Here is a 57,120-nt window from a genome sequence, read left to right as displayed (position 1 = left end):
GGGGCAATGGGAAGCCTCCTCGTGGCGCCCCTGGATAGTGCTGTATAGCATGAACTAATTCCCGCAGGGCGATTGTTTTGCGGTTTTTGGTTTTGACCCTGCATATTTAGGCATGCGAAAGCAAATGCTTATTTGCATGAGCAATGTCTCGTGATTAGCCAATAGGCCAAATTTGCAAAGCCAGATTTGCCAGGTTCACTTGGTTGATGCACACATGTTCTTTCTCTGATTGTAGTTAGCATTGCATTTCTTTTTTCTGAGGGCAGGTAGTGAGTGGCTTGTTTTAGGAGGTGAGAGCCCTGGAGCAGGCTATTTGCGCCTGTCCGCCCCTTATGTGTCGCGCCCAGGTTATGCGCATACAGCAGAACGCAATGGACGTTGAGGTAAGTGCCTGTTTTTAATCTTGGGAGGTGTGTGCGGGCGGCTCTGCCCGGCGCTGGCCACGCTGGGGAGATCGCCTGCACCCCCCAGCCTCCGCCTCCGGGGTGCCGCTGTGTGGGTTCCAGGCGGTGAGAGTGCCTGGGACCCCTGCGGCCCACCGGTTGTATGGGGGCAATGGGAAGCCTCCTCGTGGCGCCCCTGGATAGTGCTGTATAGCATGAACTAATTCCCGCAGGGCGATTGTTTTGCGGTTTTTGGTTTTGACCCTGCATATTTAGGCATGCGAAAGCAAATGCTTATTTGCATGAGCAATGTCTCGTGATTAGCCAATAGGCCAAATTTGCAAAGCCAGATTTGCCAGGTTCACTTGGTTGATGCACACATGTTCTTTCTCTGATTGTAGTTAGCATTGCATTTCTTTTTTCTGAGGGCAGGTAGTGAGTGGCTTGTTTTAGGAGGTGAGAGCCCTGGAGCAGGCTATTTGCGCCTGTCCGCCCCTTATGTGTCGCGCCCAGGTTATGCGCATACAGCAGAACGCAATGGACGTTGAGGTAAGTGCCTGTTTTTAATCTTGGGAGGTGTGTGCGGGCGGCTCTGCCCGGCGCTGGCCACGCTGGGGAGATCGCCTGCACCCCCCAGCCTCCGCCTCCGGGGTGCCGCTGTGTGGGTTCCAGGCGGTGAGAGTGCCTGGGACCCCTGCGGCCCACCGGTTGTATGGGGGCAATGGGAAGCCTCCTCGTGGCGCCCCTGGATAGTGCTGTATAGCATGAACTAATTCCCGCAGGGCGATTGTTTTGCGGTTTTTGGTTTTGACCCTGCATATTTAGGCATGCGAAAGCAAATGCTTATTTGCATGAGCAATGTTTCGTGATTAGCCAATAGGCCAAATTTGCAAAGCCAGATTTGCCAGGTTCACTTGGTTGATGCACACATGTTCTTTCTCTGATTGTAGTTAGCATTGCATTTCTTTTTTCTGAGGGCAGGTAGTGAGTGGCTTGTTTTAGGAGGTGAGAGCCCTGGAGCAGGCTATTTGCGCCTGTCCGCCCCTTATGTGTCGCGCCCAGGTTATGCGCATACAGCAGAACGCAATGGACGTTGAGGTAAGTGCCTGTTTTTAATCTTGGGAGGTGTGTGCGGGCGGCTCTGCCCGGCGCTGGCCACGCTGGGGAGATCGCCTGCACCCCCCAGCCTCCGCCTCCGGGGTGCCGCTGTGTGGGTTCCAGGCGGTGAGAGTGCCTGGGACCCCTGCGGCCCACCGGTTGTATGGGGGCAATGGGAAGCCTCCTCGTGGCGCCCCTGGATAGTGCTGTATAGCATGAACTAATTCCCGCAGGGCGATTGTTTTGCGGTTTTTGGTTTTGACCCTGCATATTTAGGCATGCGAAAGCAAATGCTTATTTGCATGAGCAATGTCTCGTGATTAGCCAATAGGCCAAATTTGCAAAGCCAGATTTGCCAGGTTCACTTGGTTGATGCACACATGTTCTTTCTCTGATTGTAGTTAGCATTGCATTTCTTTTTTCTGAGGGCAGGTAGTGAGTGGCTTGTTTTAGGAGGTGAGAGCCCTGGAGCAGGCTATTTGCGCCTGTCCGCCCCTTATGTGTCGCGCCCAGGTTATGCGCATACAGCAGAACGCAATGGACGTTGAGGTAAGTGCCTGTTTTTAATCTTGGGAGGTGTGTGCGGGCGGCTCTGCCCGGCGCTGGCCACGCTGGGGAGATCGCCTGCACCCCCCAGCCTCCGCCTCCGGGGTGCCGCTGTGTGGGTTCCAGGCGGTGAGAGTGCCTGGGACCCCTGCGGCCCACCGGTTGTATGGGGGCAATGGGAAGCCTCCTCGTGGCGCCCCTGGATAGTGCTGTATAGCATGAACTAATTCCCGCAGGGCGATTGTTTTGCGGTTTTTGGTTTTGACCCTGCATATTTAGGCATGCGAAAGCAAATGCTTATTTGCATGAGCAATGTCTCGTGATTAGCCAATAGGCCAAATTTGCAAAGCCAGATTTGCCAGGTTCACTTGGTTGATGCACACATGTTCTTTCTCTGATTGTAGTTAGCATTGCATTTCTTTTTTCTGAGGGCAGGTAGTGAGTGGCTTGTTTTAGGAGGTGAGAGCCCTGGAGCAGGCTATTTGCGCCTGTCCGCCCCTTATGTGTCGCGCCCAGGTTATGCGCATACAGCAGAACGCAATGGACGTTGAGGTAAGTGCCTGTTTTTAATCTTGGGAGGTGTGTGCGGGCGGCTCTGCCCGGCGCTGGCCACGCTGGGGAGATCGCCTGCACCCCCCAGCCTCCGCCTCCGGGGTGCCGCTGTGTGGGTTCCAGGCGGTGAGAGTGCCTGGGACCCCTGCGGCCCACCGGTTGTATGGGGGCAATGGGAAGCCTCCTCGTGGCGCCCCTGGATAGTGCTGTATAGCATGAACTAATTCCCGCAGGGCGATTGTTTTGCGGTTTTTGGTTTTGACCCTGCATATTTAGGCATGCGAAAGCAAATGCTTATTTGCATGAGCAATGTCTCGTGATTAGCCAATAGGCCAAATTTGCAAAGCCAGATTTGCCAGGTTCACTTGGTTGATGCACACATGTTCTTTCTCTGATTGTAGTTAGCATTGCATTTCTTTTTTCTGAGGGCAGGTAGTGAGTGGCTTGTTTTAGGAGGTGAGAGCCCTGGAGCAGGCTATTTGCGCCTGTCCGCCCCTTATGTGTCGCGCCCAGGTTATGTGCATACAGCAGAACGCAATGGACGTTGAGGTAAGTGCCTGTTTTTAATCTTGGGAGGTGTGTGCGGGCGGCTCTGCCCGGCGCTGGCCACGCTGGGGAGATCGCCTGCACCCCCCAGCCTCCGCCTCCGGGGTGCCGCTGTGTAGGTTCCAGGCGGTGAGAGTGCCTGGGACCCCTGCGGCCCACCGGTTGTATGGGGGCAATGGGAAGCCTCCTCGTGGCGCCCCTGGATAGTGCTGTATAGCATGAACTAATTCCCGCAGGGCGATTGTTTTGCGGTTTTTGGTTTTGACCCTGCATATTTAGGCATGCGAAAGCAAATGCTTATTTGCATGAGCAATGTCTCGTGATTAGCCAATAGGCCAAATTTGCAAAGCCAGATTTGCCAGGTTCACTTGGTTGATGCACACATGTTCTTTCTCTGATTGTAGTTAGCATTGCATTTCTTTTTTCTGAGGGCAGGTAGTGAGTGGCTTGTTTTAGGAGGTGAGAGCCCTGGAGCAGGCTATTTGCGCCTGTCCGCCCCTTATGTGTCGCGCCCAGGTTATGCGCATACAGCAGAACGCAATGGACGTTGAGGTAAGTGCCTGTTTTTAATCTTGGGAGGTGTGTGCGGGCGGCTCTGCCCGGCGCTGGCCACGCTGGGGAGATCGCCTGCACCCCCCAGCCTCCGCCTCCGGGGTGCCGCTGTGTGGGTTCCAGGCGGTGAGAGTGCCTGGGACCCCTGCGGCCCACCGGTTGTATGGGGGCAATGGGAAGCCTCCTCGTGGCGCCCCTGGATAGTGCTGTATAGCATGAACTAATTCCCGCAGGGCGATTGTTTTGCGGTTTTTGGTTTTGACCCTGCATATTTAGGCATGCGAAAGCAAATGCTTATTTGCATGAGCAATGTCTCGTGATTAGCCAATAGGCCAAATTTGCAAAGCCAGATTTGCCAGGTTCACTTGGTTGATGCACACATGTTCTTTCTCTGATTGTAGTTAGCATTGCATTTCTTTTTTCTGAGGGCAGGTAGTGAGTGGCTTGTTTTAGGAGGTGAGAGCCCTGGAGCAGGCTATTTGCGCCTGTCCGCCCCTTATGTGTCGCGCCCAGGTTATGCGCATACAGCAGAACGCAATGGACGTTGAGGTAAGTGCCTGTTTTTAATCTTGGGAGGTGTGTGCGGGCGGCTCTGCCCGGCGCTGGCCACGCTGGGGAGATCGCCTGCACCCCCCAGCCTCCGCCTCCGGGGTGCCGCTGTGTGGGTTCCAGGCGGTGAGAGTGCCTGGGACCCCTGCGGCCCACCGGTTGTATGGGGGCAATGGGAAGCCTCCTCGTGGCGCCCCTGGATAGTGCTGTATAGCATGAACTAATTCCCGCAGGGCGATTGTTTTGCGGTTTTTGGTTTTGACCCTGCATATTTAGGCATGCGAAAGCAAATGCTTATTTGCATGAGCAATGTCTCGTGATTAGCCAATAGGCCAAATTTGCAAAGCCAGATTTGCCAGGTTCACTTGGTTGATGCACACATGTTCTTTCTCTGATTGTAGTTAGCATTGCATTTCTTTTTTCTGAGGGCAGGTAGTGAGTGGCTTGTTTTAGGAGGTGAGAGCCCTGGAGCAGGCTATTTGCGCCTGTCCGCCCCTTATGTGTCGCGCCCAGGTTATGCGCATACAGCAGAACGCAATGGACGTTGAGGTAAGTGCCTGTTTTTAATCTTGGGAGGTGTGTGCGGGCGGCTCTGCCCGGCGCTGGCCACGCTGGGGAGATCGCCTGCACCCCCCAGCCTCCGCCTCCGGGGTGCCGCTGTGTGGGTTCCAGGCGGTGAGAGTGCCTGGGACCCCTGCGGCCCACCGGTTGTATGGGGGCAATGGGAAGCCTCCTCGTGGCGCCCCTGGATAGTGCTGTATAGCATGAACTAATTCCCGCAGGGCGATTGTTTTGCGGTTTTTGGTTTTGACCCTGCATATTTAGGCATGCGAAAGCAAATGCTTATTTGCATGAGCAATGTCTCGTGATTAGCCAATAGGCCAAATTTGCAAAGCCAGATTTGCCAGGTTCACTTGGTTGATGCACACATGTTCTTTCTCTGATTGTAGTTAGCATTGCATTTCTTTTTTCTGAGGGCAGGTAGTGAGTGGCTTGTTTTAGGAGGTGAGAGCCCTGGAGCAGGCTATTTGCGCCTGTCCGCCCCTTATGTGTCGCGCCCAGGTTATGCGCATACAGCAGAACGCAATGGACGTTGAGGTAAGTGCCTGTTTTTAATCTTGGGAGGTGTGTGCGGGCGGCTCTGCCCGGCGCTGGCCACGCTGGGGAGATCGCCTGCACCCCCCAGCCTCCGCCTCCGGGGTGCCGCTGTGTGGGTTCCAGGCGGTGAGAGTGCCTGGGACCCCTGCGGCCCACCGGTTGTATGGGGGCAATGGGAAGCCTCCTCGTGGCGCCCCTGGATAGTGCTGTATAGCATGAACTAATTCCCGCAGGGCGATTGTTTTGCGGTTTTTGGTTTTGACCCTGCATATTTAGGCATGCGAAAGCAAATGCTTATTTGCATGAGCAATGTCTCGTGATTAGCCAATAGGCCAAATTTGCAAAGCCAGATTTGCCAGGTTCACTTGGTTGATGCACACATGTTCTTTCTCTGATTGTAGTTAGCATTGCATTTCTTTTTTCTGAGGGCAGGTAGTGAGTGGCTTGTTTTAGGAGGTGAGAGCCCTGGAGCAGGCTATTTGCGCCTGTCCGCCCCTTATGTGTCGCGCCCAGGTTATGCGCATACAGCAGAACGCAATGGACGTTGAGGTAAGTGCCTGTTTTTAATCTTGGGAGGTGTGTGCGGGCGGCTCTGCCCGGCGCTGGCCACGCTGGGGAGATCGCCTGCACCCCCCAGCCTCCGCCTCCGGGGTGCCGCTGTGTGGGTTCCAGGCGGTGAGAGTGCCTGGGACCCCTGCGGCCCACCGGTTGTATGGGGGCAATGGGAAGCCTCCTCGTGGCGCCCCTGGATAGTGCTGTATAGCATGAACTAATTCCCGCAGGGCGATTGTTTTGCGGTTTTTGGTTTTGACCCTGCATATTTAGGCATGCGAAAGCAAATGCTTATTTGCATGAGCAATGTCTCGTGATTAGCCAATAGGCCAAATTTGCAAAGCCAGATTTGCCAGGTTCACTTGGTTGATGCACACATGTTCTTTCTCTGATTGTAGTTAGCATTGCATTTCTTTTTTCTGAGGGCAGGTAGTGAGTGGCTTGTTTTAGGAGGTGAGAGCCCTGGAGCAGGGTATTTGCGCCTGTCCGCCCCTTATGTGTCGCGCCCAGGTTATGCGCATACAGCAGAACGCAATGGACGTTGAGGTAAGTGCCTGTTTTTAATCTTGGGAGGTGTGTGCGGGCGGCTCTGCCCGGCGCTGGCCACGCTGGGGAGATCGCCTGCACCCCCCAGCCTCCGCCTCCGGGGTGCCGCTGTGTGGGTTCCAGGCGGTGAGAGTGCCTGGGACCGCTGCGGCCCACCGGTTGTATGGGGGCAATGGGAAGCCTCCTCGTGGCGCCCCTGGATAGTGCTGTATAGCATGAACTAATTCCCGCAGGGCGATTGTTTTGCGGTTTTTGGTTTTGACCCTGCATATTTAGGCATGCGAAAGCAAATGCTTATTTGCATGAGCAATGTCTCGTGATTAGCCAATAGGCCAAATTTGCAAAGCCAGATTTGCCAGGTTCACTTGGTTGATGCACACATGTTCTTTCTCTGATTGTAGTTAGCATTGCATTTCTTTTTTCTGAGGGCAGGTAGTGAGTGGCTTGTTTTAGGAGGTGAGAGCCCTGGAGCAGGCTATTTGCGCCTGTCCGCCCCTTATGTGTCGCGCCCAGGTTATGCGCATACAGCAGAACGCAATGGACGTTGAGGTAAGTGCCTGTTTTTAATCTTGGGAGGTGTGTGCGGGCGGCTCTGCCCGGCGCTGGCCACGCTGGGGAGATCGCCTGCACCCCCCAGCCTCCGCCTCCGGGGTGCCGCTGTGTGGGTTCCAGGCGGTGAGAGTGCCTGGGACCCCTGCGGCCCACCGGTTGTATGGGGGCAATGGGAAGCCTCCTCGTGGCGCCCCTGGATAGTGCTGTATAGCATGAACTAATTCCCGCAGGGCGATTGTTTTGCGGTTTTTGGTTTTGACCCTGCATATTTAGGCATGCGAAAGCAAATGCTTATTTGCATGAGCAATGTCTCGTGATTAGCCAATAGGCCAAATTTGCAAAGCCAGATTTGCCAGGTTCACTTGGTTGATGCACACATGTTCTTTCTCTGATTGTAGTTAGCATTGCATTTCTTTTTTCTGAGGGCAGGTAGTGAGTGGCTTGTTTTAGGAGGTGAGAGCCCTGGAGCAGGCTATTTGCGCCTGTCCGCCCCTTATGTGTCGCGCCCAGGTTATGCGCATACAGCAGAACGCAATGGACGTTGAGGTAAGTGCCTGTTTTTAATCTTGGGAGGTGTGTGCGGGCGGCTCTGCCCGGCGCTGGCCACGCTGGGGAGATCGCCTGCACCCCCCAGCCTCCGCCTCCGGGGTGCCGCTGTGTGGGTTCCAGGCGGTGAGAGTGCCTGGGACCCCTGCGGCCCACCGGTTGTATGGGGGCAATGGGAAGCCTCCTCGTGGCGCCCCTGGATAGTGCTGTATAGCATGAACTAATTCCCGCAGGGCGATTGTTTTGCGGTTTTTGGTTTTGACCCTGCATATTTAGGCATGCGAAAGCAAATGCTTATTTGCATGAGCAATGTCTCGTGATTAGCCAATAGGCCAAATTTGCAAAGCCAGATTTGCCAGGTTCACTTGGTTGATGCACACATGTTCTTTCTCTGATTGTAGTTAGCATTGCATTTCTTTTTTCTGAGGGCAGGTAGTGAGTGGCTTGTTTTAGGAGGTGAGAGCCCTGGAGCAGGCTATTTGCGCCTGTCCGCCCCTTATGTGTCGCGCCCAGGTTATGCGCATACAGCAGAACGCAATGGACGTTGAGGTAAGTGCCTGTTTTTAATCTTGGGAGGTGTGTGCGGGCGGCTCTGCCCGGCGCTGGCCACGCTGGGGAGATCGCCTGCACCCCCCAGCCTCCGCCTCCGGGGTGCCGCTGTGTGGGTTCCAGGCGGTGAGAGTGCCTGGGACCCCTGCGGCCCACCGGTTGTATGGGGGCAATGGGAAGCCTCCTCGTGGCGCCCCTGGATAGTGCTGTATAGCATGAACTAATTCCCGCAGGGCGATTGTTTTGCGGTTTTTGGTTTTGACCCTGCATATTTAGGCATGCAAAAGCAAATGCTTATTTGCATGAGCAATGTCTCGTGATTAGCCAATAGGCCAAATTTGCAAAGCCAGATTTGCCAGGTTCACTTGGTTGATGCACACATGTTCTTTCTCTGATTGTAGTTAGCATTGCATTTCTTTTTTCTGAGGGCAGGTAGTGAGTGGCTTGTTTTAGGAGGTGAGAGCCCTGGAGCAGGCTATTTGCGCCTGTCCGCCCCTTATGTGTCGCGCCCAGGTTATGCGCATACAGCAGAACGCAATGGACGTTGAGGTAAGTGCCTGTTTTTAATCTTGGGAGGTGTGTGCGGGCGGCTCTGCCCGGCGCTGGCCACGCTGGGGAGATCGCCTGCACCCCCCAGCCTCCGCCTCCGGGGTGCCGCTGTGTGGGTTCCAGGCGGTGAGAGTGCCTGGGACCCCTGCGGCCCACCGGTTGTATGGGGGCAATGGGAAGCCTCCTCGTGGCGCCCCTGGATAGTGCTGTATAGCATGAACTAATTCCCGCAGGGCGATTGTTTTGCGGTTTTTGGTTTTGACCCTGCATATTTAGGCATGCGAAAGCAAATGCTTATTTGCATGAGCAATGTCTCGTGATTAGCCAATAGGCCAAATTTGCAAAGCCAGATTTGCCAGGTTCACTTGGTTGATGCACACATGTTCTTTCTCTGATTGTAGTTAGCATTGCATTTCTTTTTTCTGAGGGCAGGTAGTGAGTGGCTTGTTTTAGGAGGTGAGAGCCCTGGAGCAGGCTATTTGCGCCTGTCCGCCCCTTATGTGTCGCGCCCAGGTTATGCGCATACAGCAGAACGCAATGGACGTTGAGGTAAGTGCCTGTTTTTAATCTTGGGAGGTGTGTGCGGGCGGCTCTGCCCGGCGCTGGCCACGCTGGGGAGATCGCCTGCACCCCCCAGCCTCCGCCTCCGGGGTGCCGCTGTGTGGGTTCCAGGCGGTGAGAGTGCCTGGGACCCCTGCGGCCCACCGGTTGTATGGGGGCAATGGGAAGCCTCCTCGTGGCGCCCCTGGATAGTGCTGTATAGCATGAACTAATTCCCGCAGGGCGATTGTTTTGCGGTTTTTGGTTTTGACCCTGCATATTTAGGCATGCGAAAGCAAATGCTTATTTGCATGAGCAATGTCTCGTGATTAGCCAATAGGCCAAATTTGCAAAGCCAGATTTGCCAGGTTCACTTGGTTGATGCACACATGTTCTTTCTCTGATTGTAGTTAGCATTGCATTTCTTTTTTCTGAGGGCAGGTAGTGAGTGGCTTGTTTTAGGAGGTGAGAGCCCTGGAGCAGGCTATTTGCGCCTGTCCGCCCCTTATGTGTCGCGCCCAGGTTATGCGCATACAGCAGAACGCAATGGACGTTGAGGTAAGTGCCTGTTTTTAATCTTGGGAGGTGTGTGCGGGCGGCTCTGCCCGGCGCTGGCCACGCTGGGGAGATCGCCTGCACCCCCCAGCCTCCGCCTCCGGGGTGCCGCTGTGTGGGTTCCAGGCGGTGAGAGTGCCTGGGACCCCTGCGGCCCACCGGTTGTATGGGGGCAATGGGAAGCCTCCTCGTGGCGCCCCTGGATAGTGCTGTATAGCATGAACTAATTCCCGCAGGGCGATTGTTTTGCGGTTTTTGGTTTTGACCCTGCATATTTAGGCATGCAAAAGCAAATGCTTATTTGCATGAGCAATGTCTCGTGATTAGCCAATAGGCCAAATTTGCAAAGCCAGATTTGCCAGGTTCACTTGGTTGATGCACACATGTTCTTTCTCTGATTGTAGTTAGCATTGCATTTCTTTTTTCTGAGGGCAGGTAGTGAGTGGCTTGTTTTAGGAGGTGAGAGCCCTGGAGCAGGCTATTTGCGCCTGTCCGCCCCTTATGTGTCGCGCCCAGGTTATGCGCATACAGCAGAACGCAATGGACGTTGAGGTAAGTGCCTGTTTTTAATCTTGGGAGGTGTGTGCGGGCGGCTCTGCCCGGCGCTGGCCACGCTGGGGAGATCGCCTGCACCCCCCAGCCTCCGCCTCCGGGGTGCCGCTGTGTGGGTTCCAGGCGGTGAGAGTGCCTGGGACCCCTGCGGCCCACCGGTTGTATGGGGGCAATGGGAAGCCTCCTCGTGGCGCCCCTGGATAGTGCTGTATAGCATGAACTAATTCCCGCAGGGCGATTGTTTTGCGGTTTTTGGTTTTGACCCTGCATATTTAGGCATGCGAAAGCAAATGCTTATTTGCATGAGCAATGTCTCGTGATTAGCCAATAGGCCAAATTTGCAAAGCCAGATTTGCCAGGTTCACTTGGTTGATGCACACATGTTCTTTCTCTGATTGTAGTTAGCATTGCATTTCTTTTTTCTGAGGGCAGGTAGTGAGTGGCTTGTTTTAGGAGGTGAGAGCCCTGGAGCAGGCTATTTGCGCCTGTCCGCCCCTTATGTGTCGCGCCCAGGTTATGCGCATACAGCAGAACGCAATGGACGTTGAGGTAAGTGCCTGTTTTTAATCTTGGGAGGTGTGTGCGGGCGGCTCTGCCCGGCGCTGGCCACGCTGGGGAGATCGCCTGCACCCCCCAGCCTCCGCCTCCGGGGTGCCGCTGTGTGGGTTCCAGGCGGTGAGAGTGCCTGGGACCGCTGCGGCCCACCGGTTGTATGGGGGCAATGGGAAGCCTCCTCGTGGCGCCCCTGGATAGTGCTGTATAGCATGAACTAATTCCCGCAGGGCGATTGTTTTGCGGTTTTTGGTTTTGACCCTGCATATTTAGGCATGCGAAAGCAAATGCTTATTTGCATGAGCAATGTCTCGTGATTAGCCAATAGGCCAAATTTGCAAAGCCAGATTTGCCAGGTTCACTTGGTTGATGCACACATGTTCTTTCTCTGATTGTAGTTAGCATTGCATTTCTTTTTTCTGAGGGCAGGTAGTGAGTGGCTTGTTTTAGGAGGTGAGAGCCCTGGAGCAGGCTATTTGCGCCTGTCCGCCCCTTATGTGTCGCGCCCAGGTTATGCGCATACAGCAGAACGCAATGGACGTTGAGGTAAGTGCCTGTTTTTAATCTTGGGAGGTGTGTGCGGGCGGCTCTGCCCGGCGCTGGCCACGCTGGGGAGATCGCCTGCACCCCCCAGCCTCCGCCTCCGGGGTGCCGCTGTGTGGGTTCCAGGCGGTGAGAGTGCCTGGGACCCCTGCGGCCCACCGGTTGTATGGGGGCAATGGGAAGCCTCCTCGTGGCGCCCCTGGATAGTGCTGTATAGCATGAACTAATTCCCGCAGGGCGATTGTTTTGCGGTTTTTGGTTTTGACCCTGCATATTTAGGCATGCGAAAGCAAATGCTTATTTGCATGAGCAATGTCTCGTGATTAGCCAATAGGCCAAATTTGCAAAGCCAGATTTGCCAGGTTCACTTGGTTGATGCACACATGTTCTTTCTCTGATTGTAGTGATATTCAGGGAAACACTGCGGAATTTGGAAACGTTATTGTTACATGAAAGAAGCCGTGTTTGCACAGCAGAGATATGTCTGTGCCACCTGATACCTTCATTACAGGTGCTGAAACGGGTTCACTGATCTCTGTTCAGTGCTCTGATAACCAGGCAGCCCCACATCACGCTTGGATTTTTTTCATGAACATTAAACAAAATTTTGATTGAATTATGCATAAAATATTTTCTCAAAAAACCCTCAAACCTGTGTAATATGTAAACAAAAAAACCCGAAATAATAAACTGACTGCAACTCATGTTTCCTTCTTTCAGATTGTAGCCAGGGAAGTAAATACAAATCATGGGATCCCCCTGCAAAACTTTGATTGGGTCCCTTAAAGAGAACTCGAGGTGGGACTCTGTATTTAAAGAGACTCTGTATCAAAAAACTTACTTACTTGGGAGGGGGAAGCCTCAGGGTCCCAATGAGGCTTCTGGGTCCCCTGCAGCTGCAGGCAATCCAACGCTGGCTCCCCCGAAGCCTCCTGTAATCCTCCCCCGTCAAGCCTGACAACGGATGATTTATTTACCTCTCCAGGATCCACCGCAGGCGCAGTAGCGGCTCTTCCTTTTTGTAAGGCGGAAATAGCCGAGCCCAATCGTATCCGTTCTACTGCGCAGGTGCAAAAGGACTCACGCCTGCACAGTAGAGTGGATCGATCGGGTTCAGCTATTTCCGCCTTACCAAAATGAAAAGCCTCTAGTACGCCTGCGCAGGATAATGTGGAGAGGGATCCGGGCACTTAACGGAGAAACACCGGAGGACGGGGGAAGCCTTGTTAGGATTCCCCCTCACAGGTAAGTATCCCCCAAGGGGGAATTTATTAATAAGGATTTCTTTAATGTTTACACCCCTTTTCTTGCCTCCCCTTGGTGACCTTCACAACATTTGGGTTCATCTTACAAGGATCATAAAACAGGTGTGGCCATCAGGATCTTCCCACCAGCCACAGACACACCTGATCTGGAGTATCAGAGAAAAGGAAGGTTAGTAGATGGGGCCCTCCCACACATCTGGGCCCCCTACAGTCACAGGAGCTGCTCCCCCCCAGTTTTGCCACTGATTGCAGCATATGTCACTCCATGTCCTATCCAGCGATAACACCTTGTCCACAACCTCTGACAAGGATGCAAAATGGGGGGTGGTTTTCCATTCTAGGACTCCCCTTTTGCGATTTCAGTAAAGAGTTGGATATGAACAATACAAGACCCCAAATCCGAAATACAGACATACATGACCCGATATGCCAAGATTAATCCCCCCCCTTTCCCCAGCTAGATAGGTAAAGGTGCACCCCTAGTGTAGGTAACTACCCCCTGTATAGGTAGCCACCCCTTGTATGTTTACTAGGCACGCTCCTTCTGCCTCCCAGTATGGGTAACCACCCCCAGTATATATAGCTGAAGGTGTCCCCTTCTGTATAGGGCATTGGTGTCAGTGGGGGTATGCAGCTTCCTGCTGCCTCCTCATCTCCAACACACAAAGACCTGCAGATCAGTGACAACCCAAAGAGCAGTGCACAGTAATCGTGTGGCACACTTCAAATGCAGGAAGAGAGCAATGATCTCACTTCCACATCTGAAGTGTACTCTGTGGTCACTGCGCCCCTCTGCCCCCTGGCCATATTGTTGCAGATATGAGCCAATGTTGGAGCAACATGGAATCCATGGCGATGCAGCATAGCGTGGGTTTTTTGAGAAGGGGTGGGGATTTGGTGTCAGAACAGCGGTGGGCTCAGTTCCAGGGCCCAGTTCTCCAGTCCTTGCTACATGCGGTCTCTGTGTGTGAAAATAGGACTAGTGGTCTTACCTGGCTCCATGTTGTCCAGATGTTGCTATAGATCATGCAGTAATTATCCAGATTTGACTTTATATGTGGAGGCCTGATGAAGGGTCTATCCCGAAACAAGTCGACGTTGTCGCCTCAATACTTACAATTGCACTCATCTTGATGTTAATCGCTGCTGTATGTTCGCCATCCTTGGCAATGGAATATGCTCCTTGAAGGATACCTTTTGTGAATATTTTGCATGTCTTTTGTCTTCAATAAAGACTTTTTGTATTTTTGCATATAAACCTTTTTGAGTTTCTTCAATATCTTGTATACATATCCTTGTATTGGTATAAAGTTTATGTGGGTGTTGTGACAAACCTCTAAGGATATTGTCCCTCATAACTCCCTCTACGCAGAATTCATTTGCAGGGTCTGCCTGGCCAGATGTTACATGCTCACACGCAGAGGCATAGGGATTACCATAGCAACCATAGTGGCTGATAAGGGACCCAAAGTCAAGAAAGTCAAGGGGGGCCCAGGTGGTCTCACAGAGACCTGTGGCGGGCTTCCTGAATTGCAGGGTAATGAGCAGAGTGCTGGAAAGAAGTGACATACCTTTATTTTAGGGGGGCCAATGTGGCTGGTTATACTTGGAGGCAGGGCCGGATTTGGACTTCCCAGTGCCCTAGGCCCGGTACCACCAACCGCCCCCCCCCCCCCCCCACACACACACACACTCAGGGTGCATACACACATCAGACCATAGTCTTTGGAAAATGAAGGATCACAGACCAATTTTACCCCCTTCCATGTAGTATGAGGGCCATACCTACAAAGTCTAATCTATTGAGCTGAACTCCCCATCAGATAGAAATCTTTGCAAGATGCTGCACACAAAGATGCTGTACACATGCAACAGATCAGTATCTGCAAAAGATCTGTTCCTGCAAAAGATCCGTTTCTGCAAAATGCATTCATAGTCTATGATATCTGCAGATCCTCATACACACCTTGTTTAACAAACATTCATCTGCAGATCAGATCCACCAGGATGGATCTTCAGATCTGCAGATGATTGTCTGATCTGCAGATAATTGTCTGTTAAACAAGGTGTGTATGAGGATCTGCAGATATCATAGACTATGAATGCATTTTGCAGGAACGGATCTTTTGCAGGAACAGATCTTTTGCAGATATTGATCTTTTGAACGTGTTCAGCATCTTGCAAAGATTTTTATCTGATGGGGAGTTCAGCTCCATAGAATAGACTGTGTAGGTATGGCTCTCATACTCCATGGAAGGGGGTAAAATTGGTCTGTGATCTTTCATTTTCCAAAGACTGTGGTCTGATGTGTGTATGAGCCTTTAGGAAAATGAAAGATCACAGACCAATTTTACCCCTTTCCATGTAGTATGAGAGCCATACCTACACAGTCTATTCTATGGAGCTGAACTCCCCATCAGACAGAAATCTTTGCAAGATGCTGCACACAAAGATGCTGTACACATTCAAAAGATCAGTATCTGCAAGAGATCTGTTCCTGCAAAATGCATTCATAGTCTATGATATCTGCAGATCATCATACACACCTTGTTTAACAGACATTCATCTGCAGATCCGATCCACCAGGATGGATTTTCAGATCTGCAGATGAATGTCAGTTAAACAAGGTGTGTATGATAATCTGCAGATCTCATAGACTATGAATGCAATTTGCAGGAACGGATCTGTGGCAGGAACAGATCTTTTGCAGATACTGATCTTTTGTGTCTGTACAGCATCTGTGTGTGCAGAATCTTGCAAAGATTTTTTCTGATGGGGAGTTCAGCTCCATAGAAAAGACTGTGAAGGTATGGCTCTCATACTACATGAAGGGTGGTAAGATTGGACTGTGATCTTTCTTTTTCCAAAGACTATAGTCTGATGTGTGTATGAGCCTTAACGATCACATGTTTGCAGGATACCTATGAATGTTTTCTCTCTGAAAAATGATGAATGATTGTTTTTCCTGTTAGAGCAGTGAGTCCCTAATGCCTGGTACGCACCAGATAGATGGGTTGAATCGATTTTCCGATCACTTATACAAAGTCGATTAGAAAAATGATCAGAAATCAGATTAGACCTGTCAGAAATAATCAATTTGAACCCATCTATCTGATGGCAAATTGCATGGTGTGTACCAGGCATGAAGTAGCAGAGCGGCATTCATCTCCCTCTCTGCTCTTCTGTAATCACAGATCTGTTGCATTTATTTTATAGTATTTATTGTACTGATTCTTTCACAGGTGTTTTTTTACTGTTTGCCAACACGGTACAAATATATATTTTTTTAATTTTTAGTGTGTGTTATTACTTTTGGTATACAAAACAGAATGTAACAATACAAAAGTATACAACAGTACATTTGCAATTATAATTATAGAGAAGTTGTCTATCTCATACTAAAGTTGTCTATCTCATACTAGACTACTGCTGTCTTTAAAATGAGCCAGCAAGGGGTTAAGATTTAGCTTAGAAGGGGCTGCCATAAATCTCGCTAAGGAAAAAAAAACCCTTATCTTTCTGTTTAAGATTTACAATCCAGGGGGAGAGAGGAGAAGGATTGGCTCAAGTCATTAACAGAGTCTGACCAGCAATACATTGTTTAGCCCAGCTTGAGTTGTAAAGTGGAAATAATTCTGTTAAAATGTTTACTTTTACTGGATCAGAAATTGTCTACATTGTGATCCATGTTTCTCTCACCCCTGGCAATAAACTGAAGCTTGTATGTTCAGTAGATAGCACTGTCTCATCGCACACCACGAAGTAAGGAAAATACACGGAGCTCTGGAATTCTGACTGTGTGTGCAGCAAAGCCGGGGCGCTTCGGAGCAGGAGAAATGATTTATTTTGACATGCAGCCTCTTATCTCTCTCAGGTCCTGCCGCCCTTTTATCCTTCTGATTTTTTTCCGCCCTAGGCCGTGACCTTTGTGGCCTTTGCAGAAATCTGGCCCTGCTTGAAGGGGCTGCCTATAGTTGGGTGCCTAATCTGGCTTCCTATATTTGGGGACTAATCTGGCTATAGATACTTTGTGAGACTAGTCTGACTGCCTATGCTTGGGTGACTAATTTTGGTACCTATACTTGTGGGCTTTACTTGCAGCCTATAATTGGGGGGGGAGGGTAAATCTGGTTATCTATACTGGGGCACTTCTTTCTATACTAGGGGCTAACTATATGAGTTGGGGGAGCAACAATAACAAATACTGATAAGTATCTCTAGCTCCAGAACCTTGAAGGATACCTGAGGTGCAAGACAGGGTACCTTAAAAAATGAGGGGGGGGGGCAATCAACATGTTGCTATGGGACTCCATGATTTCGAGCTACAGCCCTGCTCACGTGTCCCAGGAGATTAAGATTGTTCAGGTGGACTGTGAGGGGTACGCAGTGAGAATAGCTCGGGGGGAGGGTGTAGTTTATAAAACATTCATGGAATGGGCGCTAAGTATGTTTTATGGCCTCCTGGCTGGCAGATAACACTGTGAACATATGAGGTCAAAGCTGGATTGTACAGAGTTACTTCACACCGCTGTCTACACCTGATGATGGAAGATAACTGACAGGCCACCGCTTTGTTTGCATTCATTTCTGCAGAAGACAAAAGGCACACGTTTCAGCATATTTGACCCCTGAGTCACAGAGACACACTACATTCTGTTTCCTGGTTCGCTGTCGCACTGATGTGGGTACTCGGACGTGCAGTCTTATGAAATAGTCTTATCTTTATTGCCTTCAGCGATCGTTAAAGCAAGATTGTGAAATATAGGGCATTTATTTACAACAGACTAGACTGCATATCCCGACCTTCCATGCATGCCTTCCTTCCATCCTTCAGGCATAATTGCTGCTTCAGCCAGTCTGGACAGCGGTCTTTTGTTCTGACGCTGCTCCGGGTATTAGTTTGTTCACCTTGTATTGTTTGGTATTTTATTGCCCCAGTCAGGGGCATAATGAAAAATCAAGGAGCTCTCCAGCAAAACTTGAATGGGGCCCCCACAATGATCACACCCTTGCCCTTGCCTCCCCTTGATGACCCTCAAATCCCAGAGTCCCATCTTGCAAGACTCATAAAACAATTGTGGGCACCATGATGTTTACGTTGTGTAGCCACAAAAAGACCTGACCTTTAGCATGGACCCCTGTTTTGGAGGGAGTGAAGGCTAGTAGTTGGGGACCCCTCTCTGCTGTGGGCCCCCCTGCAGTTGCAGGGGCTGCTCCCCACAGTTACACCCCTGGCCTCAGTTGGATGCCCACCACGCTGTGTAGGTGTCATAGTGGAATGTGGGGCAAATCAGTGCCATGGGCCCCAGTACACAACCTCTCCTTGCTCTGGCACTCCTCTTCTTTCCTCTCTAGAACTTTCCCCCAATGGCACTAGTTGTGAGAGATGCCTGACACTGAAGCAGGTAATTTTGGCGCCGGTGGCGCAATTTTAAAATGGGGGTCGTATAGAATGCAATGTTAATTGCGGTTATCGCAGAACCTAGGGGGCAATGTGGATGCCGGTGGTGAATGATAAATATTAGGATTAGGCTGTGCCTGTTAATTAGCATAATGGAGCATTTAGCAATGAAGACAGAGGTTATATTGGAGGAGGGGGGTTGCAGCGGGTGTTGGAAGGTTAGTGTTTGGGGGGCATCAGGGAGAGGGGTGTGTCGGTTAGGGTTAGACATCGGGGAGTGTTGGGTCGGGTCGGTTAGGGTTAGGCATCAGCAAGGGGGGTCGTTTAAGGTTTGGCTATCAGTAAAAGGAGGGTTCGTGTTAGAATAGGGTTAGGCTAGACCACAGTAAAATATTTTTAAAAATCACAGGTATTCTACTATTTGAATTACACATTGATTTATAGTAGAATATTGGTAATTTACCAATTGCCCAGCAAGCTCGTGGTGAACCAAAACTCCTAGGAGGCTTTTTGCCCCCAAAAATTGATCTGTATAGAATCAGTGGTGCAACGGAGGAGCCTGGGACCCCAGTGTGAACTTTACATGGAGTTAGTTAAGGCTTACTACTATGCAATGCACACACAGAGGTGTCATTACCAGCATAACACTAATGAAAAGGTAATAACATGGATGAAGGAGGGCCCCTAATGGGCTCCTCTGCTGCAGGGGTCCCGGTGCAGTCGCAACCCCTATTGCTATACCACTGTCAGGGGCGTAGCAATAGCCATAGCAGTCATAGCAGCTGCAATGGGGCCCTGGAGCAGAGGGGACCCAGGTGGTACTCAATGTATTCACCATTCACTTTCTTGTGTTTCTCCACCCTCAGATTTTGTCTCAGTGCCCATAAACTGTATGCAGTGTCGATAGCATGATAATGTAATTTGCCCAATTAACTCATACCCATAGGTTAGGGGCAGGTGGCATTGCTTAAGAGTGCCTACAACTGAGGGCCCCATTAAACCTTGGCTATGGGGTTCCATGATCTCTAGCTACTCCAGTGCTACAGTGGCTACTGTATAGAATGCTTGAGGGGCCAATGTAAAAGTTGCACTGGGGTCCAAAGCTCCTTAGCTATGCCACTGATTTGAGTGTTATGATATTGGAAGTGCCCAGGGCCGGTTCTAGACTTTTTGCTGCCTGAGGCAAACTTGTGAGGAAGCGCCCTCCATGGCCCCGCCCCCCCAAATTGGAATGATCATACAGCACCCGACAATATGCACCGCGCGTTATTACTGTGGTGAACCCACCAAAAACACCCTCAGTATAGGTAGGTAGCCAGGTATAGGTACCCCCAGTATTGGTAGCTACAGTTGCCCCTAGTATAGGTTAGCCAGGTATAGGTGCCCCCATTATTGGTAGCTAGATACAGTTGCCCCCAGTATAGGTTAGCCAGGTACAGTTGCGCCCAGTATAGGTTGGCCAGGCACTCTTCACTTCCTGTTTTTGCCCCCAGACTTCTGCCGCCTGAGGAAGTCGCCTCACTTGGCATCATGGGCGTACCAGGCTTGGAAGCGCCAAACTACCAGCACAAGTTCAGCGCAGGGGCGCAGCAACAGAGGGTGCAGAGGGCACAGCTCCTTAGCTACGCCACTGGTTCAGTGATTTGTTCAGCCAGCACTGTGACTATTTCAGCAGATTGCAAGATGTTTGCCCATCCCTGGTGAGTCAATGCCTGCCCAGTACAGATTGTTCTCTAGTCTCATACAAATAAGGAAACTAAAGCTAGAAGCCACTGTAAAATGGATTCAGTTATATCTGATGAACGTTTGCAGGGGCAGCATGGGGGCATCTGGAATAAAATCTCTATTGAGGTGTGGTATTTATGTGCTGTTTGCAGTTACACAGACTGAACTATTATCACCATATAACCCAGAGCAAGTGTCTCCAGTGGGGTATTCCCAGCTCAATGTATTTTACTTTCTGGCTTATTTCCTGTATATATTTCGCCTGGAATCCGAGCATTATTTCAGCTGCTGTGATTCAGCTCTGAGTAAATAGATTTTATGCTCAGCCTGTTATCCATAAAATCACCTGTTATCCTTTTTATGGGTTCTTTTAACATAAATCACTTTTGGCCATAATGTCTATAATGCTGGCTTATCTTATCACCATTCTATAAAGAAAAAAAAATTCAAACATAATAAAAAATATAAAACACTACATGCTGTAATGCTAGGTACACACCATACAGTTTTCTGTTAGATTTTCTCTTAGATTTACCTGCCAGATAGCTTTTTTCCATGTTGTAGGTAAATCTAACAGAAGAATCTAACAGAAAATTGTATGGTGTGTACCTAGCATAAGACTGCTCACAAAACAATCTGTAACACGACAGAAATAATGTCAGTTCAAGAGTGATTCTGACACACAGGACTGCTGAGGAATGTAAATTGCATGACGCACTACCTGGTACTGCCACTGCATGCGTGAGGGCGCTTTCACACTGGGGTGTTGCGGTGCGATAAATTTCCACTGCATTCACATTTGACAAATCCTGTAGGTTGAACGTTGAAGCATTCTTAAAACCCCAGTGTGGAGTACAATTAATGCCATTAGCCCTACAATTAGGACCTTCCTTCTGAATGAAGTAATTTTTACATTACATTTCCTAGTGAACTTGCGTATATCAATAAATGTATCAAACTTGTTTAAAGCTTTTTTTAGGAGCATGTTTGAAGCCATGATCCAACAGCTTCATTTCTTGATGGCTCAACTGTATTCCACTTAAATTAAAAATCCCAGCTCCTACCACTGCCTTCTTTTTTCGTTGCCTCCTTCTTGCTCTCTGCCCCGTCTGGTCCTCTTTTTCTTGGGGTATGATTGAAAACCCCTCTGTACTCCCCCTCCCCCTAGTCCTCTTACCATTGGCGGGGGCGTGGCACTAAAAAAGGTTCATAGTCCCTATTACCTGCTAGTGGCTGATATCAATTTTGCGAGACCAAAGGTTGATTAAACTGTGGCTGTTCTTGCCTCGTACTCCTAGTCCTATACGGTGATTGTCTCGGTCCCCCCTTCCCCCAGCCCCCTTCTAGGCTGTCCTGCATTAAGATTCCTATAAACATACCATACTGCCTAAAATTCTCTTTCTTTTTCAGAACTTGCCAATTAACATCCCTACTGTAACGATCGGTGTCAGCACACAGAGAGAATCTGATTATTGGTGATCTGCAGTATCACCAAGAATACAGATATATACCTGATTATTGATGATCTGCAGAATCACCAATAATACAAGTATAACTAACCTCTGGACACCTATAAAGTGTGAGTGTTTGGTGCAACAGTAATGACTTTGAGTGGGACCACCCGAGGAGCGGGTGGTCTTAGGTAGTATGAGAAATACCTCCATCTGGGAAGTGCAAAGACCTTCCACCAGCCTGAGACTTCTGAAGGGGTGGAGCCCAGGCTGAATAGCAGAAAAGCCCTGTGGCTAAGTGACACCTAGAAGGTGGGCGTCACTAGCAGGACTGGAGACTAATCTCTCAATGGAGAGGGATAGCTCGCAAGGTCGGGCCCTTGGCTTCATATAAATTTCCTCTCATACAGGTTCACTTTTAACTACGACTAAGGGCAGATGGTAGGCCCGATACGCGTTAGTTGATCCTGTGATTTTATTGCCTTGTCTGTGGATTATTTCAAATAAACTTTTCAGCCCTTTTTTTACCTCATCCTGTTCTGGTCTGCGGATCCTCCTTTGTACTTCTCTACCATTGTGGCCTGGCTTGCCTGATCCTGCACCGACTGGTATGATGGTTGGGGGTAGAGCATCATGAACCTTCTCACTGCCTTTGTCGGGCAGGCCAGGTCGGCAACACACGGGCAGATAAGGTGTAGAGACAGAAGACTGATTCGGTAACCAGGGGCAGGCAGGGTTGGCAACAGCTAATCGGATATGCGTAGTTACTGAATCAGAAAGCAGAGGGATAGTCAGGAATGCAAAGGGTCATAACAGATATCAAACAATGCCTAGTCTTGGATGTGAGGTCCGTGGTCTCAACACCCTGGAACTAGTCTGAAGTATAACACAATGATAACACAGTTTCCCTAGTCTTGGGTGTGAGGTCCGTGGTCTCAACACTCTGGAACTAGTCTGAAGTATAACACAATGATAACACAGTTTCCCTAGTCTTGGGTGTGAGGTCTGTGGTCTCAACACCCTGGAACTAGTCTGAAGTATAACACAATGATAACACAGTTTCCCTAGTCTTGGATGTGTGGTCCGTGGTCTCAACACCCTGGAACTAGTCTGAAGTATAACACAATGATAACACAGTTTCCCTAGTCTTGGGTGTGAGGTCCGTGGTCTCAACACTCTGGAACTAGTCTGAAGTATAACACAATGATAACACAGTTTCCCTAGTCTTGGGTGTGAGGTCCGTGGTCTCAACACCCTGGAACTAGTCTGAAGTATAACACTATGATAACACAGTTTCCCTAGTCTTGGGTGTGAGGTCTGTGGTCTCAACACCCTGGAACTAGTCTGAAGTATAACACAATGAATACAGAAGTAATCTGGCTCAGTGTGAATTCCCAGGTCCTCCTGGTTCTAACACACTGTGGATCTGACTATGGTCTAAGTGCTTTCACGTAAGTGTTTGCAACGGCAGACAACTTAAGACTGACCAGCAATAACTATATATAGAGCGGCACTCCCCGGCGCCTCCCACCGCTGATCAGCCAATAGCCACTTGCTCTGCGATCAGCTGACCCAGCTGGTCAGCTGATCCCTCCTCGTTTGTCATAAAAGTTCTGCCTCTCAACGCGCGCGCGGGCGTATTCCTCAATTTGTGTGCACTAATAGGCTCAGCCACATCAGACGCACGCTGCTGCGTGCAAACCGCCGAGCTGGACGTGGAACCAGCCACCTCGCTGCCAGTCCGCGCGGCGGCTTTTCCGCAATCTATTACACCTACCTCCTGGTTTAAAACATGCCAGATAGTTCTCGGTAAGTTTATATGGCAAGGGAAAAGGGCTAGAATCTCACACAAAGTTTTGATCCAGAAAAAGAAAGAGGGGGGTTTAGGTGTACCAGACCTAAGAAAATACTACCAGGCAGTTCACATGGAGAGGGTCCTTTCCTGGAGACAGTGTAAAATAAGTGGACTATGGGTAGAAATTGAATTACAACAAGATGAATGTGCCCATGCACTATCATGGAACTTGACTTTGATAAGAACCTGGTCAAGAATTATACCCATCCATTAATAAGACCAATTTTAATGGTAATGATATATTACATTGAAGCTCTGCCTTGTCCTTCCCCCTTTCAAGCTCTTGCCAATAATCCCAATTTTCCCCCAGGCTGTACGGAGGTCTGGTTTACCAATACAGGGATGAGTAGAGACAGCCGACTGTTTGACGGTATTAAAATGATCGATTCCACCTCAGCTACTCAGACCCACCAACGAAGCTGTTCTTCATCTTTTTTGTGCCTCCACCAACTGTCTAGCTTCATTTCCCATTTGAAAAAACAATCCGGTACAATCAGGTAAAGTTTTACTGATGATCACCCATCAATCACCCATCAAACAACCCATCACCACCTGTCACTGCTACCCATCAGATCAGACCCTAATCTGCCCCTTGCGGGCACCCAATCACCCGCAACACCCTCAAATAGCCCCCCAGACCCCCTCTGATCAACTCGCCAGTGCACTGCTTGCATATATTCTCCCCTGTAATCACCTACTGATCACCTATCAATCACCCCATCACCCCCTGTCACCACCTGTCACTGCTACCCATCAGATTAGACCATAATCTGCCCCTTGCGGGCAACCAATCACCCGCCCACACCCTCAGATAGCCCCCCAGACCCGCTCTGATCAACTCGCCAGTGCATTGCTTGCATATATTCTCCCCTGTAATCACCTACTGATCACCTATCAATTACCCCGTCACCACCTGTCACTGCTACCCATCAGATCAGACCCTAATCTGCCCCTTGCGCGCAACCGATCACCCACCCACACCCTCAGATAGCCCCCCAGACCCGCTCTGATCAACTCGCCAGTGCATTACTTGCATATATTCTCCTCTGTAATCACCTACTGATCACCTATCAATCACCCCGTCACCCCCTGTCACCACCTGTCACTGCTACCCATCAGATCAGACCCTAATCTGCCCCTTGCGGGCAACCAATCACCCACCCACACCCTCGGATAGCCCCCCAGATACCCCCGATCACCTCCCCAGTGCATTGCTTGCATCTATTCCCCCTCTATTCACACCCTGAGACACCCATCAATCACCTCCTGTCACCCCCTAGCATATATCAGATCAGGCCCTAATTTGCCTCATGTGGGCTCCTGATCACTCGGCCAAACCCTCAGATCCTCCTCAGACACCCTTCCGATCACCTCCCCAGTGCATTGATTGCATCTATTCTCCATTCTAATCACCCACTGAGACACCCATCAATCACCTCCTGTCACCCCCTAGCACTCCTATCCATCAGATCAGGCCCTAATCTGCCCCCCTGCGGGCTTCTGATCACCCGGCCAAACCCTCACCCGCCCCAGAGCAGTGAAATAATTTTTTTTTCTGATCACTGCTGGTAGGACTTAATTGTGGCTGAGACCAACCGTTATGCCACACAATACGCAACCGCCAATCCAAGAAGCTACTATGCCCAGCCTTTTTGGTGGAAGCCACTCCAAGTTTCCAAACGTAACATTTTTTGGGGCCTTCTCCTTAACCTCCTTGCCGTTATAAAAAATTAGGCAAGGAGGCAGCGCTGCACTTTTTTTAAATTTTTTTTTTTAAATCATGTAGCGAGCCCAGGGCTCGCTACATGATAGCCGCTGAGCGGCGGCATCCCCCCACCCACTCCGATCGCCTTCGGCGATCAGAGTATGCAGGAAATCCCGTTGAGAACGGGATTTCCTGCAGGGCTTCCCCGGTCGCCATGGCGACCGGGCGGGATGACGTCACCGACGTCATAGACGTCGTGACGTCAGAGGGAATCCCGATCCGCCCCTTAGCGCTGCCTGGCACTGATTGGCCAGGCTGCGCAGGGGTCTGGGGCGGGGGGGGGGGGCGGCTCGGCGCGGCGGGTAGCGGCGAATCGGCGGCGAGCGGCGGCGATCGCGTACTACACACAGCTAGCAAAGTGCTAGCTGCGTGTAGGAAAAAAAAAATTATGCAAATCGGCCCAGCGGGGCCTGAGAAATCCTCCTGCGCAGGTTACCCCAAACTGTGTTCGGGATAACCGGCAAGGAGGTTAACATAGGACTAGTCAAAAAGAATGTATTGCGGTCTTATTGGTCTACGCACCCAATACATCCCATAGGACACACAATTTTTTTTACACACAATTGCCCATTCACAGGTCATTTTGAGGCATTTTGAGACATTTGGTTTCTAGACTACTCCTCACGGTTTAGGGCCCCTAAAATGCCAGGGCAGTATAGGAACCTCACAAATGACCCCATTTTAGAAATAAGACACCCCAAGGTATTCTGTTAGGAGTATGGTGAGTTCATAGAAGATTTTATTTTTTTGTCACAAGTTACCGGAAATTGATTTTTATTGTTTTTTTTCACAAAGTGTTATTTTCCGCTAACTTGTGACAAAAAATAAAATCTTCTATGAACTCACCATACTCCTAACTGAATACCTTGGGGTGTCTTCTTTCTAAAATGGGGTCATTTGTGGGCCCCTTAGCGCAGTTAGGGTACAAAAAAGTGCCACACATGTGGTATCACCGTACTCAGGAGAAGTAGTATAATGTGTTTTAGGGTGTATTTTTACATATACCCATGCTGGGTGGGAGAAATATCTCTGTAAATGACAATTTTTTTTTTTTTTTTTACACACAATTGTCCATTTACAGAGATATTTCTCCCACCCAGCATGGGTATGTGTAAAAATACACCACAAAACACATTATACTACTTCTCCTGAGTACGGCGATACCACATGTGCGGCACTTTTTTGCACCCTAACTGCGCTAAGGGGCCCAAAGTCCAATGAGTACCTTTAGGATTTCACAGGTCATTTTGAGACATTTGGTTTTAAGACTACTCCTCACGGTTTAGGGCCCCTAAAATGCCAGGGCAGTATAGGAACACCACAAATGACCCCATTATAGAAAGAAGACACCCCAAGGTATTCCGTTAGGAGTATGGTGAGTTCATAGAAGATTTCATTTTTTGTCACAAGTTAGCGGAAATTGATTTTTATTGTTTTTTTTTTCACAAAGTGTCATTTTCCGCTAACTTGTGACAAAAATAAAATCTTCTATGAACTCACCATACTCCTAACTGAATACCTTGGGGTGTCTTCTTTCTAAAATGGGGTCATTTGTGGGGTTCCTATACTGTCCTGGCTTTTTAGGGGCCCTAAACCGCGAGGAGTCTTGAAACCAAATGTCTCAAAATGACCTGTGAAATCCTAAAGGTACTCATTGGACTTTGGGCCCCTTAGTGCAGTTAGGGTGCAAAAAAGTGCCACACATGTGGTATCGCTGTACTTGGGAGAAGTAGTATAATGTGTTTTGGGGTGTATTTTTACGCATACCCAAGCTGGGTGGGAGAAATATCTCTGTAAATGGACAATTGTGTGTAAAAAAACTAAAAAAAAAAACCTCATTTACAGAGACATTTCTCCCGCCCAGCATGGGTATTTGTAAAAATACACCCCAAAACACATTATACTAATTCTCCTGAGTACGGCGAAACCACATGTGTGACACTTTTTTTCAGCCTAAGTGCGCTAAGGGGCCCAAAGTCCTATGAGCACCTTTAGGCTATTCAGGGGTGCTTACAATTTAGCACCCCCCAAAATGCCAGGACAGTAAACACACCCCACAAATGACCCCATTTTGGAAAGTAGACATCCCAAAGTATTCAGAGAGGGGCATGGTGAGTCCGTGGCAGATTTCATTTTTTTTGTCACAAGTTAGCAGAAATGGAATCTTTTTTTTTTTTTTTTTTTTTTTTGGGTCACAAAGTGTCATTTTCCACTAACTTGTGACAAAAAATAAAATCTTCTATGAACTCACCATACCTCTCAGTGAATACTTTGGGATGTCTTCTTTCCAAAATGGGGTCATTTGGGGGGTATTTATACTATCCTGGAATTCTAGCACCTCATGAAACCTGACAGGTGCTCAGGAAAGTCAGAGATGCTTCAAAATGGGAAAATTCACTTTTTGCACCATAGTTTGTAAACGCTATAACTTTTACCCAAACCAATAAATATACACTTATTGGATTTTTTTTAATCAAAGACATGTAGCAGAATAAATTTGGACAAAAATATATATAGAAATTTTACTATATTTGAAAAATGTCAGCACAGAAAGTTAAAAAAAAATCATTTTTTTGGCAAAATTCATGTCTTTTTTGATGAATATAATAAAAACTAAAAATCACAGCAGCAATCAAATAGCACCAAAAGAAAGCTGTATTAAGGTGGGCACACACCATACAATTTTTTAAATATCTGTTCAATTTAATAATTGCAATAAATTTTTCTGATTGATTGTAACAAATTAAAAAATATGACCAATATACCACACACCTATGTTCAATTTTCCCCCAATTATGATAAAAATGATTGGAAACTCTGAGAAAATTGCATGGGTGTGTATATTAATAAACGTACAATCCAACACACACCATACAATCTTTAGAGAAATTGAACAGAAATATCTGGCATTCCGGATCGATTTAAATCGAAAAAAACGGGAATTCCGATCGGATTTTTCAGTCGAATGAAAAAAAAGCATTCGATCTTTTCGAGAGATACGATCGTTTTCATCGAATTGCTGTAAAATCGGATCATTTTATTGTATTGTGTGTGGCCACCTTTAGGGACAAGAAAAGGTGGTAAAATTAATTTAGATAGTAGGTTGTATGACCGAGCAATAAACCGTTAAAGCTGCAGTGGTCTGAATGGAAAAAAAAGTGCCTGGTCCTTAAGGGGTTTTATGACTGCAGTCCTTAAGTGGTTAAGGGAAAGAGTGGAAACAAGTAAAAAAAAGGTTTTTTTCAAAATGACCTGGTAGTAAAAAAGGATTTTAGATATGCAGAGGAAAAACATTTTTTAACTAAAAAAAAAGACAAAAAAAAAGATTTTTCTTGTTTCCACTCTTCCTCTTAACATATGTAGCAATTATGGTCAGGGACAAACCCGGAATTTTAAAAGGGGGGGGGGGGGGAATCCTGAATGGTCTTACAATACACATACAATAATATGGTAGGACGGCATGCTGGGTACACATAATGCAATTTCCTGTCTGACTGACAAGATCTGACAATTATTTCCTAAATATCCGATCTGCTCCCAATCGACAATGGGACCAATCAGGAGCAGTTTGGATACAGATAAAAATTACAGCCGACATTGGTAATGAAGGGGAAAGTGAAGCATTCACACCGCAGGGCACAGGGCTGTGCTCATACCTGACACACTGTTAAGTTCCCCAGAACTGCTCCATGCTCTGTACACAATGGGCTTGATTCACAAAGCGGTGCTAACCTACTTAGCACGTCTAAAGTCTTTAGACATGCTAACCAGGGTGCTAAGTAGGTTAGCACCGGATTTCTCAATTGAGAAAACCGGTGCTAACCTACTTAGCACCCTGGTTAGCGCGCCTAAGGACTTTAGACGTGCTAAGTAGGTTAGCACCGCTTTGTGAATCAAGCCCATTGTGTGCTCACCGCTAATAGTATACTATTGCTACTTAGACACTTTAAAGGGAACCAGAGATGAACGTTTCACACAAAATAAACATATCAGTTGATAGCTTGTAAAGAATAAATGCTCTACCTGATAATTTTGCCGCTCTGGTGTGCCTTTTTTAGTGTTTTTTATCCATTATTGCTCCAGGAAAAATCAAATATGGCCGCCGGCTCATATCTCTTCTCCTTCCGGGTTATATGAGTTGTTCTGGATGTGCTGTCTTGGCTATATGAGACTAGGCTGCTATCTAGGCTAAATGCAGCCTTTCATCTATGTGCTTTCATTTTGGTATGATCTGCCTGTAGGAAGTGTCACTGATAATAACTGCAGTTTCATTCCTATGAGAATCTAGTGCACACAGAGCACACAGGGATCATATTACAGCCACAGAGCTTCTCTCTCAGGAGCAGCAGCCCCTCCCAGTCATAACAGCTCTCAGTATGCAAAGCAGAAGATCTAAGCCAGGAGGGGGAAGGCTTGGGCTTGAAAGGACTCCACAGAAGAGTGACTCAGCTATAATGATTCCAGGTCAAACCTCGACTGGATAGTCGGTGGATTCTTATCACAGTTGCTAATAGACTAATTAAGCAGATAACAATGAAACTAAAAGCAGGGTAGGTGTTTACTGTCATGTTCCCACTGATAAATGTAATAAAATACATGAGGGTGCTTCATCTCTGGTTCTCTTTAAGGATCTGTCCACTAAAATGATTTTTAAGCCGCATCTACACGAGTAGATGCGGCCGCGATGCTCCTTATCATGATGCGGCTCGATTAATAAGATCCGACAGGACGGATCTCCGCACCGCCGATTCCCTGCTCGCTCCCCACGAGGGGACAATGGCATGGAATCGAGCGGAAGATAAGCGGCACCGGCGGGGACGAGCGGGCACGAGCGGGGAATCGAATGCGGCGCACGCGTGGCGAGCGGGGACGCGGCGGGCACGCGGAAGAGGTGGTCCGGCGGCTAATCGAGCCGCCGGATCGCTGCAATGTCCCATAGTGTAGATGGGGCTTTATAGATTGTACCAGTAGCACATTTGTTACAATTACTGTACATAAGTGTGTTTGGTTGTGTCCTGCTCTATGGGGGGAGGGAGGAGGGCATGTGCTGCACACCAAAGCAGGAATTTCCTTAGAAGTTCCTGTGGGAACGTTAGGCATTGGGCACAGTGGAGTGACTCTACAGATCACTATTATGGCCCATACTCACGGGCTACATTTGTGGCCTGTCGCCAGCACACGTGAGCGTGTGCGCGACAGGCCGGCGACAGCTCCTCGCCAGGTCCCTCCACGTACACACGCGGAAGAGGAATCAGCTGTGCGACGGAAGCTGTCTCCGACGTTCCTCCCCCGCCGCCGGAAGCTCCGTGTTCTGGAGAGAGGTTGCTGTCGCTAGTCCGCATACTCACACGTACTAGCGACAGTTGCGGCCAGGCGATTGACCGCTCCAATCGCCCGGCGACAGCAGCGACGGTTCGGGGTGCGCGCCCGTGTTGTGCCTCATACTCACGGGCGCGCGTGTTGCGGCGACAATTGTAGCCCGTGAGTATGGGCCATTAGGGAGGATAGTGACATCGGTGACACCTCTGCACAGCTTAGGTTCTTGACCGGTGTGATCCTAAACAACTTTTCATGTGTGGAAAATCCAAAGTGTGTACGTGGTTAATTTAGTAGGACTAAGGATTGCAGGACGCTTTGGTGACTGTGTTCGCCAGGCACGGAACGATTGCGCGCAAACACTGAGGTATTTATTTGCATAAACACGATCTTATAACACTTAAATACAACTAAAATCATTATTTGCCTCCTTTCATTGATATGAGTAAGACCTGCATGCACAACTGCAGTTCCAGACCGGTTCACGCGCATAGCCAACAATAACACTGCTTTTATCTTATGGATATTATTTTATTAGGTTAATAAATGATTGTGGACTTCTTTATTCTCTGTGTGCTGAGAACCATTGTTAAAGAAAACCAGAGGTGAAGATAAACTGATGAGATAAACAATTGGATCTATCCCCCTACTCCTAAAAATTGCATTTTATTTTAGATATCTCACAGTTTTATTTGGGGTTTGCAAATGTAAAAAGTAGATTAAAATGTTTTATTGTCTCTGCTCAATGCCAAAGTATTTCAAGAGTCCCTGAGCTAAAATATATGAACTATTAACCTTTTTTTTATCTATCCCCTGCAGTCAGAAACTGCTCTCTGCCAAGTTTTATGGCTGTAATTCCTTATCAGTGAGGGCTATGCTATAGTCCGACTGGGTCCTGACTGAAGAAACTATCAATTGCACACCTAAATGTTATACTTTTTCTGGCAGAAAGCAAAGGGACACAGCCTAGTTATTAATATGCTTGGCTGCAAAGTGCACACTGTGCACCTTATTACATAATTATAACAAAAGAACATGCCCATTACTGCATGTGAACACACCGCAATGGCCGTTTCTCACTGGCATTTACAACCAATCCGGTAAAATAGATCCAGTTTCCACTTCACCGAATCCGTGAGGCTTGGTTCACACTGGCAAACGGATCCGTGAAAAACAGATCTGATCACTGGTCGATCGGATCCGTTTTTTACTCCATTCCAACGATCCGTGCACCTGAACGGGTAGGTAAGGGAGGGTTTACTTACAAGGCTTCTGTCTTCCGTTTTCAATTGTTGTGTTCCAAGTTGCATCACGTGACTACCATGCTTATTCCTTCAACCTGGAAGGAGGAAGGAGGAAGCGTTGTGGTCACATGACGGGATGTGAAGGTGAAGAAGACTGAAACCTAGTAAGAAACTCTCCCTCCCTCCCTCACCCGCCCGCTCAGGTGCACTTTATCCCCACATCCCCCCCACCCCCAATGGAGCAGTCCCACATCCCCAAGACCCCCTCCCCCAGTGGATTTTGCCCTTAGAACAGTCCGTTTCTTCACTAGTGTGAAGAAACATTCCACTCTCTCTGATCCCCCAGTGCAGGGCTTCATCTTCCGTTTCCGCTCCGCTGGGCTCAGCGGTCCGGAAAATTTGGTACTGCAGCAAAGTTGCTTTCCGTCCAGCAGATCGTGCGGAATGGATCCATTTAAACAGATGGATGTGAACGGATCCATAGATCTGTTCAAATCCATTCCGTTTGTACAGTATCCATTCCATTCCGACCCACGAATGGACCGTTTTAACAATAGCCCCTGTCACCCCTGCAACCACTGGGGGCACGGGGACTGTGGGGGCCCACTCCTTCTCCCTTTTCTTACCCACATGCAGTGTAGCACAGGTAGTGGTGGAGTAATCTTTGTCTGGTCCAGTACTGCGGGTCTCCTCCATGCATCCCAGCCACAGTACAGCGAACCCAACCAGGCTCAGCTATTTCTGGCCGAGACCATCAGCAGAGCCGCTACTGTGCCTGCGCTGGCTCGCGGTAGGTAAATATTTACTTCGCCTATGTTCGGGGGCTTCAAGCACTGCAACGGAGGCAAGTACTCCCCAGGGGCTTTTTTTGTCATTACAGGTTTACTTTAAATATTACAATTTTTAGTGATAGTTGTCCTTTAAGCCCCAGAACCCCCTGATCAGTATGTAAAAAATTAGGTTCTCACTTGAGCTGGATCTCCCGATGGCCAACGGGACCGGACAATGCAGTGTGCGCTATGATGGTGCATTGTGGTCCAGTTGGAGTCCAGAGCAAGGCTTCTAAGGGAAAAGCATTTGCTGACCAGGAAAAGTGGTGCAGGTCCAAAAATTGTATTCGCTTACCACAGTGAATCCGGACTGACAGTTGATGACCTATTTATCAAATAGGATCCACTATCAGTTTTCCACTGAGGCAAAAAGGACAAAAACATTAGTTTTGCGCTATGGTGGGAACTGAAAGGGACTCTGAAAATAAACTTATGATGTAATGATTTGTATGTGTAGTACTGCTAAGAAATAAAACATCATTAGCACAGAAATGAGTCTCATATTGTTTCCAGTACAGGAATAATTAAGAAACTTCAGTTGTTATCTATGCAAAAGAGCTTCTGTGAGCTCTCCGACTTTATTAAGTCCTGGACAGCACTGTCTTTTGAAGCTCTTATCTCAACTGTCTCTCATTGTTTCTTCTTTGTTTATGTTTTTGTCTGCAGAGAAAAGTTCAAAGGGTCACTGGCCTGCTCTGTGAAATCATTTAAAATGCTGAGTGTAATGAGGAAACTGCAATTAACAGAGAGCGATGCAATACTATAAAAAAGCTATATACCTGAAAATGAAAATATGACACTATGTTCTTTGCTACTCATGTTCTATTAATCATCCGTATTACACAACCAATTCATTATATTATGAGTGAGTGTTTATTTTTTTTTTGATTCAGTGTCACTTGAACAAAAGGGTTAATAATTCTGTGGGTGGCAGGAAGGTGTTATGTAACAAATTATGACTTCTGGGAGAACTGATCCTTGGCAGAAATGTTATATCTTTTGTTTTTAGGCTGTCTGCATTCTGCAGCCAGGCAGCACGCTGTCAGTAGTATGAATGGCAGGTGTACACACTGGAAGGACATAGTCCTCTAATATTCTATTTTCATTTCCTCTTTCTTTCTAGAAAGGACCAGAAAGTGATTCATGAGTGAAATCAGCAGAAGCCTTCCTGATTGGCTGGCTGTGTGGAGGCCCCTCCCCCTGGCATGCAGCTAATTAGCTAGTAGAACAGGCTCAGCATCACTGTGCACAGAGTGTTGGTTGCAGCATCCTTGTGAAGATGAGGCAGGACAGCATCTCTCGGCATCCTGTGGAGGTAGAAGCTATCGGACTGCTGCAGCACGACAAGAAAAACGTGAGTCTCAGGACTGCGCTGCAATACGCGCGACCTGCATCAAAAAGATCTTAGTTAAAATGATCTATGTCTGTTTTAAAGGGTAACTCCAACTTTACACACTTTTCTGGCTTTTTATTTTTACTTTGCTAAGCCAGGGCAGAAATTATTTGATTATTATATAATTACAATAATAAGGGCCCATATAAGATAATGAATACAATTGCTTATTGTTTACAATATTCACTTATAGATTATTTATTCAGCGTTTGCCCATTGTAAAATCTTTCCTCTCCCTGATTTACATTTTGTCATTTATCACTGGTGGTGACATCTTTAGTTCTGCCAGGTGATCTGTATGGAATGTTTGTTACTAATGGTGCATACACACATTTGAGATAAAAGTCTTTGGAAAAGGCAAGATCACAGACCAATTTTACCCCATTCCATGTAGTATGAGAGCCATACTCTACACAGTCTATTCTATGGAGCTGAACTCCCCATCAGATAAAATCTTTGCAGGATGCTGCACACAAAGATGCTGTACACATTCAAAAGATCATTATCTGCAAAAGATCTCTTCCTGCAATAGATCCATTCCTGCAAAATGCATTCATAGTCTATGATATCTGCAGATTCTCATACACACCTTGTTTAACTGACTTCATCTGCATATCTGACAATCATCTGCAGATCTGAAAATCCATCCTGGTGGATCTGATCTGCAGATGATTGTCTGTTAAACAAGGTGTGTATGATGATCTGCAGATCTCATAGACTATGAATGCATTTTGCAGGAATGGATCTATTGCAGGAAGAGATCTTTTGCAGATAATGATCTTTTGAATGTGTACAGCTTCCTTGTGTGCAGCATCTTGCAAAGATTTTATCTGATGGGGAGTTCAGCTCCATAGAATAGACTGTGTAGAGTATGGCTCTCATACTACATGGAATGGGGTAAAATTGGTCTGTGATCTTGCCTTTTCCAAAGAATTTTATCTCAAGTGTGTATGTAGCATAAGAGTTCTATGCAGAGAGCAGGGGCGTAGCAATAGGGGGTGCAGAGGTAGCGACCGCATCGGGGCCCTTGGGCCAGAGGGGCCCCGAAGGGCCCTCTCTCAACTACAGTATTAGCACTTTGTTGGTCCTGTGCTCATAATAATAACTTCTATAGATACTTTGAATAGTGGTAATCATTAACAAACTGCTCCCCATCCCCTTCTCGCACCTCTGACTGTATCTATTGTTATCTATAGAGTGCTTAGGGGGCCCCATTGTAAAACTTGCATCGGGGCCCACAGCTCCTTAGCTACACCACTGGCAGAGAGGGAGATACTGCTTTCTTGGCAGTTTGAAAAATCTATTATTTCCTACAATGCAATGAGGTTCACAGACAGTAAACTGTTAGGACCATGGTCATTACATCACACTGTGGGAGGGGTTTCACCACAATATTAGTCATACATATGTCCCTGGTGACCTATTTGAGAACAGGTTTCAAGACAAGATTTCTCATGGGAAAGGGGTTATCAGCTACTGATTGGGATGAAGTGCAATCCTTGGTCAAAGTTCCTCTTTAAAGTAAACCAGAGATCAAAACATATCAAAAATCGATACTTACCTGGGGTTTCCTCCAGCCCCATAAACACGTCTGAGCCCCTTGCATGTGCAGAAGACCCAGACTGGACTCGACTGAGCCAATTACCGTTGCTGATCGTGGCTGAACGGCAGACTGCGGGAGGATACCAAGGGACTCAGACGTGTTTATGGGGCTGGAGGAACCCCGGGTAAGTATTGATTTTTGATATGTTTAGATCTCTGGTACACTTTAAGAGTGTTTGTGAGTTTTGCTTGTTGCCATAAGATTTCAGAATCCAAGCAATGTGTTCCTTTTGATCCATCAGGACAGTTGGTTCCTTTTGATCCATCTTGTCATTGTACATCATTGTACATTCAGTAAAGTGCTCTAATGTCTTGGTGCCCAGCAGCATCTGCACTGTAGACCCCACTGGGGGCTGCAGGTCCTTTAGGAATGGAGGGGTCAGCTTTCTGCAGGTAATTGGCGGGGGAGGGGGCTAGCTTCATGCCAGATGATTGGGCGGTGAAGGTGCTCGCTTGCTGCCAGTGATTGCGCGGTGGAGGGATTAGCTTGCTGCCATTGATTGGGCGGTGGAGGGGTTAGCTTGCTGCTGGTGATTGGGTCGTGGAGGAGTTAGCTTGCTGCAAGTGATTGGACGGTGGACGAGTTAGCTTGCTGCAAGTGATTGGACGGTGGAGGAGTTAGCTTGCTGCAAGTGATTGGGCGGTGGAGGAGTTAGCTTGCTGCAAGTGCTTGGGCGGTGGAGGAGTTAGCTTGCTGCAAGTGATTGGGCAGTGGAGGGGTTAGCTTGCTGCAGGTGATTGGCGGTGGAGGGGTTAGCTGGCTGCAGGTGATTGGGCAGTGGAGGGGTTAGCTTGCTGCTGGTGATTGGGTCGTGGAGGAGTTAGCTTGCTGCAAGTGATTGGCGGTAGAGGGGTTAGCTTGCTGCAGGTGATTGGCGGTGGAGGGGTTAGCTTGCTGCAGGTGATTGGGTGGTGGAGGGGTTAGCTTGCTGCAGGTGATTGGCGGTGGAGGGGTTAGCTTGCTGCAGGTGATTGGGCAGTGGAGGGGTTAATTTGCTGCAGGTGATTGGGCAGTAGAGGGGTTAGCTTGCTGCAAGTGAATGGGCAGGGGGGGGGGGGATGGGGGGTTAGCTTGCTGCAGGTGATTGGGCAGTAGAAGGGTTAGCTTGCTGCAAGTGATTGGGTGGTGGAGGGGTTAGCTTGCTGCAGGTGATTAGGCAGTAGAAAGGTTAGCTTGCTGCAAGTGATAGGGCGGTGGAGGGATTAGCATGAAAAAGGTGATTTGAAAATCTAGGGTTTAGCTTTCTACAGGTGAATGTTAATACTGAATATTTATCTGTTTAAAGTAAATTGTAAAGTGCAATTTGCCGAAATCGCGATTCTGCATGCAGTATACACTTTTTTTGCTGTTGAGTTACCCTGCATGCAGAAAGCGTAACTCAATGCAAAAAAATGTTCTGAGGCCTCTTTCACACTGGTGCGTTGTGTTACCCTGTTTTTACTGCAGGGTAACGCTACACCAATATATAGGGCATATATATAATATATAAGTCTATAGGGCATTTCATACCTGTGAAGCGGAAGTGACGTCTTTGCCGACAACATGCGGTGATCGGAAGTCTTGTAAGTCTACAGTGCCGCACATAATTTAAACTGATCGCCGCCATATTGGCGGATGCGTATTTTGACAATGCACTTCCATCGCAATTTGAACGCCGGCCACAGGAAGTGAGCGCTGGAGAGCCTCACTCACTTTCTGCTTGGCTTAAAAAAAATGTGCACTGCAGCAATAATAGGCTTTTTATGGTGTTGCTGTGTGATGCGATCAGCCGATCACACCGCTGTCGCAGGTTAGCAGTGTGAAACTGCCCTCAGTGTAAAAGGGGCCTGAGGGGAAGGAGACAAGGGGCCATATGCAATTCTCTTTTTCACCTGAGTTTTCTCATAATATTATAGATAATTGTTCATCTTTGATTTTAAATAACTTTGCAGTACTTTTCAACTAAAAAAGTACCAAAAAGTTGCAGAAAAAGTACCATCAAAATTATTTTGAACATTTTCTTGCCTTCTGGGGGCTTAATGGCATTTTACTGATAAGTTTAAAAATATCAGCAAGGAGAAAACTCAGGTGAAAAAGTGAATTGCATATGGGCCCAGATCCCCGAAATCAGAAGCTAATTGTTTAGTCATTTTCAGAAATAACATGATGAACAGACAGAGCTTTTCTCCTAATACCTGGACACTGGGCGATAATAGTAACATAAGAATCACATCTGTAATATGTAGTATGGATAGTCTTTTTAGTTCAGATGCTGGTTTATTTGCAGAGCAGGAAATGGCAGATTTTCTTTAAAGCCTTTCCAGACTGATGCAAGAGAAACTCTTATATAATGTCACACGATTCACATTTGTGTTGTCAGATAGCCTAAAGGCACGCTTTACATGCTTTACAAACTAATGAAAATTCAAATTACAAAGCGTCTTTTTCAGTGGAACAAGTCACAAGAGACTCACACATCTTTCTCAAAGTGTACCAGAGACGTAGAGTAAGAAAGATTTGATACTTACCCGGGGCTTCCTCCAGCCCCATAAGCAGGTGTGAGTCCCTCACTGTCCTCCCTAGGTCTGCCGTTCAGCCGCAATCAGCCTGGTAACTGAACCAGTCACGTCAGTTGGGGTCTTCTCTACATGCACAGACCTCCTGTGCATGCGCCGAAGACCCTGACTGACGCCACTGATCCAGTTACCGGAGCTGATTGTGGCTGAACGTCAGACCGCGGGAGGACGGCAAGGTGCTTATGGGGCTGGAGGAAGCCCTAGGTAAGTATAAAATCTTTTTTACTCTCTGGTTGCTTCTTATACACATTATATGACCAGACTGTCAAATCTATTATGTTTTATTTTGGGGACTGTATGGAAATCTAAAATCTAAACAGATTGAGACTAGACATTTTTGTAATAATAATGCCTGTTAATTTAGGTGCCCAATGTTGTCGATAGTTTGAATATCAGTAATGTAATATCATATAATGTAACTACTCCCCTCCAACCTTTGCCTAACACTTACAGTACCTCCCCTCTATTTATCTAGCCCTAACACTAACTCTATCATCTATGCGTAACACTAACCCCCACCCTTCCTATGCCTAACATGACACCCCCATGTATGTCTCACATGGACACCCCCATCTATGCATAATATCGCATAATATCAACACCCCCCCGAACTGGAGTTTAGCTATAAAAGCTGAACCCCAGTGCAAAATATACTTAGCTGCAATTTCAAATTACAGTGTATGGCAGTGCCTGGTGGTGATCCCATCGCTAATCTGCTGAGAGCGGGTAAGTGATGCGGCCCCAGTGCAGCACATACCCGGCATCCTGGGGATCAGATGCTGCGCGGCAGCAGGGAGGAGGTGCTGTCTTGGAGGTAGTGTAGAGGCAGTGCCTGCAATACACAGCCCGATGTGTCTCTCCTCTCTGGCCGGCTTTGCACACACTCATCCTCTCAATGGCACAAATTAACGACTTAAGGACCATGCTAATTTGCTGATATCGGTGCTGCGTGGGCTCTCCAGCCCGCAGCACCGATCAGGATTGAGCCTGGGCGATCAGACTTCCCCACTTTTTTCCCCACTAGGGGGATGTCCTGCTGGGGGGGTCTGATCACCGCCGGCTCTCTGCGCTTTGCAGGGGGGCTCTTCAAAGCCCCTCTCCGCAGCGATTTCTACCCAAACCTGCTTCCTCCGCAGGCTATGGGCTGCGCAGGACGGGTATCCATCCTGCGCCGGATAGGAGAGGCTTTAGCCTATCAGATGACGGCGATCCCCGGCCAATTAGAGGCCGGGGATCACCGATCTCCGTCACGGCGCTGCTGCGCAGCAGCGCCGTATTGATGTAAACAGTGGGGATTTCTTCCCCGCGTGTTTACATTATGCGTGCGAGCCGCGATCGGCGGCTCGCACACTGTTCACGGAGACACCCTCTGTGAACTGGCATTGAAAGGCCGCTCGAACGAGCGGCCGTTTCCATGCAAAACCACAAACGACCAGGCGCCGCCTATGGGCGTTAGCTGGTCGTTAAGTATCCAGCTCATTGTATATCTACCATTTTTTTCTGTAATCTGTTCAATTAACTTTTCTCCTGAGTTTTTTTCCCAGTATAATGTTTTGTCTTATTTACGAAATAATTTAAAAATGACTTAAAGGATGGTTAAAAAAAGTACTAACAAACCTATTTTGAGTATTTCCTTGTTTGCTAAAGGCATTTTATTGATATGATACACATGCTTCTCTGCAACTGTACACATGCATGAAGTCCGGTACCACAAAGCATGCTTCACGTTGTCCATGGATTCCATTGCACTGCACTGCTCATACTCTAAAGTGAATGTACAATTCCAATATAATGGCATTACATTATAAGTAGGATAATATTGTCCAATGCAAAGCAATGGCCCAGTATGAACATAGCCTAATTGACATGACTATGTACTCTGTAAAGTGGGATAAAATTGTGAGCCCCTCTGAGGACAGTCAGTGACATGACTTTGTACTCTGTAATGTGCTGCAGAAGATGTCAGTGATATATAAACACAAAATAATAATAATATGGTAGCTACACTAGACTATCTATGACCCTGGCAGGGATTACAGTACATTATGAGCTCCTCTGAGGACAGTGAGGGACATGACTATGTACTCTGAAAAGTGCTGCAGATGATGTCAGCCCTACAGTATATTAATACATAATACAGTAATATGGAGGGAGCATTTGACTATTATTATGGCAGGGACAGGGATTTGATTGTGGACTCCTCTGAGAACCGTTAGTGACATAACTATGTACCCTGCATCAGTGGCGTATCTAGAGGGGTACACGCATAGCTCATGCCATGGGCGCCATGCCTGCCCCATCATCTCTTATGCTATACCCCCATACTTGGGGATATCTCACCACCCATTAATTCTGATATCTAATGACAATATCCCACGCATAAAACACAGACGATAACAAATATATGCAAGAAAAGAAGCTGTTATTATGGGGCAAGGGGGTCGGACCGGGAGTTGGGGTGCATTTTCTGTCAGTGTATGCCATAGACGCTATAATACCCAGATACGTCTCTGCCCTGCATAGTGGAAGATATCAGTGCTTTATAATAAAGCATAATAATAATGATAATATGCAAAGTAACATACGTTTTGAAATCCGCTGCAGGAAGTAGATGTTAAAACTAGGGATGGGCAGAAGATTGTCTTAACATGCAAATGTCCAGTAATCAGAAATTGTACTATCTTATCAAAGCAACTAGTTGCCAATCAGTTATAGCCCATAGCTGATCCAAACACAGCTGCATGTGAATTGTTCATCAGGGAGTGGTTTCTCTTCTTTCTTTTTCTTTTTTTTAATCACTCACCTTTTCTTGGCTTAGTTGGGATTTTTGCACATCCGCAGTTGAAAACTAACCTGCCATACAGGAAAAATGTCCCCCCCCCCCCCCAAAAAAAAAGTGTGGTATGGTGTTTAATAGGTTATAGGTTGGAGGTGTATGGAGGCAGCATGATTGGCTGTGCCGGCCGTGTTAGCCAACGAGCCCTTGTGATATGGATGAGAGGTTTGTTTTAGGTACTGTTCCTTGTTCACACTTTGGGCATTGCTGTGCACACGCAACCTGCAGGAACATCAGAAGTGCATAGATTGTACTGCCGTTGCACTCTGATCACACGGCAATCTGCTCTGAGTCATGGATGAAGCATAAAGTAGCACCTTTTTACCATTAGGAATAACCTAGACACAAATTTGGAAATTAATTTCACTTGTGGCAACCTTTTTCACTCATGTCTAATACAGAGCTCTAATGCTGGGAATACACGGTTCGTTTTAGAACCATTTAGATGGCTCAATAGATCATTTCCGACACGTCCAATCTGTGTCCTACCAATTTGTGATAGCAGTGAATGGAAAAAGATAAGAAAGTTAAGAGAATCGACTGCAGAATCGAGTGCAGAATCGAGCGGCAAAACGATCAAACGGGTGAATCGAGCTGCAAAACAAGCCATATATGCCCAACATACGGCCGGGGGATCTCCAGGCAACCCTCAGATGTTTCCTACTGACTTCTCAAAATTTAATTGGAAGGGAATATCAAACCAATGTACACCTGTTAAACCTGTGGCTCCATGTAAAGTCTCCATGTGTCAGTGGGGGGGATAACAACATGTGCTAGCCCCCTGCAGCCAATCACTGCGTACAACTCATATCCCGCCCACACCAGCACCATGCCAGCTGACCAATTACCAACCAGCCCTGCACAAGCAGACTTCCAGATTCATGCAAAACTGATTTCCCCATTTATCAATACGTCCGATCATTTCACAAATCGTGAATGTCTTTGTAACAGGCATATACTGTATACTTCTTTATTTCCTCTACAATTGCTTATTCATTATTACTGTTCTCCAGCTAAATATAATGCAAGAGCCAACCTGAATGATCACAATACACATTTTTTAAAAGCCCATTTGATGTCTTGAAGGAAAAAAAAGTAGTTAATCAATGTTGAAGTCTATCATAGGAAAAAGTCATTGTTTCCCTGAACGTACGTAATGCCTTCTGCAGCAATAATTGCCATAAAACATTACAGTAACAGGAAAGCAACCTTCTGTGGAGTGAGATTAGCTTTGTGTTTGTTTACTCACGTTGTCTTCTGTACTGTATTTGTCAGGAGATTAGAAAGAATTAAGTGTTCTGAATAAGCAATTACAGGTCATATCAGGAAACATTACACGTCTGACTATTGAGACTGCACTGACGTCAATAGTAATGCAACAGAAACATAGTGAATGCAGCCCTGCTGTTGGGGAGGAGATGGGTGGCCATCCAATACTGGCCAAGGGTAGGAAGCCTAGGATTGTACCATGCATGGGGGAAGGCCAAGAAGGGTCCTGCCCTGCCGTTGTGGAGGAGGGTGTGGCCATCCAATACTGGTCAAGGGTAGTAGGATTGTACCATGCATGGGGGAAGGCCAAGAAGTGTCCTGCCCTGCTGTTGGGGAGGAGGGTGTGGCCATCCAATACTGGCCAAGAGTAGGAAGCCTAGAATTGTACCAAACATGGGGGAAGGCCAAGAAGGGTCCTGCCCTGCTGTTGGGGAGGAGGGCGTGGCCATCCAATACTGGCCAAGGGTAGGAAGCCTAGAATTGTACCATGCATGGGGGAAGGCCAAGAAGGGTCCTGCCCTGCTGTTGGGGAGGAGGGTGTGGCCATCCAATACTGGCCAAGGGTAGGAAGCCTAGAATTGTACCATGCATGGGGGAAGGCCAAGAAGGGTCCTGCCCTGCTGTTGGAGAGGAGGGTGTGGCCATCCAATACTGGCCAAGGGTAGGAAGCCTAGAATTGTACCAAGCATGGGGGAAGGCCAAGAAGGGTCCTGCCCTGCTGTTGGGGAGGAGGGTGTGGCCATCCAATACTGGCCAAGAGTAGGAAGCCTAGAATTGTACCATTCATGGGAGAAGTCCAAGAAGGGTCCTGCCTGCCGTTGGGGAGGAGGGTGTGGCCATCCAATACTGGCCAAGGGTAGGAAGCCTAGGACTGTACCATGCATGGGGGAAGGCCAAGAAGGGTCCTGCCATGCTGTTGGGGAGGAGGGTGTGGCCATCCAATACTGGCCAAGGGTAGGAAGCCTAGGATTGAAACATGCATGGGGGAAGGCCAAGAAGGGTCCTGCCATGCTGTTGGGGAGGAGGGTGTGGCCATCCAATACTGGCCAAGAGTAGGAAGCCTAGAATTGTACCATGCATGGGGGAAGGCCAAGAAGGGTTCTGCCCTGCTGTTGGGGAGGAGGGTGTGGCCATCCAATACTGGCCAAGGGTAGTAGGATTGTACCATGCATGGGGGAAGGCCAAGAAGGGTCCTTCCCTGCTGTTGAAGAGGAGGGGGTGGCCATCCAATACTGGCCAAGGGTAGTAGGATTGTACCATGCATGGGGGAAGGCCAAGAAGGGTCCTGCCCTGCTGTTGGGGAGGAGGGGGTGGCCATCCAATACTGGCCAAGGGTATTCACTCACAATTTAATCACTGCTTTTACCTGCAGTTAAAGGACAGCTGAAGTGAGAGGGATATGGTAGCTGCCATATTTATTTCCTTTTAAACAATACCAGTTGCATGGCAGTCCTGCTGATCTCTTTGGCATCAGTAGCATCTGAATCGCACACCCGAAACAAGCATGCGGCATATTTAGTCAGACTTGAGTCGAAGACCTCTGCATGCTTGTTCAGGGTCAATGGCTAAAAGTATTAGAGGAAGATGATCAGCGGGACAGCCATGGAATCAGCATTGTTTAAAAGGAATTAAATACGGCAGGCCCCCATATCCCTCTCCCTGCAGGTGTGCTTTATTTTTTCTTTTATACACTTATGGTAAGCATACATTATTAGATGTGATAAAGATTGTTATCTATCTGATACTGATAGTTTATCTGCCTGTCACCATGTTCTTTTTGCTATTAGATCAGATGTTAGTATAGATCCGATCTAATATCTTTACCTCCATCGCTGCTTAGCTTTGTTACTGCTTTCCGCACACTCCCTGCTGCCTGATCCGGGAAGTGCCTTTCCCCATCAATTTTAATAACTTTTGATAAAAAAATCAACATTTATTCGATGGGACGTTTGGTTTTCATTTTCATGATATTTGATGTGTATATCAAATATAGGCGTGTCTTATCCGAGTTAGCACGCCTTATCAGAGATAACACTCCTTATCAAAGTTAACACACCTTATCAGAGTAGCATAGCGAGCGCTATGAACCCGCAGGTGCTCAGGGCAGGACGAGTGGAGCTCTCGTCATTGCCAATTAGCAGGCATAAGCCTAGTGCTCGCTATGCTACTCTGGTAAGGCGTGTTAACTTTGATAAGCAGTGCTATCTCTGATAAGGCATGTTAACTCGGATAAGGCATGCTATTTGTCTTAGTGAATCAAGCCCTTAATGTTTAATCCTATAAAGATATAGTATTATGTATGTCTGGATTTACTGTAGTGAGATATTTGGTGGCGCACCAACCAGAAGTTGTTTAGGATCTTCTCCCGCTACACTTTATGATTAATTAGCCAAGCCAACCTGCTGCAAGAGGAATTTTTATACAAATGATCCCCAGTACATTTCTTATGTAACCGTTTCCTTCTCAGCTTACTGCTTTTATTTTCACAGAGTTCTTTACAAGGTAACACTAACAGCTGTAGCTACATTATTTCCTTTCCGGCAGCCTCAGGGCCATCGGCTATTCATGGCTTAACATCAAAAAGTCTTTTTACAGGAAGAACAGGTTTCTAATACAAGAAGGCTGTTAGGAAATGGTGTAACATGTATTCTGTTATTGCTGTGAAGGAAATGTCAGTTTTAAATGGAATTTCCACACTATATAATGTGATTGATTTGTCAGGACAGGTGTAAGAGAAAACTGGAGGACCGGTCATGCATTGGCCCACTGTTCAATATTGCCAAATACATTTTTGTTTGCTATTTACATAGCACTAATATCTACCGCAGCACTTTACAGTGTACATAGTCATGTCACCCTCTGTCCTCAGAGGTGCTTAATGTCTAATCCATATTATAGTTGAATGTCCCACTATACTATATTATTATATTATTTCTTTTGCATATTTAGCGCTAATATCTTCTGTAGCACTTTACAGAGTACATAGTCATGTAGTGCAAATTGGGGGGAAGCCAATTAACCTCCTTGTCGGTAATCCCGAACTGAGTTTGAGGTAAGCCGGCGCGGAGGATTTCTCAGGCCCTGGTGGGCCGATTTGCGTAATTTTTTTTTGTTACACGCAGCTAGCACTTTGCTAGCTGCGTGTACAACCCGATCACCGCCGCTCCGCCCCCCCAGACCCCTTGCGCACCCTGGCCATCACCGCCAGGCTGCGCTATGGGGTGGATTGGGACGCCCCCAACGTGGATGACGTGGATGACGATGACGCCATGGCGACGGGGGAAGCCAAACAGGAAATCCCGTTCTGAACGGGATTTCCTGTTCGCCCTGATCGCCGGAGGTGATCAGAAAAGGGGGGGGGATGCTGCTGCACAGCGCTAGGCTAGCTGCATGATTAAAAAAAAATTTTTGTAACAGCAGGGGGGTTAACTTATCTGTATGTTTTTGGAATGTGGAGGGAAACTGGAGTGCCTGGAGGAAACCCACGCAGACATGGGGAGAATATACAAACTCCTTGCAGAAGTTGACCTGGCTGGGATTTGAACCAGGGGACCCAGCGTTGCAAAGCAAGAGCGCTAAGCACAGCATTATTATATATTTATATAGCACTGACCTCTTCTGCAGCACTTTACAGAGTACATAGTCATGTCACTGACCGTCCTCAGAGGAGCTCACAGTCTAATCCTACCATAGTCAAATGTCCTACCATATTATTATATATTTATATAGCACTGACATCTTCTGCAGCACTTTACAGAGTACATAGTCATGTCGCTGATTGACCTCAGAGGAGCTCACAATGAAATCCATATTATTGTGATAAGGTGGCCATTAACAAGACGATTCTTTGGATGATCGAATCTACGATTAGATTGTAACATTAATGGGAAATGATCATTTGGGCCTACTAATGGAAGGAAAGCTGCTAAACAATTTAATCAAATTTATGGAATTGATACGTTTTTTCGGATCAATTCCATTAATCTGATTGCACTGGATAGCAGCTTTCCTTCTGTTACTGAGCCCAAACGATGGTTTCCATGACTGCATCAGAATAGATTGTCCTCAGAATCGTATTGTTAATAGCCACTTATAGACTAATGTCCTACTATATTGTTAATATGTATTTATATAGCGCGGACATCTTCTGCAGCACTCTACACAGTCCATAGCTATGTCACTGACTGTCTTCTGAGGAGCTCACAATCTAATCCTACCATAGTCATAGTACTACCGTATAATTGGTATGTATTTATATATCACTGACATCTTCTGCAACACTTTACAGAGTACATAGTCATGTCACTGACTGTCCTCTTAGGAGCTCACAATTTTACATGTTTCCATACCTAATGCCACGCTTGTCTCTGTTGTCTTTACAGGCATATATGTTTTCAGTGCTCTGGTCTGATCAAAACAAGCTCCTCATATACAGAACATTCAGGGAGTTCAAGAGATTCCAGGTAAGGCATGACTCTGAATGTTAAAGATCAATTTCATGATTTCTATTAATCAAAGTCCTTCTAATCACCTACCTCTTTTAAAAATGTACATCTCATCCGAAATCCAAAACCTTCTCAATATGTATTTATGAGGAGGGGAGGGGAGCTTTAACTCTGAGGATCACTTGTCCCACCCTACAATCAGAGGAACTAGATCTTTCTGGCCTCAGTTGCCAAACTGTGCTGTCCCAATGCTGCTCTGTACCACAACCCGCTGCGCAGTACAGGAGTACAGGAATGCCATTGCAGAACAGGAATGCCTGTGGTGCATTGTACTGCTGTAGCCACGCCCCTGCTGTTGTTAAAGAGAACCTCCGGACTAAAAATCTACTCAGCAGAACTTAAAAGGCTTGGTGTTTCTTTAACAGTTTACCCTAACCAGAACTTAGTTTTTCTTACCAAAGCATCACTTTTAGCTGTATTTTTAGCTAAGCTCCACCAATCAAAGAAAAAAAGCCCAGACTTTTTTCCCTGATGCTGTGCAGAGCATGATGGGATTTCCTATGTTGTTATTCACATTGCCCAGCAACTGGGAGAGGTGCTCAGGACACAGGACAGTTGGAACTGTGTCTCATGCTCCCTGTCACCTCCTTTCAACCAAAAAGATGGCTGCCATCATGAAATCAAACATTTGCCTGTTCTTTTAAAACAGGGTGGGTAAGAGATTATATTACCTATCTATTTTAATTAACATAACTAATGTAACCTAATGACAGTGTGTTTGTTTAGGCTGAAGTTCCTCTTCAAGCATGGGAGGGGGCAGTGGCCACACCTCTTTTTAATTGTTGATAGGAGAGAGTTATTGGCGTGTGTGCTACATCCTCTCCCAGAAGAGAATGCACAGACTCATCACACTGTAGTCAAACTACTCCCCTCCTATAGATACCAATGCAGCCTCAGTGTGGTGTAATTACTCAATCTATGGAGGAATAGTATTAATTCTGACAGTACCTTGCTGTTTATTTTGTGGGGATCCTTGTTGTTTTTTTATTTTTGGAGGGAGGTGGTACTGTTTTTAATTTTGTATTTGTCTGCTTGGCTTGAGTGCTGCTTGAACAGGCATACTTCTTTTTGCTTCCCAAACACAGAGAGACCTTAAGAAGAAATTCCCACTAGAAGCCGGAGCTGTGAACAAGTCAGAGAGAACTTTGCCCAAACTCAAAGGTGAGCAACACTTCCAGACAGGTACCAGGTGGCATAAGGTACATACAGTATGTGAGCAGGTCGGAGCACTCCTCCATCTGTAAGATGATTCATCATATCCGATTACCCAGTGTCCTTCAGCACTGATATCTTCTGTCCCCGTCCTTACCTGCGATGGGTGTCACACACATCGTGCTTTACAAAGGCCTACTAAGTGGCCAAGAGTAAGAATCTTTCATCTATAAACATTAAGCCCAACAGTGCGCAACCTGTGAACTTCTCTTGACGTCTTCTAATCATCTTCACTAATGGTCCACCTCACCATAGTTAAAGACATGTTTGCATCTTTTACTTATTTCTGTAATCATTTGGCTTTACACGAGCAAGACAAATCTCCCCTGATGGGTAACTGCAGCGGTTCTGCATCGGTGTCTGGACTGGTTTTTAGGGGGCTAAAGGGAGGATTTGCAAACTCAGCAGTGATGCATTGTGGGAGATCTTTCTTTGCTCAAATAAAGACAAGGCAAGACAAATAACATTTATATCACGCTTTTCTCCTGGCGGACTCAAAGCGCCAGAGCTGCAGCCACTAGGACGCACTCTATAGGCAGTAGCAGTGTTAGGGAGACTTGCCTAAAGTCTCCTACTGAATAAAGCTAAATGGATGTAAATTATATTGTGTTTTAAGAAGGCAAAAGTATATTAAGTATAGCCTTCTTTTAGTAATAAGGCTTTTTGGTTCTTTTGAGCCCATTATAAGATCCTAGTGGTTCTGGGTTACCCTGAACTATCTGGGTATTCTGTATTTATTTCTGTGAGTGGGTAACTGCTTTATACAATTGCTGGGGGTTTGATCTGACTAGTGCTTTCTGATGGTTCACAAACACCTGTGTCACAGGCAGAGCTGGTTTTCTGGATAGGCCAGGTAGGCCCAGGCCGTGTGCGGATTCTGCCCAAGGGGGCAGCTAGACATGGAAAATAGGTCACTGCCTGGAAGAGGGAGCATGCCTGCTACACACGGAAGGAGAGCAAGAACGTTGGCAGAAAAAAGTATAAATCTGGCATTGGTTATAATTAATGCGTAATTCCTTTTAATTCTGGATATTGTTTCACTCACTTCTAGTCATAAATATGCCTGTGCTGTAGCAGATGTGAATCCGGGGCCTGCAGCCCAGCTTTTCTTTAATGCCTTCTGTGGCAATGAACCGTGTGTGCTAAGGGGAAGATTTTAAAATGAATCGGTGTTTCTTTTACAGACGCCTCCCTCCCATTAGGCAAAAGGCGAGACACAAAGTGGCTGCTGGAAAGACTGCAGAAACTGGAGTCTTATTCACAAATGTTGTTGAAGCTGGACGCCAAAGTCTCGCAGTGCGATATCGTTGTGCAGTTCTTCACGTTAAAGAACCATGACATCAATCCATCATTTCCAGATAACAGGTAATGGGCTGAGCCTGACATCCTAAATGTTTGTTACATTAGACGAGAGACATCTATGTAAGTAAGGCAATTAGAGAGATCTCCCAGCATTCCCTGTGGGGATTTCATAAGTGATTCAGCAAACCAGGGCTGGATTAATGTAAAATAGACTGCTTTTAGAGCACAACTGAGCTGTGCTTAACAACTGTTGACTTTTTCTTACCTGAAACTTCTCCCAGCCCTGTGTAGTCTGTGAGGTCCCTTGGCATCCTAGGCAACCTGCATTCTCCCACTTGTAGGTCTGTAAGATGTGTAACTGCAACTCCAATCATAGCAACCGCACATGTGCGATCCCATCCACGCATCCTTGATTGTGCTCCTGTCGCAAGCGCGATTCATTCTCTTGAGGACTGCACATGCGCAGGACACTCCCGACACAGGGAGTGCAATCAAGAAGGGCACGTGGACAGGGCCGCACATGCGCAGTTTGTGTCCCTGGAGTTCCAGGCCCCAGGGAAGTAAAAGTCAAGAGTTTTAAGCACAGCTTAGGTATGCTGTAAGTGACTTGGATTTGTTACCCTCACCTGAGTCATATCAAATCATACTGAAAGTTACTGAGATGCATGCAAACTAGTGGTTATGTGATTAGCAAGAGGGTTTTTATAAATTCAAGACATCCAGGGTGTATTAAAAATAATGTGTCCCTTGCTATCTATTTGCAGACAAACGTTTGAAAATACATCCTGATGTTATCACTGGGGATATTTGGAGAGCTTTAGAGATGCCTTAGTTAATCGCCCTCCTATAATCCCTTCTGTCACACAGCTTTAGAGTCCTATGATGCCTTGAGTGGCTTTGAGTTTATGTAGTCAAGAATGCCAATCATTTTGGCTATGGTCTTTGCAGTAGAGAGCTGAAAATGGACGACTGCATCCTTCTACTGGAAATTCGTGATTGGATGACTGCATTCTTTTTCTAGCAATTTGTAATTGGATGTGACTGCAGGCTTCAACTAGAGATTTGTAACTGGATGATTTTATCCTTCCACTAGCGATTTGTAACTGGACAACTGCATCCTTCTACTGGAGATTTGTAATCTGACGTCTGCATCCTTGTAGTAGAGATCTGTAAATGGATTGCTGTTTCTGTGTAGCATTTGGCTCTGTATTGTATGTGCTTCTACACAGCATCTGCTTGTCTCCTCATCATGACGTCTTTATCCCCAGTCTTGTCATCATGCCTTCCGAAAAGATAGAAGAGAAAAGCATTGCCTCACCTCTTACCCCTGATATCTCTGGGCCTGTGATCTCTATCAGTTACCGGTGTGTGGCCGATTATGAGACTGTGGACCTGAGGAACAAGCCGTTCAGAGTAAAGAGACATGATATGTTGGATGTGCTGCTGAAGGAAAGAACAGGTAGGTGACTCTGAGATTGGCCCTGATCTAAGAAGCAGCGGTGTCACCAAGGTGTAAGGCGCACAATGCGCCATGCTATATTGTTGCCACTAGGCTTATGGAATGAAAAGGCTTAAGTCTAGCTATACCTTTTATTACCTGTATTATAATAATAATAATACAAACATTTGTATAGCGCTTTTCTCCTGTTGGACTCAAAGCGCTCAAGAGCTGCTGCCACTGGGATACGCTCAGGAGGCCACCCTGCAGTGTTAGGGAGTCTTGCCATGAACTCCTTACTGAATAGGTACTGACCCTAGCCAGGATCGAACCCTGGTCTCCCATGTCAAAGGCAGTTCCCTAACCAGTACTCTATTCAGACATTATCTCCTTCCCATCCCTCTTCTCTAGTGACAATAGTTTTATATTACAAAAAAGCCTCAGGACATGACTTGGGCAGCCACCCTGTGCAAACACTGCCCTCAACTGGCCACGCCCCCAACTCCCTACAGGATTAGGATTGAGTGGCTAACTGCATACCCCATTCCGATGTTCTGATTGGTAGAGGTGGTGAATAGCAGCACAGCCATGCCAGAACTCGGGAGGGGGGATCAACGTTTTTATCACTGACGAGTTTAGTAGTGGTCATGTGACGGCTTTTGCTTCCAACAACATTCAGGTATTTAGGGGGCTTCGGGAAATGTTACACTTTTACCTATAGTGTTGATGAAGCAGGAAGAGGGTACAGATTTAGTATATAGATATGTATTTTTTACCTAAAGTTGGGCTTTTTTTTAACTAAAATTGGGCCAACAAAAATCAAATCAATGCAAACTCTGTAAGCAATCATGCTTATTAGTGTCATTTTTAAATATAAGCCTTTGGAACTGAACATTTGAAATTGAAAAATGATTTGTGTAGCTGTGCTTTCCTGAAGCTGTGCACCTATCCATAAGAAGTACATGACTTAGCAATTTCCTGTTAGCAGATTGAGCTCTTACAATCACTGCCTACTTCTTATGGACTACAAGAAACATGGTTTCTACTGCAGTTAAATCTGGCATCTCCTGTTCCTTCACTATATTGGTAGGTGAATAGAGGCGCCAGAAGGATAAAAGTAAATAAAATTTTTTAAAAATTGCTGGGAGGAAGTGGTTGACTCGCCTCCGTTAAAGCAGACACCAAGGACTGTAAATGTATAGATATACACATTTATTGAAAATACCCCAAAGATGCAACGCGTTTCGCGGGCACAGCCCACTTCTTCAGGCAATAAGCAGGGGATAAACAACCGCAATTCAGTTATAGCAAGCAGAGCACTCTCTTTTCTTTTTCTCCTGTTCCTTCACTGTTAGTCATATGGTCACACAAACTTGACACACCCTCCAGCTGAATCCAGTGAAGGCAGGAAACAAGTTGTAAAGCACTGACAAGTAAATCTGACCCAAAAAGGATTAAGATGAAATGGGGCCCTAAGCAAAATAGCAGTTTTTGCCCACCGCTGCTGGTCACCTGGCTTTTTTACTAAGATACGGGGGGGGTATGAGAGCTAGCATCCGCCAGGCCCCTAGACTCTCTCCAGGCCCTAGGCAACTGCCTAGGTTTGCCTTGTGGTTGATCCGGCTCTGAATCTGACCCAGGAAGAGACGTTCTGTCCACCTGCTTTACGCCATACACTGTTTATATATTTACATATCAACTTGATTGTTATTAGAATTTGACCTATTCAGTCCTGGCCTTAGCTGCACTTTAAAGTGGACCTGAACTCTTTTCCAAAAAAGTGAGAAAAGTGAAGGCTGCATTACTTCTCTCTGCTCCCCACCTGTACAAGTAAGCGCCCTATTACATAAGTCACATAGTTAGTCCAACCATCTACTCGGGCATCTCTCTCTCTCTAAGTCATAAGTAATCCAGCATCCTGAACTTGAATTTAATGAAATAATCTCTGCTATAATGTAAAAAATTGCAGCCCTCAGGTGAATGATATTATTGGAGTGGAGTGGAGGAAAAGGATATGTCTCTCACCCCCTCCCATGGATAATACTGTATATTTGTGTATTTATCTTACATAGTTCTGATCTTTATGGCAGGCTGGTGGCTGGTGGAGAATGAAGACCGGATGATAGCCTGGTTTCCAGCACCTTATCTGCAGGAAGATGGGGACAGTGACATCAGTGACAGTGCCACAGAATGCCAAGAAGAAGGTAATTCAAGAAGGATTTATTTGCCAAGTGCGGGGGTGCCGTACTCGGAATTGCTTGTGGTACACATGTGGCTTAGGCAAAGTACACAACAGCAGTTGTCCGTGTTACATATATGGCTACGATTACACAAACTAACAATATTACAATACATATTACGACTGCAATTACTACCATTATACATGCTAGCAGCATTTACAGTAAGATGACATCACTGTGATAGTGTGAGTTAGATGCAGACGATAAGGCAGAAGAGCAGCACCTAAGGCAAGCATGCTGATTGCAGACTAGGAGGGAATAGCATGCTTGCCTAAGGTGCTGCTCTTCTGCCTTATCATCCGCATCATGGAAGATGATTCAAGACCTACTTGTGCCCCTTGATGACTCATAATCCTGTCTCACTACAGTTCACTCTAATACCTGAGCAGGTGCTAGAAACCTAAACTTCTCTATTATTTACAACATAAGGAAGGGATTTTGTATAATGCGAGGTACACACTATGAGATTTTCTGGAAGATTTACTGTCAGATCGATTATTTCCAACATGTCTGGTCTGATTTCCGATCGATTTCCGAGCATTTTCTGATCAATTTTTTGTTAAAGTGCACGGAAAACAGTCAGAAAATTGATCGGAAATCAGATCGGACATGTTGGAAATAATCGATCTGACAGTAAATCTGCCATAGTTTGTACCTCGCATAAGTGACCCAGAAATCTAATACCAGATCCAGAGCCATGTTTATACTGTTCTGGAAAAGTTCAGAACGCTCTACCCCCTAGGAACTTGCCCCTTTCCTCTTTTCTCACCCTCTCTGGGGATCCAGGTTTTCTCTCCTTCTCTCCCTTTCTGTGTGGCCCTTCTTCTTGGGCAATTGGAGGTACATTGTTTTTCTAGAGATGATTTTTTACATTTAGATTAACTTTTTAATTCGTTTATTAATCTTTGATATATTGTATAATTTTCTTATGCATCTATGTATTATGCACATTTGTACATGTCTCCTTTAAGGTGAAGGCTGGTTGAGGTATGGGGTGGAGCTTGATCTTCTCCCACCTACATAAAGCCTTCCCCTTGCAGGTTCACTTTTAACTATGACTAAGGGCAGATTGTAAGCCCGACACGCGTCAGTTGAACCCTGTGGTTTTATTGCTATGCAACATGGAATTTTTTGAATAAAGAAAAACAGCATTTTTCTACCAGCACCTGGTCTGCGGATCCTTCTGTGTACATTTATACTGTTCTGCCCCTAAGCCAGCAACTTGTGGCTCTGCTTCCATGTGCAGCAGCCATCCGCTCATTCCACGAGCAGCACACTTTTTCATATGTAAAATCCATGTATAGCAACCTCTCTTTCATGCACATCCCCCTTGGGCAGCAGCTCTTCCATGTGTTGCTCCCGTTTTGGAGCCTCCCTTTTCCATTTGAAGTCTCCTCGTCCATGTCCAGCCACACCCTTACACAGAAGCAGCCCAAGGCCTGGGCCCTTGTGGACTTTCCAGAACTCCAGCTCTGATCGGATCATAATAAGAAAGATTAGTAAATTAGTGCCTGTGTGACTGCAGCTGCAAAAAGGTTCCCACTGTCAGAACCTGTGTGAGACTGCTAGACCAACGAGATGCTAAGAATCGTGGCTAGCATGCCGATTTAGTACAATTTGGGGTATATTACCATAGGAATGGTAAACTTAACATGGACAGACTGTGCGTGTTATGCTTAGTGAGATTTACCCAAGTTACACCCTATATCACCTATATCATCCTTAACTCCTCAGCAAACGTATTGTGTCTGTTCCTCAGGTACACTGTGTGTGGTGGTGAAGGCCTATGAAGCTCAGAACTCTGATGAACTCTCTGTCAGCATTGGCGTTGTGGTGAAAGTCCTGAAGAAGTCAGATAATGGATGGTGGCTGGCCAGGTGAGAATTACTACCGTTCATAAACTGCAAGACAAACAAGGATAAAGTCATTATTTTATAAAATAAGGCGGTATTGTAGGGCTTCAGAAGAATAACTACAAAGGGTCCTGTGGCAAAATCTCATAAGGTGCCAAAGGCGCTCTCTCTCTCTCTCTCATGAATATAAGTGGACATACCAATATAGAGTCACATGTGCTATATAGAGATGCACAGCCACCCCATCCCACCACTCTTCTCCACAGACACATACCTTGCTGGAAAGTCTCCTGAGCATGTTGGTGGAAATATCCTGCAGGATACCTCCAAACCTTCTCAGATAAGGAAGAGGAACACCTTTATGACACGCCCCTTCCACACACCTAATCACGCCCCTACAACCGCTCTAGTTATGCACACCACAAAGATTTTGTAAGCAAACGATGTAGTTGAACCACACAGGCCCTTTCCATCATTATTAGTCTTCCTTCATATTAACGTATGAAAATAAGAAATATATACATTTAAAGGATAGGAAGTACATTTAAAGCACACCTGAAGTGAGAGGGAAATGAAGGCTGGCATGTTTATTTCCTTTGAACAATGCATATTGCCTGGCATTCTGCTAATCCTCTGCCTCTAATACTCTTATCTGTAGACCCTGAACAAGCATGCAGCAGATCATTATGACTGAACTCTGACTGGATTCGCTGCATGCATGTTTCAGGTTTGTGTAACACTACTGCAGCCAAAGAGATCAGCAGGACTGCCAGACATCCAGTATTGTTTAAAAGGAAATAAATATGGCAGCTTTCATATCCCTCTCAGTTCAGGTGTACTTTAAGAGTCAGTTAAAAACATTTTTCAATTAGAAGTTGGAACACTGTTTTTATTGTATGTTAGGCCAGACTGTAATTTCCCTTTAAGCATAAGCTGTCTGTAATCCTGGTTGTCCGTTATTTTGTCTGTAGTTACAACAGAAGAACAGGGTATGTCCCATCCCTATACCTAAAATCTTACTCGAACCCCTGCGAGAAGTTCCAGAACATCCTCGGCAAGCAGCAATTTGTGTCTACCCCCAATCTGCTCAACAGGGAGTCGTTTGGAGATGCATATTCTCTTCTGCAGCAAAGATCATCTCTTGGAGGTCTACCTATCAATGGCAGCAGCTTGGGTAACCGGGGCAGGACCACATCTTTGGACTCAGAAGCCAGGTCCGAGAGGGAGTCTGACTCTGATGCTATTGCTAGAGACAACAGCAGAAGGAACTCCTCATGCAGTGAGAACTCCTCCCTCAATGCCTCCAGCCCATCACTGTCAGAATCATCATCACCATCTGCTCAACCTAAAATTCCAGCAAGACCTAAAGCTGATGAAATTCTACTGAAATGCTCTACCATCACCAAGAGGAGTCTGCAGAGGTCACTAGCGAGTATGGAAATTTCAGATCTCCCCGGGACCCATTTGTAGTCTTCATCCTTTTCAAAGGGTCTCCAGTTTTAAGCTGAATACTTAAAATATACCAGAGCCCAAATGAATATGAGAAACGGGGGGAGCAAGCATGTATGGTATATGGTGTCAATGTGACGTCATGCGAATGGCGCAGAGGGTTCCCGGCCGTGGTTGAGTACTTTAGAACGCGGCCAGCTGAGAGGCACCGATGTCCAACTCAGCCGACTGGAAGGGGGAGGGGGGGCAGAGGGCAATTACCGGCAGTGGGGGGAGGGAGGCAGAAAAGAGAACAGGAGGAGCGGTAAGCATCAGGATAGCTCTCCATACATGCCTGCTCCGCCCATTTCTCATATTGATTTGGGCTCTGGTATCCTTTAAAGAAGAACTCCAAGAGGTGTCATATGACTGAACATTTAGTAGGAATTACATTTTTAATTAATTTCCTACACATTCACACTAACCGGCTGGTTGACTCCTAATAGCTGCATCAGTCAAGGGATGGCTAGCGAAGTAGATTATTTGCATTGCAGCTTAACCACTTGAGGACCCACACTTTACCCCCCCCCCCCCCTTAAGGACCAGCGCTGTTTTAGCTGATCTGTGCTGGGTGGGCTTTGCAGCCCCCAGCACAGATCAAACACCAGGCAGAGCGACCAGATCGCCCCCCTTTTTTCCCCACTAGGGGGATGATGTGCTGGGGGGGTCTGATCGCTCCTGCCTGCCCGGGTGTTGCGGGGGGGGGGCACCTCAAAGCCCCCCTCCTCTGATTGGCCGGGGATCGCTGATCTGGTACAACGCTGCTACTGTTAGCAGCGTTGTACAAATGTAAACAAAGCGGATTATTTCCGCTTGTGTTTACATTTAGCCTGCGAGCCGCGAGCGGCTGCTTCCTGATTAATTAGCCTGCAGCCGGCGACGCAGAACTGCGTCGCTGGTCCTGCAGCTGCCACTTTGCCGACGCGCGTTATGAGTGCGCGGTCGGCAAGTGGTTAAATAACAATAGAGTCAGGCTTTGTTCCCACTAGAGCGGAGAATGGACATTTTTTGTCCGTTCTTCAGCTGATAACTAAATGGACAGTGAACGGCTTCTATTGTATAAATAGGAGCCATTCACACTTGTCACTTTGCAACCGATCTGGTAAGCGTACCACACTTCCGTGTAGTCCACGATAATCTGTCCCGGGCCACGCCCCTCACTTCCTGTACACAGGAAAGTAGCATGGAAATCCCCATTGGGCTGTAAAAGAAGC

At 46.9% G+C, this 57,120-nt stretch overlaps 1 protein-coding gene across 1 annotated transcript; it reads left to right on the top strand.

Annotated features, from left to right (window-relative positions):
* The first annotated feature begins 33,491 nt into the window (after positions 1 to 33,491).
* On the top strand, positions 33,492 to 55,888 carry LOC137526078 (NADPH oxidase organizer 1-like). Its single transcript, XM_068247293.1, has 8 exons — positions 33,492 to 33,566; positions 46,251 to 46,331; positions 47,459 to 47,534; positions 48,770 to 48,950; positions 50,156 to 50,346; positions 52,416 to 52,529; positions 54,325 to 54,442; positions 55,390 to 55,888. The coding sequence occupies exons 1-8, from the start codon at positions 33,492 to 33,494 to the stop codon at positions 55,886 to 55,888; spliced, it is 1,335 nt and encodes a 444-aa protein (XP_068103394.1).
* The last annotated feature ends 1,232 nt before the right edge of the window (positions 55,889 to 57,120 follow it).

The sequence above is a fragment of the Hyperolius riggenbachi genome, chromosome 7 (genome assembly GCF_040937935.1).
Source record: "Hyperolius riggenbachi isolate aHypRig1 chromosome 7, aHypRig1.pri, whole genome shotgun sequence".
In the NCBI taxonomy this organism is placed as follows: Eukaryota; Metazoa; Chordata; class Amphibia; order Anura; family Hyperoliidae; genus Hyperolius; species Hyperolius riggenbachi.
The sequence above is the reverse complement of the archived record's forward strand: the minus strand, read 5'-3'. Positions and strand labels throughout refer to the sequence as shown.

What these genes read in the sequence shown, in the direction of transcription:
- LOC137526078 (XM_068247293.1), top strand. Translation starts at nt 33,492, where the DNA reads ATGAGGCAGGACAGCATCTCTCGGCATCCTGTGGAGGTAGAAGCTATC. An exon ending in AACTTTGCCCAAACTCAAAG is followed by an intron (nt 47,535 to 48,769) that starts GTGAGCAACACT and finishes TTTCTTTTACAG; the next exon opens with ACGCCTCCCTCCCATTAGGC. An exon ending in CACAGAATGCCAAGAAGAAG is followed by an intron (nt 52,530 to 54,324) that starts GTAATTCAAGAA and finishes TCTGTTCCTCAG; the next exon opens with GTACACTGTGTGTGGTGGTG.